Source organism: Myotis nattereri, assembly GCF_964212035.1.
Source record: "Myotis nattereri genome assembly, chromosome: 13".
Taxonomy (NCBI): Eukaryota; Metazoa; Chordata; class Mammalia; order Chiroptera; family Vespertilionidae; genus Myotis; species Myotis nattereri.
The window spans coordinates 7,722,081-7,794,169 of NC_138088.1; positions in this window are offsets into that span (position 1 = coordinate 7,722,081).

The window sequence follows — 72,089 nt, forward strand, 5'->3', positions numbered from 1 at the left end:
TTACCTCATAAGCAGGATTGTTACTTCATAGGCTAGAGTGTTACTTCATAGACAGGGTGGTTACATCCGAAACAGGATTGTGACGTCAAAGAGAGAATTGCTACTTCATACACTAGATTGTGACTTCATAGAAAGGATTGTTACATCTTAAAGAGGATTGTTGCTTCATAGACTGTATTATTACTTCATAGAGAGTGTTGTTACATAATAGACAGGATTGTTAACTCATCGAGAGTATTGTGACTTCATAGACTGTATTTTTACATCATAGACAGTGCTGTTACATCATAGACAGGGTTGTTAACTCATGGAGAGGATTGTTACTTCATAGACAGGGTTGTTATATCATAGACAGCATTGTTACTTCATAGACAGCATTGTTACTTCATAGAGATGGTTCTTACCTCTTAGACAGGATTGTGATGTCATCGAGAGTATTGTTACTTCATAGACAGGATTGTGACGTCATAGATACGATGGTTACATCATAGACTGGATTGATATTTCATAGACAGCATTGTTACTTCATAGACTGGATTGTGACTTCATAGAGAGCACTGTAACTTCATAGAGAGGGTTCTTACATCATAGACAGGATTGTGATGTCATCGAGAGTATTGTTACCTCATAGACTGGATTGTGCCTTCATAGAGATGATTGTTACGTCACAGACAGGATTCCTACTTCACAGAGAGGATTTTGACTGCATAGAGAGGATTTTTACTTCATAGACTGGATTGTGACTTCATAGACAGCATTGTGACTTCATAGACAGGATGGTTACATAATAAAAAGGATTGTTACTTCATAGGATGTATTGTTACTTCATAGAAAGTGTTGTTACATCATAGACAGGATTGTTAACTCACAGAGAGGATTGTTACTTCATAGACTGTATTTTTACATCATAGACTGGATTGTGACTTCATAGAGAGGATTGTTACTTCATAAACAGGATTGTTACTTCATAGACTGTATTGTTACTTCATAGACAGTGCTGTTACATCATAGACAGGGTTGTTAACTCATGGAGAGGATTGTTACTTCATAGACAGGGTTGTTACATCATAGACAGCATTGTTACTTCATAGACAGCATTGTTACTTCATAGAGATGGTTCTTACATCATAGACAGGATTGTGATGTCATCGAGAGTATTGTTACTTCATAGACTGGATTGTGACTTCATAGAGAGCACTGTTACTTCATAGAGAGGGTTCATACATCATAGACAGGATTGTGATGTCATCGAGAGTATTATTACCTCATAGACTGGATTGTGCCTTCATAGAGATGATACTTACGTCACAGACAGGATTGCTGCTTCACATAAAGGATTGTGACTTCATGGAGAGGACTGTTGCTTCATAGAATGGATTAAGACTTCATAGACAGCCTTGTTACTTCATTGAGAGGGTTCTTACATAATCGACAGGATTGTTATGTCAGCGAGAGTATTGTTACCTCATAGACTGGATTGTGCCTTCATAGAGATGATTGTTACGTCACAGACAGGATTCCTACTTCACAGACAGCATTTTGACTTCATAGAGAAGATTGTTACTTCATAGACTGGATTGTGACTTCATAGACAGCATTGTGACTTCATAGACAGGATTGTTACTTCATAAACAGGATTGTTACCTCATACACTGGATTGTGACTCATAGAAAGGATTGTTACTTCATAAACAGGATTGTTACTTCATAGACAGTATTTTTACTTCATAGACAGTGTTGTTACATCATAGACAGGATTGGTTACTCATGGAGAGGATTCTTAATTCATAGACTGCATTGTGACTTCATAGAAGGGATTGTTACCTCATAAGCAGGATTGTTACTTCATAGGCTAGAGTGTTACTTCATAGACAGGGTGGTTACATCCTAAACAGGGTTGTGACGTCAAAGAGAGAATTGCTACTTCATACACTGGATTGTGACTTCATAGAAAGGATTGTTACATCTTAAAGAGGATTGTTGCTTCATAGACTGTATTATTACTTCATAGAGAGTGTTGTTACATAATAGACAGGGTTGTTAACTCATCGAGAGTATTGTTACTTCATAGACTGTATTTTTACATCATAGACAGGATTTAGACTTCGTAGAGAGGATTGTTACTTCATAGACAGCATTGTGACTTCATAGACAGGATTGTTACTTCATAGGAAGGAGTGTTACTTCATAGACTGGATTGTTACTTCATAGACAGGGTTGTTACATCATAGACAGCATTGTTACTTCATAAACAGCATTGTTACTTCATAGAGAGGGATCTTACATCATAGACAGGATTGTGATGTCATCGAGAGTATTGTTACTTCGTAGACAGGATTGTGACGTCATAGATACGATGGTTACATCATAGACTGGATTGATATTTCATAGACAGCATTGTTACTTCATAGACTGGATTGTGACTTCATAGAAAGCACTGTAACTTCATAGAGAGGGTTCTTACATCATAGACAGGATTGTGATGTCATCGAGAGTATTGTTACCTCATAGACTGGATTGTGCCTTCATAGAGATGATTGTTACGTCACAGACAGGATTCCTACTTCACAGAGAGGATTTTGACTTCATAGAGAGGATTGTTACTTCATAGACTGGATTGCGACTTCATAGACAGCATTGTGACTTCATAGACAGGATTGTTACATAATCAACAGTATTGTTACTTCATAGGATGTATTGTTATTTCATTGACAGTGTTGTTACATCATAGACAGGATTGTTAACTCACAGAGAGGATTGTTACTTCATAGACTGTATTTTTACATCATAGACTGGATTGTGACTTCATAGAGAGGATTGTTACTTCATAAACAGGATTGTTACTTCATAGACTGTATTGTTACTTCATAGACAGTGCTGTTACATCATAGACAGGGTTGTTAACTCATGGAGAGGATTATTACTTCATAGACAGGGTTTTTACATCATAGACAGCATTGTTACTTCATAGACAGCATTGTTACTTCATAGAGATGGTTCTTACATCATAGACAGGATTGTGATGTCATCGAGAGTATTGTTACTTCATAGACAGGATTGTGACGTCATAGATACGATGGTTACATCATAGACTGTGTTGTGATTTCATAGACTGCATTGTTACTTCATAGACTGGATTGTGACTTCATAGAGAGCACTGTTACTTCATAGAGAGGGTTCATACATCATAGACAGGATTGTGATGTCATCGAGAGTATTATTACCTCATAGACTGGATTGTGCCTTCATAGAGATGATACTTACGTCACAGACATGATTGCTGCTTCACATAAAGGATTGTGACTTCATGGAGAGGACTGTTGCTTCATAGAATGGATTAAGACTTCATAGACATTCTTGTTACTTCATTGAGAGGGTTCTTACATAATCGACAGGATTGTTATGTCAGCGAGAGTATTGTCACCTCATAGACTGGATTGTGCCTTCATAGAGATGATTGTTACGTCACAGACAGGATTCCTACTTCACAGACAGCATTTTGACTTCATAGAGAAGATTGTTACTTCATAGACTGGATTGTGACTTCATAGACAGCACTGTGACTTCATAGACCGGATTGTTACTTCATAAACAGGATTGTTACCTCATACAGTGGATTGTGACTTCATAGAAAGGATTGTTACTTCATAAACAGGATTGTTACTTCATAGACAGTATTTTTACTTCATAGAGAGTGTTGTTACATCATAGACAGGATTGGTTACTCATGGAGAGGATTCTTAATTCATAGACTGCATTGTGACTTCATAGAAGGGATTGTTACCTCATAAGCAGGATTGTTACTTCATAGGCTAGAGTGTTACTTCATAGATAGGGTGGTTACATCCTAAACAGGATTGTGACGTCAAAGAGAGAATTGCTACTTCATACACTGGATTGTGACTTCATAGAAAGGATTGTTACATCTTAAAGAGGATTGTTGCTTCATAGACTGTATTATTACTTCATAGAGAGTGTTGTTACATAATAGACAGGGTTGTTAACTCATCAAGAGTATTGTTACTTCATAGACTGTATTTTTACATCATAGACAGGATTTAGACTTCATAGAGAGGATTGTTACTTCATAGACAGCATTGTGACTTCATAGACAGGATTGTTACTTCATAGGAAGGAGTGTTACTTCATAGACTGGATTGTTACTTCATAGACAGTATTTTTACTTCATAGAGAGGGTTGTTACATCATAGACAGCATTGTTACTTAATAAACAGCATTGGTACTTCATAGAGAGGGTTCTTACATCATAGACAGGATTCTGATGTCATCGAGAGTATTGTTACCTCATAGACTGGATTGTGCCTTCATAGAGAGGATTGTTGCGTCACAGACAGGATTCCTACTTAACAGACAGGATTTTGACTTCATAGAGAGGATACTTACTTCATAGACTGGATTGTGACTTCATAGACAGCATTGTGACTTCTTAGACAGAATTGTTACATAATAAACAGTATTGTTACTTCATTGAATGTATTGTTACTTCATAGACTGTGTTGTTACATCATAGACAGGGTTGTTAACTCATGGAGAGGATTGTTACTTCATAGACTGTATTTTTACATCATGTACAGGATTGTGACATCATAGAGAGGATTGTTACATCATAGACTGCATTGTGATTTCATTGACAGGATTGTTACTTCATAAGCAGGATTGTTACTTCATAGGCTAGAGTGTTACTTCATAGACAGGGTTGTTACATCATAAACAGGATTGTGACGTCAAAGAGATGATTGTTACTACATAGATTGGATTGTGACTTCATAGGCAGGATTGTTACATCATAAACAGGATTGTTGCTTGATAGAATGTATTTTTACTTCATAGACAGTGTTGTTACATCATAGACAGGGTTGTTAACTCATGGAGAGTATTGTTACTTCATAGACTATATTTTTACATCATGTACAGGATTGTGACATCATAGAGAGGATTGTTACTTCATAGACTTTATTGTGCTTTCATTGACAGGATTGTTACTTCATAAGCAGGATTGAGACTTCATAGGCTAGAGTGTTACTTCATAGATGGGGTTGTTACATCATAAACAGGATTGTGACGTCAAAGAGATTATTGTTACTACATAGACTGTATTGTGACCTCATAGACTGGATTGTTACTTCATAGACAGGGTTGTTACATCATAGACAGCATTGTTACTTCATAGACAGCATTGTTACTTCATAGAGATGGTTCTTACATCATAGACAGGATTGTGATGTCATCGAGAGTATTGTTACTTCATAGACCGGATTGTGACGTCATAGATACGATGGTTACATCATAGACTGGTTTGTGATTTCATAAACAAGCATTGTTACTTCATAGACTGGATTGTGACTTCATAGAGAGAACTGTTACTTCATAGAGAGGGTTCATACATCATAGACAGGATTGTGATGTCATCGAGAGTATTATTACCTCATAGACTGGATTGTGCCTTCATAGAGATGATTGTTACGTCACAGACAGGTTTCCTACTTCCCAGACAGGATTTTGACATCATAGAGAGGATTGTTACTTCAAAGACTGGATTGTGACTTCATAGACAGCATTGTGACTTCATAGACAGGATTGTTACATAATAAACAGTATTGTTCCTTCATAGGATGTATTGTTATTTCATAGACAGTGTTGTTACATCATAGACAGGATTGTTAACTCACAGAGAGGATTGTTACTTCATAGACTGTATTTTTACATCATAAACTGGATTGTGACTTCATAGAGAGGATTGTTACTTCATAAACAGAATTGTTACTTCATAGACAGTATTTTTACTTCATAGACAGTGTTGTTACATCATAGACAGGATTGGTTACTCATGGAGAGGATTCTTAATTCATAGACTGCATTGTGACTTCATAGAAGGGATTGTCACCTCATAAGCAGGATTGTTACTTCATAGGCTAGAGTGTTACTTCATAGACAGGGTGGTTACATCCTAAACAGGATTGTGACGTCAAAGAGAGAATTGCTACTTCATACACTGGATTGTGACCCATAGAAAGGATTGTTACATCTTAAAGAGGATTGTTGCTTCATAGACTGTATTATTACTTCATAGAGAGTGTTGTTACATAATAGACAGGGTTGTTAACTCATCGAGAGTATTGTTACTTCATAGACTGTATTTTTACATCATAGACAGGATTGTGACTTCATAGAGAGGATTGTTACTTCATAGACAGCATTGTGACTTCATAGACAGGATTGTTACTTCATAGGAAGGAGTGTTACTTCATAGACTGGATTGTTACTTCATAGACAGTATTTTTACTTCATAGACAGGGTTGTTACATCATAGACAGGATTGTTACTTCATAAACAGCATTGTTACTTCATAGAGAGGGTTCTTACATCATAGAGAGGATTCTGATGTCATCGAGAGTATTGTTACTTCGTAGACAGGATTGTGACGTCATAGATACGATGGTTACATCATAGACTGGATTGATATTTCATAGACAGCATTGATACTTCATAGACTGGATTGTGACTTCATAGAGAGCACTGTAACTTCATAGAGAGGGTTCTTACATCATAGACAGGATTGTGATGTCATCGAGAGTATTGTTACCTCATAGACTAGATTGTGCCTTCATAGAGATGATTGTTACGTCACAGACAGGATTCCTACTTCACAGAGAGGATTTTGACTTCATAGAGAGGATTGTTACTTCATAGACTGGATTGTGACTTCATAGACAGCATTGTGACTTCATAGACAGGATTGTTACATAATAAAAAGTATTGTTACTTCATAGGATGTATTGTTATTTCATAGACAGTGTTGTTACATCATAGACAGGATTGTTAACTCACAGAGAGGATTGTTACTTCATAGACTGTATTTTTACATCATAGACTGGATTGTGACTTCATAGAGAGGATTGTTACTTCATAAAAAGGATTGTTACTTCATAGACTGTATTGTTACTTCATAGACAGTGCTGTTACATCATAGACAGGGTTGTTAACTCATGGAGAGGATTGTTACTTCATAGACAGGGTTGTTACATCATAGACAGCATTGTTACTCCATAGACAGCATTGTTACTTCATAGAGATGGTTCTTACATCGTAGACAGGATTGTGATGTCATTGACAGTATTGTTACATCATAGACGGGATTGTGACGTCTTAGATACGATGGTTACATCATAGACTGGATTGTGAATTCATAGACAGCATTGTTTTTTCATAGACTCGATTGTGACTTAATAGACAGCATTGTTACTTCATAGAGATGGTTCTTACATAATAGATAGGATTGTAAAATCATCGAGGGTATTGTTACCTCACAGTCTGTTTTGTGCCTTCATAGAGACGATACTTACGTCACAGACAGGATTGCTGCTTCACATAAAGGATTGTGACTTCATGGAGAGGACTGTTGCTTCATAGAATGGATTAAGACTTCATAGACAGCCTTGTTACTTCATTGAGAGGGTTCTTACATAATCGACAGGATTGTTATGTCAGCGAGAGTATTGTTACCTCATAGACTGGATTGTGCCTTCATAGAGATGATTGTTACATCACAGACAGGATTCCAACTTCACAGACAGCATTGTGACTTCATAGACAGGATTGTTACTTCATAAACAGGATTGTTACCTCATACACTGGATTGTGACTTCATAGAAAGGATTGTTACTTCATAAACAGGATTGTTACTTCATAGACAGTATTTTTACTTCATAGACAGTGTTGTTACATCATAGACAGGATTGGTTACTCATGGAGAGGATTCTTAATTCATAGACTGCATTGTGACTTCATAGAAGGGATTGTTACCTCATAAGCAGGATTGTTACTTCATAGGCTAGAGTGTTACTTCATAGATAGGGTGGTTACATCCTAAACAGGATTGTGACGTCAAAGAGAGAATTGCTACTTCATACACTGGATTGTGACTTCATAGAAAGGATTGTTACATCTTAAAGAGGATTGTTGCTTCATAGACTGTATTATTACTTCATAGAGAGTGTTGTTACATAATAGACAGGGTTGTTAACTCATCAAGAGTATTGTTACTTCATAGACTGTATTTTTACATCATAAACAGGATTTAGACTTCATAGAGAGGATTGTTACTTCATAGACAGCATTGTGACTTCATAGACAGGATTGTTACTTCATAGGAAGGAGTGTTACTTCATAGACTGGATTGTTACTTCATAGACAGTATTTTTACTTCATAGAGAGGGTTGTTACATCATAGACAGCATTGTTACTTAATAAACAGCATTGGTACTTCATAGAGAGGGTTCTTACATCATAGACAGGATTCTGATGTCATCGAGAGTATTGTTACCTCATAGACTGGATTGTGCCTTCATAGAGAGGATTGTTGCGTCACAGACAGGATTCCTACTTAACAGACAGGATTTTGACTTCATAGAGAGGATACTTACTTCATAGACTGGATTGTGACTTCATAGACAGCATTGTGACTTCTTAGACAGAATTGTTACATAATAAACAGTATTGTTACTTCATAGAATGTATTGTTACTTCATAGACTGTGTTGTTACATCATAGACAGGGTTGTTAACTCATGGAGAGGATTGTTACTTCATAGACTGTATTTTTACATCATGTACAGGATTGTGACATCATAGAGAGGATTGTTACTTCATAGACTGCATTGTGATTTCATTGACAGGATTGTTACTTCAAAAGCAGGATTGTTACTTCATAGGCTAGAGTGTTACTTCATAGACAGGGTTGTTACATCATAAACAGGATTGTGACGTCAAAGAGATGATTGTTACTACATAGATTGGATTGTGACTTCATAGGCAGGATTGTTACATCATAAACAGGATTGTTGCTTGATAGAATGTATTTTTACTTCATAGACAGTGTTGTTACATCATAGACAGGGTTGTTAACTCATGGAGAGTATTGTTACTTCATAGACTATATTTTTACATCATGTACAGGATTGTGACATCATAGAGAGGATTGTTACTTCATAGACTTTATTGTGCTTTCATTGACAGGATTGTTACTTCATAAGCAGGATTGTGACTTCATAGGCTAGAGTGTTACTTCATAGATGGGGTTGTTACATCATAAACAGGATTGTGACTTCAAAGAGATTATTGTTACTACATAGACTGTATTGTGACTTCATAGACTGGATTGTTACTTCATAGACAGGGTTGTTACATCATAGACAGCATTGTTACTTCATAGACAGCATTGTTACTTCATAGAGATGGTTCTTACATCATAGACAGGATTGTGATGTCATCGAGAGTATTGTTACTTCATAGACCGGATTGTGATGTCATAGATACGATGGTTACATCATAGACTGGTTTGTGATTTCATAGACAAGCATTGTTACTTCATAGACTGGATTGTGACTTCATAGAGAGAACTGTTACTTCATAGAGAGGGTTCATACATCATAGACAGGATTGTGATGTCATCGAGAGTATTATTACCTCATAGACTGGATTGTGCCTTCATAGAGATGATTGTTACGTCACAGACAGGTTTCCTACTTCCCAGACAGGATTTTGACATCATAGAGAGGATTGTTACTTCAAAGACTGGATTGTGACTTCATAGACAGCATTGTGACTTCATAGACAGGATTGTTACATAATAAACAGTATTGTTCCTTCATAGGATGTATTGTTATTTCATAGACAGTGTTGTTACATCATAGACAGGATTGTAAACTCACAGAGAGGATTGTTACTTCATAGACTGTATTTTTACATCATAGACTGGATTGTGACTTCATAGAGAGGATTGTTACTTCATATACAGAATTGTTACTTCATAGACAGTATTTTTACTTCATAGACAGTGTTGTTACATCATAGACAGGATTGGTTACTCATGGAGAGGATTCTTAATTCATAGACTGCATTGTGACTTCATAGAAGGGATTGTCACCTCATAAGCAGGATTGTTACTTCATAGGCTAGACTGTTACTTCATAGACAGGGTGGTTACATCCTAAACAGGATTGTGACGTCAAAGAGAGAATTGCTACTTCATACACTGGATTGTGACCCATAGAAAGGATTGTTACATCTTAAAGAGGATTGTTGCTTCATAGACTGTATTATTACTTCATAGAGAGTGTTGTTACATAATAGACAGGGTTGTTAACTCATCGAGAGTATTGTTACTTCATAGACTGTATTTTTACATCATAGACAGGATTGTGACTTCATAGAGAGGATTGTTACTTCATAGACAGCATTGTGACTTCATAGACAGGATTGTTACTTCATAGGAAGGAGTGTTAGTTCATAGACTGGATTGTTACTTCAAAGACAGTATTTTTACTTCATAGACAGGGTTGTTACATCATAGACAGGATTGTTACTTCATAAACAGCATTGTTACTTCATAGAGAGGGTTCTTACATCATAGAGAGGATTCTGATGTCATCGAGAGTATTGTTACTTCGTAGACAGGATTGTGACGTCATAGATACGATGGTTACATCATAGACTGGATTGATATTTCATAGACAGCATTGATACTTCATAGACTGGATTGTGACTTCATAGAGAGCACTGTAACTTCATAGAGAGGGTTCTTACATCATAGACAGGATTGTGATGTCATCGAGAGTATTGTTACCTCATAGACTAGATTGTGCCTTCATAGAGATGATTGTTACGTCACAGACAGGATTCCTACTTCACAGAGAGGATTTTGACTTCATAGAGAGGATTGTTACTTCATAGACTGGATTGTGACTTCATAGACAGCATTGTGAGTTCATAGACAGGATTGTTACATAATAAACAGTATTGTTCCTTCATAGGATGTATTGTTATTTCATAGACAGTGTTGTTACATCATAGACAGGATTGTTAACTCACAGAGAGGATTGTTACTTCATAGACTGTATTTTTACATCATAGACTGGATTGTGACTTCATAGAGAGGATTGTTACTTCATAAACAGGATTGTTACTTCATAGACTGTATTGTTACTTCATAGACAGTGCTGTTACATCATAGACAGGGTTGTTAACTCATGGAGAGGATTGTTACTTCATAGACAGGGTTGTTACATCATAGACAGCATTGTTACTCCATAGACAGCATTGTTACTTCATAGAGATGGTTCTTACATCATAGACAGGATTGTGATGTCATTGACAGTATTGTTACATCATAGACGGGATTGTGACGTCATAGATACGATGGTTACATCATAGACTGGATTGTGAATTCATAGACAGCATTGTTATTTCATAGACTCGATTGTGACTTAATAGACAGCATTGTTACTTCATAGAGATGGTTCTTACATAATAGATAGGATTGTAAAATCATCGAGGGTATTGTTACCTCACAGTCTGTTTTGTGCCTTCATAGAGACGATACTTACGTCACAGACAAGATTGCTGCTTCACATAAAGTATTGTGACTTCATGGAGAGGACTGTTGCTTCATAGAATGGATTAAGACTTCATAGACAGCCTTGTTACTTCATTGAGAGGGTTCTTACATAATCGAGAGGATTGTTATGTCAGCGAGAGTATTGTTACCTCATAGACTGGATTGTGCCTTCATAGAGATGATTGTTACATCACAGACAGGATTCCAACTTCACAGACAGCATTTTGACTTCATAGAGAAGATTGTTACTTCATAGACTGGATTGTGACTTCATAGACAGCATTGTGACTTCATAGACAGGATTGTTACTTCATAAACAGGATTGTTACTTCATACACTGGATTGTGACTTCATAGAAAGGATTGTTACTTCATAAACAGGATTGTTACTTCATAGACAGTATTTTTACTTCATAGACAGTGTTGTTACATCATAGACAGGATTGGTTACTCATGTAGAGGATTCTTAATTCATAGACTGCATTGTGACTTCATAGAAGGGATTGTTACCTCATAAGCCGGATTGTTACTTCATAGGCTAGAGTGTTACTTCATAGACAGGGTGGTTACATCCTAAACAGGATTGTGACGTCAAAGAGAGAATTGCTACTTCATACAATGGATTGTGACTTCATAGACAGGATTGTTACATCTTAAAGAGGATTGTTGCTTCATAGACTGTTTTATTACTTCATAGAGAGTGTTGTTACATAATAGACAGGGTTGTTAACTCATCGAGAGTATTGTTACTTCATAGACTGTATTTTTACATCATAGACAGGATTTAGACTTCATAGAGAGGATTGTTACTTCATAGACAGCATTGTGACTTCATAGACAGGATTGTTACTTCATAGGAAGGAGTGTTACTTCATAGACTGGGTTGTTACTTCATAGACAGGGTTGTTACATCATAGACAGCATTGTTACTTCATAAACAGCATTGTTACTTCATAAAGAGGGTTCTTACATCATAGACAGGATTGTGATGTCATCGCGAGTATTGTTACTTCGTAGACAGGATTGTGACGTCATAGATACGATGGTTACATCATAGACTGGATTGATATTTCATAGACAGCATTGTTACTTCATAGACTGGATTGTGACTTCATAGAGAGCACTGTAACTTCATAGAGAGGGTTCTTACATCATAGACAGGATTGTGATGTCATCGAGAGTATTGTTACCTCATAGACTGGATTGTGCCTTCATAGAGATGATTGTTACGTCACAGACAGGATTCCTACTTCACAGAGAGGATTTTGACTTCATAGAGAGGATTGTTACTTCATAGACTGGATTGTGACTTCATAGACAGCATTGTGACTTCATAGACAGGATTGTTACATAATAAACAGTATTGTTACTTCATAGGATGTATTGTTATTTCATAGACAGTGTTGTTACATCATAGACAGGATTGTTAACTCACAGAGAGGATTGTTACTTCATAGACTGTATTTTTACATCATAGACTGGATTGTGACTTCATAGAGAGGATTGTTACTTCATAAACAGGATTGTTACTTCATAGACTGTATTGTTACTTCATAGACAGGGCTGTTACATCATAGACAGGGTTGTTAACTCATGGAGAGGATTGTTACTTCATAGACAGGGTTGTTACATCATAGACAGCATTGTTACATCATAGACAGCATTGTTACTTCATAGAGATGGTTCTTACATCATAGACAGGATTGGGATGTCATCGAGAGTATTGTTACTTCATAGACAGGATTGTGACGTCATAGGTACGATGGTTACATCATAGACTGTTTTGTGATTTCATAGACTGCATTGTTACTTCATAGACTGGATTGTGACTTCATAGAGAGCACTGTTACTTCATAGAGAGGGTTCATACATCATAGACAGGATTGTGATGTCATCGAGAGTATTATTACCTCATAGACTGGATTGTGCCTTCATAGAGATGATACTTACGTCACAGACAGGATTGCTGCTTCACATAAAGGATTGTGACTTCATGGAGAGGACTGTTGCTTCATAGAATGGATTAAGACTTCATAGACAGCCTTGTTACTTCATTGAGAGGGTTCTTACATAATCGACAGGATTGTTATGTCAGCGAGAGTATTGTTACCTCATAGACTGGATTGTGCCTTCATAGAGATGATTGTTACGTCACAGACAGGATTCCTACTTCACAGACAGCATTTTGACTTCATAGAGAAGATTGTTACTTCATAGACTGGATTGTGACTTCATAGACAGCATTGTGACTTCATAGACAGGATTGTTACTTCATAAACAGGATTGTTACTTCATACACTGGATTGTGACTTCATAGAAAGGATTGTTACTTCATAAACAGGATTGTGACTTCATAGACAGCCTTGTTACATCATAGAGAGGGTTCTTACATAATAGACAGGATTATGATGTCATCGAGAGTATTGTTACCTCATAGACTGGACTGTGCCTTCATAGAGAGGATTGTTGCATCACAAACAGGTTTCCTACTTCACAGACAGGATTTTGACTTCATAGAGAGGATTGTTACTTCATAGACTGGATTGTGACTTCATAGACAGCATTATGACATTATAGACAGAATTGTTACATAACAAATAGTATTGTTACTTCATAGAATGTATTGTTACTTCATAGACAGTGTTGTTACATCATAGACAGGATTGTTAACTCATAGAGAGGATTGTTACTTCATAGACTGTATTTTTACATCATAGACTGGATTGTGACTTCATAGGCAGGATTGTTACATCATAAACAGGATTGTTGCTTGATAGAATGTATTTTTACTTCATAGACAGTGTTGTTACATCATAGACAGGGTTGTTAACTCATGGAGAGTATTGTTACATCATAGACTATATTTTTACATCATGTACAGGATTGTGACATCATAGAGAGGATTGTTACTTCATAGACTGGATTGTGACTTCATAGACAGCATTGTGACTTCATAGACAGGATTGTTACATAATAAACAGTATTGTTACTTCATAGGATGTATTGTTATTTCATAGACAGTGTTGTTACATCATAGACAGGATTGTTAACTCACAGAGAGGATTGTTACTTCATAGACTGTATTTTTACATCATAGACTGGATTGTGACTTCATAGAGAGGATTGTTACTTCATAAACAGGATTGTTACTTCATAGACTGTATTGTTACTTCATAGACAGGGCTGTTACATCATAGACAGGGTTGTTAACTCATGGAGAGGATTGTTACTTCATAGACAGGGTTGTTACATCATAGACAGCATTGTTACATCATAGACAGCATTGTTACTTCATAGAGATGGTTCTTACATCATAGACAGGATTGGGATGTCATCGAGAGTATTGTTACTTCATAGACAGGATTGTGACGTCATAGGTACGATGGTTACATCATAGACTGTTTTGTGATTTCATAGACTGCATTGTTACTTCATAGACTGGATTGTGACTTCATAGAGAGCACTGTTACTTCATAGAGAGGGTTCATACATCATAGACAGGATTGTGATGTCATCGAGAGTATTATTACCTCATAGACTGGATTGTGCCTTCATAGAGATGATACTTACGTCACAGACAGGATTGCTGCTTCACATAAAGGATTGTGACTTCATGGAGAGGACTGTTGCTTCATAGAATGGATTAAGACTTCATAGACAGCCTTGTTACTTCATTGAGAGGGTTCTTACATAATCGACAGGATTGTTATGTCAGCGAGAGTATTGTTACCTCATAGACTGGATTGTGCCTTCATAGAGATGATTGTTACGTCACAGACAGGATTCCTACTTCACAGACAGCATTTTGACTTCATAGAGAAGATTGTTACTTCATAGACTGGATTGTGACTTCATAGACAGCATTGTGACTTCATAGACAGGATTGTTACTTCATAAACAGGATTGTTACTTCATACACTGGATTGTGACTTCATAGAAAGGATTGTTACTTCATAAACAGGATTGTGACTTCATAGACAGCCTTGTTACATCATAGAGAGGGTTCTTACATAATAGACAGGATTATGATGTCATCGAGAGTATTGTTACCTCATAGACTGGACTGTGCCTTCATAGAGAGGATTGTTGCATCACAGACAGGTTTCCTACTTCACAGACAGGATTTTGACTTCATAGAGAGGATTGTTACTTCATAGACTGGATTGTGACTTCATAGACAGCATTATGACATTATAGACAGAATTGTTACATAACAAATAGTATTGTTACTTCATAGAATGTATTGTTACTTCATAGACAGTGTTGTTACATCATAGACAGGATTGTTAACTCATAGAGAGGATTGTTACTTCATAGACTGTATTTTTACATCATAGACTGGATTGTGACTTCATAGGCAGGATTGTTACATCATAAACAGGATTGTTGCTTGATAGAATGTATTTTTACTTCATAGACAGTGTTGTTACATCATAGACAGGGTTGTTAACTCATGGAGAGTATTGTTCCTTCATAGACTATATTTTTACATCTTGTACAGGATTGTGACATCATAGAGAGGATTGTTACTTCATAGACTTTATTGTGCTTTCATTGACAGGATTGTTACTTCATAAGCAGGATTGTGACTTCATAGGCTAGAGTGTTACTTCATAGATGGGGTTGTTACATCATAAACAGGATTGTGACTTCAAAGAGATTATTGTTACTACATAGACTGTATTGTGACTTCATAGACTGGATTGTTACTTCATAGACAGGGTTGTTACATCATAGACAGCATTGTTACTTCATAGACAGCATTGTTACTTCATAGAGATGGTTCTTACATCATAGACAGGATTGTGATGTCATCGAGAGTATTGTTACTTCATAGACCGGATTGTGACGTCATAGATACGATGGTTACATCATAGACTGGTTTGTGATTTCATAGACAAGCATTGTTACTTCATAGACTGGATTGTGACTTCATAGAGAGAACTGTTACTTCATAGAGAGGGTTCATACATCATAGACAGGATTGTGATGTCATCGAGAGTATTATTACCTCATAGACTGGATTGTGCCTTCATAGAGATGATTGTTACGTCACAGACAGGTTTCCTACTTCCCAGACAGGATTTTGACATCATAGAGAGGATTGTTACTTCAAAGACTGGATTGTGACTTCATAGACAGCATTGTGACTTCATAGACAGGATTGTTACATAATAAACAGTATTGTTCCTTCATAGGATGTATTGTTATTTCATAGACAGTGTTGTTACATCATAGACAGGATTGTAAACTCACAGAGAGGATTGTTACTTCATAGACTGTATTTTTACATCATAGACTGGATTGTGACTTCATAGAGAGGATTGTTACTTCATATACAGAATTGTTACTTCATAGACAGTATTTTTACTTCATAGACAGTGTTGTTACATCATAGACAGGATTGGTTACTCATGGAGAGGATTCTTAATTCATAGACTGCATTGTGACTTCATAGAAGGGATTGTCACCTCATAAGCAGGATTGTTACTTCATAGGCTAGACTGTTACTTCATAGACAGGGTGGTTACATCCTAAACAGGATTGTGACGTCAAAGAGAGAATTGCTACTTCATACACTGGATTGTGACCCATAGAAAGGATTGTTACATCTTAAAGAGGATTGTTGCTTCATAGACTGTATTATTACTTCATAGAGAGTGTTGTTACATAATAGACAGGGTTGTTAACTCATCGAGAGTATTGTTACTTCATAGACTGTATTTTTACATCATAGACAGGATTGTGACTTCATAGAGAGGATTGTTACTTCATAGACAGCATTGTGACTTCATAGACAGGATTGTTACTTCATAGGAAGGAGTGTTACTTCATAGACTGGATTGTTACTTCATAGACAGTATTTTTACTTCATAGACAGGGTTGTTACATCATAGACAGGATTGTTACTTCATAAACAGCATTGTTACTTCATAGAGAGGGTTCTTACATCATAGAGAGGATTCTGATGTCATCGAGAGTATTGTTACTTCGTAGACAGGATTGTGACGTCATAGATACGATGGTTACATCATAGACTGGATTGATATTTCATAGACAGCATTGATACTTCATAGACTGGATTGTGACTTCATAGAGAGCACTGTAACTTCATAGAGAGGGTTCTTACATCATAGACAGGATTGTGATGTCATCGAGAGTATTGTTACCTCATAGACTAGATTGTGCCTTCATAGAGATGATTGTTACGTCACAGACAGGATTCCTACTTCACAGAGAGGATTTTGACTTCATAGAGAGGATTGTTACTTCATAGACTGGATTGTGACTTCATAGACAGCATTGTGAGTTCATAGACAGGATTGTTACATAATAAACAGTATTGTTCCTTCATAGGATGTATTGTTATTTCATAGACAGTGTTGTTACATCATAGACAGGATTGTTAACTCACAGAGAGGATTGTTACTTCATAGACTGTATTTTTACATCATAGACTGGATTGTGACTTCATAGAGAGGATTGTTACTTCATAAACAGGATTGTTACTTCATAGACTGTATTGTTACTTCATAGACAGTGCTGTTACATCATAGACAGGGTTGTTAACTCATGGAGAGGATTGTTACTTCATAGACAGGGTTGTTACATCATAGACAGCATTGTTACTCCATTGACAGCATTGTTACTTCATAGAGATGGTTCTTACATCATAGACAGGATTGTGATGTCATTGACAGTATTGTTACATCATAGACGGGATTGTGACGTCATAGATACGATGGTTACATCATAGACTGGATTGTGAATTCATAGACAGCATTGTTATTTCATAGACTCGATTGTGACTTAATAGACAGCATTGTTACTTCATAGAGATGGTTCTTACATAATAGATAGGATTGTAAAATCATCGAGGGTATTGTTACCTCACAGTCTGTTTTGTGCCTTCATAGAGACGATACTTACGTCACAGACAGGATTGCTGCTTCACATAAAGAATTGTGACTTCATGGAGAGGACTGTTGCTTCATAGAATGGATTAAGACTTCATAGACAGCCTTGTTACTTCATTGAGAGGGTTCTTACATAATCGAGAGGATTGTTATGTCAGCGAGAGTATTGTTACCTCATAGACTGGATTGTGCCTTCATAGAGATGATTGTTACATCACAGACAGGATTCCAACTTCACAGACAGCATTTTGACTTCATAGAGAAGATTGTTACTTCATAGACTGGATTGTGACTTCATAGACAGCATTGTGACTTCATAGACAGGATTGTTACTTCATAAACAGGATTGTTACTTCATACACTGGATTGTGACTTCATAGAAAGGATTGTTACTTCATAAACAGGATTGTTACTTCATAGACAGTATTTTTACTTCATAGACAGTGTTGTTACATCATAGACAGGATTGGTTACTCATGTAGAGGATTCTTAATTCATAGACTGCATTGTGACTTCATAGAAGGGATTGTTACCTCATAAGCAGGATTGTTACTTCATAGGCTAGAGTGTTACTTCATAGACAGGGTGGTTACATCCTAAACAGGATTGTGACGTCAAAGAGAGAATTGCTACTTCATACAATGGATTGTGACTTCATAGACAGGATTGTTACATCTTAAAGAGGATTGTTGCTTCATAGACTGTTTTATTACTTCATAGAGAGTGTTGTTACATAATAGACAGGGTTGTTAACTCATCGAGAGTATTGTTACTTCATAGACTGTATTTTTACATCATAGACAGGATTTAGACTTCATAGAGAGGATTGTTACTTCATAGACAGCATTGTGACTTCATAGACAGGATTGTTACTTCATAGGAAGGAGTGTTACTTCATAGACTGGGTTGTTACTTCATAGACAGGGTTGTTACATCATAGACAGCATTGTTACTTCATAAACAGCATTGTTACTTCATAAAGAGGGTTCTTACATCATAGACAGGATTGTGATGTCATCGCGAGTATTGTTACTTCGTAGACAGGATTGTGACGTCATAGATACGATGGTTACATCATAGACTGGATTGATATTTCATAGACAGCATTGTTACTTCATAGACTGGATTGTGACTTCATAGAGAGCACTGTAACTTCATAGAGAGGGTTCTTACATCATAGACAGGATTGTGATGTCATCGAGAGTATTGTTACCTCATAGACTGGATTGTGCCTTCATAGAGATGATTGTTACGTCACAGACAGGATTCCTACTTCACAGAGAGGATTTTGACTTCATAGAGAGGATTGTGACTTCATAGACAGCATTGTGACTTCATAGACAGGATTGTTACATAATAAACAGTATTGTTACTTCATAGGATGTATTGTTATTTCATAGACAGTGTTGTTACATCATAGACAGGATTGTTAACTCACAGAGAGGATTGTTACTTCATAGACTGTATTTTTACATCATAGACTGGATTGTGACTTCATAGAGAGGATTGTTACTTCATAAACAGGATTGTTACTTCATAGACTGTATTGTTACTTCATAGACAGGGCTGTTACATCATAGACAGGGTTGTTAACTCATGGAGAGGATTGTTACTTCATAGACAGGGTTGTTACATCATAGACAGCATTGTTACATCATAGACAGCATTGTTACTTCATAGAGATGGTTCTTACATCATAGACAGGATTGGGATGTCATCGAGAGTATTGTTACTTCATAGACAGGATTGTGACGTCATAGGTACGATGGTTACATCATAGACTGTTTTGTGATTTCATAGACTGCATTGTTACTTCATAGACTGGATTGTGACTTCATAGAGAGCACTGTTACTTCATAGAGAGGGTTCATACATCATAGACAGGATTGTGATGTCATCGAGAGTATTATTACCTCATAGACTGGATTGTGCCTTCATAGAGATGATACTTACGTCACAGACAGGATTGCTGCTTCACATAAAGGATTGTGACTTCATGGAGAGGACTGTTGCTTCATAGAATGGATTAAGACTTCATAGACAGCCTTGTTACTTCATTGAGAGGGTTCTTACATAATCGACAGGATTGTTATGTCAGCGAGAGTATTGTTACCTCATAGACTGGATTGTGCCTTCATAGAGATGATTGTTACGTCACAGACAGGATTCCTACTTCACAGACAGCATTTTGACTTCATAGAGAAGATTGTTACTTCATAGACTGGATTGTGACTTCATAGACAGCATTGTGACTTCATAGACAGGATTGTTACTTCATAAACAGGATTGTTACTTCATACACTGGATTGTGACTTCATAGAAAGGATTGTTACTTCATAAACAGGATTGTGACTTCATAGACAGCCTTGTTACATCATAGAGAGGGTTCTTACATAATAGACAGGATTATGATGTCATCGAGAGTATTGTTACCTCATAGACTGGACTGTGCCTTCATAGAGAGGATTGTTGCATCACAGACAGGTTTCCTACTTCACAGACAGGATTTTGACTTCATAGAGAGGATTGTTACTTCATAGACTGGATTGTGACTTCATAGACAGCATTATGACATTATAGACAGAATTGTTACATAACAAATAGTATTGTTACTTCATAGAATGTATTGTTACTTCATAGACAGTGTTGTTACATCATAGACAGGATTGTTAACTCATAGAGAGGATTGTTACTTCATAGACTGTATTTTTACATCATAGACTGGATTGTGACTTCATAGACTGGATTGTTACCTCAGAAACAGGATTGTTACATCATAGACTGGATTGCGACATCATAAACAGGATTGTTACTTCATTAACAGGATTGTTACTTCATAGACAGTATTTATACTTCATAAACAGTGCTGTTACATCATAGACAGGGTTGTTAACTGATGTAGAGGATTGTTACTTCATAGACAGTGTTGTTACATCATAGACAGCATTGTTACTTCATAGACAGCATTGTTACTTCATAGAGATGGTTCTTACATCATAGACAGGATTGTGATGTCATCGAGAGTATTGTTACTTCATAGACAGGATTGTGACATCATAGATACGATGGTTACATCATAGACTGGGTTGTGATTTCATAGACAGCATTGTTACTTCATAGACTGGATTGTGCCTTCATAGAGATGATTGTTACGTCACAGACAGGTTTCCTACTTCCCAGACAGGATTTTGACATCATAGAGAGGATTGTTACTTCAAAGACTGGATTGTGACTTCAGAGACAGCATTGTGACTTCATAGACAGGATTGTTACATAATAAAAAGGATTGTTACTTCATAGGATGTATAGTTACTTCATAGAAAGTGTTGTTACATCATAGACAGGATTGTTAACTCACAGAGAGGATTGTTACTTCATAGACTGTATTTTGACATCATAGACTGGATTGTGACTTCATAGACAGCATTGTGACTTCATAGACAGGATTGTTACATAATAAACAGTATTGTTACATCATAGAATGTATTGTTACTTAATAGACAGTGTTGTTACTTCATAGACAGGATTGTTAACTCATGGAGAGGATTGTTACTTCATAGACTGTATTTTTACATCATAGACAGGATTGTGACTTCATAGAGAGGATTGTTACTTCATAGACTGCATTGTGACTTCATAGACAGTATTGTTACTTCATACGTAGGAGTGTTACTTCATAGACTGGATTGTTACATCATAGACTGGATTGTTACTTCATAGACAGGGTTGTTACATCATAGACAGCATTGTTTCTTCATAGACAGCATTGTTACTTCATAGAGAGGGTTCTTACATCATAGACAGGATTGTGATGTCATTGACAGTATTGTTACATCATAGACAGGATTGTGACGTCATAGATACTATGGTTACATCATAGACTGGATTGTGAATTCATAGACAGCATTGTTTTTTCATAGACTGGATTGTGACTTAATAGACAGCATTGTAACTTCATAGAGATGGTTCTTACATAATAGATAGGATTGTGAAATCATCGAGGGTATTGTTACCTCACAGTCTGTTTTGTGCCTTCATAGAGATGATAGTTACGTCACAGACAGGATTCCTGCTTCACATACAGGAATGTGACTTCATGGAGAGGACTGTTGCTTCATAGAATGGATTAAGACTTCATAGACAGCCTTGTTACTTCATTGAGAGGGTTCTTACATAATCGACAGGATTGTTATGTCAGCGATAGTATTGTTACCTCATAGCCTGGATTGTGCCTTCATAGAGATGATTGTTACGTCACAGACAGGATTCCTACTTCACAGACAGAATTTTGACTTCATAGAGAAGATTGTTACTTCATAGACTGGATTGTGACTTCATAGACAGCATTGTAACTTCATAGACAGGATTGTTACTTCATAAACAGGACTGTTACTTCATACACTGGATTGTGACTTCATAGAAAGGATTGTTACTTCATAAACAGGATTGTTACTTCATAGACAGTATTTTTACTTCATAGACAGTGTTGTTACATCATAGACAGTATTGGTTACTCATGGAGAGGATTCTTAATTCATAGACTGCATTGTGACTTCATAGAAGGGATTGTTACCTCATAAGCAGGATTGTTACTTCATAGGCTAGAGTGTTACTTCATAGACAGGGTGGTTACATCCTAAACAGGATTGTGACGTCAAAGAGAGAATTGCTACTTCATACACTGGATTGTGACTTCATAGAAAGGATTGTTACATCTTAAAGAGGATTGTAGCTTCATAGACTGTATTATTACTTCATAGACAGTGCTGTTACATCATAGACAGGGTTGTTAACTCATGGAGAGGATTGTTACTTCTTAGACAGGGTTGTTACATCATAAACAGAATTGTTACATCATAGACAGCATTGTTACTTCATAGAGATGGTTCTTACATCATAGACAGGATTGTGATGTCATCGAGAGTATTGTTACTTCATAGACAGGATTGTGACATCATAGATACGATGGTTACATCATAGACTGGGTTGTGATTTCATAGACTGCATTGTTACTTCATAGACTGGATTGTGACTTGATAGACAGCACTATTACTTCATAGAGAGGGTTCATACATCTAGACAAGATTGTGATGTCATCGAGAGTATTATTACCTCATAGACTGGATTGAGCCTTCATAGAGATGATTGTTACGTCACAGACAGGTTCCCTACTTCCCAGACAGGATTTTGACATCATAGAGAGGATTGTTACTTCAAAGACTGGATTGTGACTTCATAGACAGCATTGTGACTTCATAGACAGGATTGTTACATAATAAAAAGTATTGTTACTTCATAGGATGTATAGTTACCTCATAGAGAGTGTTGTTACATCATAGACAGGATTGTGATGTCATTGACAGTATTGTTACATCATAGACAGGATTGTGACGTCATAGATACGATGGTTACATCATAGACTGGATTGTGAATTCATAGACAGCATTGTTATTTCATAGACTGGATTGTGACTTAATAGACAGCATTGTTACTTCATAGAGATGGTTCTTACATAATAGATAGGATTGTGAAATCATCGAGGGTATTGTTACCTCACAGTCTGTTTTGTGCCTTCATAGAGACGATACTTACGTCACAGACAGGATTGCTGCTTCACATAAAGGATTGTGACTTCATGGAGAGGACTGTTGCTTCATAGAATGGATTAAGACTTCATAGACAGCCTTGTTACTTCATTGAGAGGGTTCTTACATAATCGACAGGATTGTTATGTCAGCGAGAGTATTGTTACCTCATAGACTGGATTGTGCCTTCATAGAGATGATTGTTACGTCACAGACAGGATTCCTACTTCACAGACAGCATTTTGACTTCATAGAGAAGATTGTTACTTCATAGACTGGATTGTGACTTCATAGACAGCATTGTGACTTCATAGAAAGGATTGTTACTTCATAAACAGGATTGTTACTTCATACACTGGATTGTGACTTCATAGAAAGGATTGTTACTTCATAAACAGGATTGTGACTTCATAGACAGCCTTGTTACATCATAGAGAGGGTTCTTACATAATAGACAGGATTATGATGTCATCGAGAGTATTGTTACCTCATAGACTGGACTGTGCCTTCATAGAGAGGATTGTTGCATCACAGACAGGTTTCCTACTTCACAGACAGGATTTTGACTTCATAGAGAGGATTGTTACTTCATAGACTGGATTGTGACTTCATAGACAGCATTGTGACATTATAGACAGAATTGTTACATAACAAATAGTATTGTTACTTCATAGAATGTATTGTTACTTCATAGACAGTGTTGTTACATCATAGACAGAATTATTAACTCATAGAGAGGATTGTTACTTCATAGACTGTATTATTACATCATAGACTCGATTGTGACTTCATAGACTGGATTGTTACCTCAGAAACAGGATTGTTACATCATAGACTGGATTGCGACTTCATAATCAGGATTGTTACTTCATTAACAGGATTGTTACTTCATAGACAGTATTTATACTTCATAGACAGTGCTGTTACATCATAGACAGGGTTGTTAACTCATGTAGAGGATTGTTACTTCATAGACAGGGTTGTTACATCATAGGCAGCATTGTTACTTCACAGACAGCATTGTTACTTCATAGAGATGGTTCTTACATCATAGACAGGATGGTGATGTCATCGAGAGTATTGTTACTTCATAGAAAGGATTGTGACATCATAGATACGATGGTTACATCATAGACTGGGTTGTGATTTCATAGACAGCATTGTTACCTCATAGACTGGATTATGCCTTCATAGAGATGATTGTTACGTCACAGACAGGTTTCCTACTTCCCAGACAGGATTTTGATATCATAGAGAGGATTGTTACTTCAAAGACTGGATTGTGACTTCACAGACAGCATTGTGACTTCATAGACAGGATTGTTACATAATAAAAAGTATTGTTACTTCATAGGATGTATAGTTACTTCATAGAAAGTGTTGTTACATCATAGACAGGATTGTTAACTCACAGAGAGGATTGTTACTTCATAGAGTGTATTTTGACATCATAGACTGGATTGTGACTTCATAGACAGCATTGTGACTTCATAGACAGGATTGTTACATAATAAACAGTATTGTTACTTCATAGAATGTATTGTTACTTCATAGACAGTGTTGTTACTTCATAGACAGGATTGTTAACTCATGGAGAGGATTGTTACTTCATAGACTGAATTTTTACATCATAGACAGGATTGTGACTTCATAGAGAGTATTGTTACTTCATAGACTGCATTGTGACTTCATAGACAGTATTGCTACTTCATACGTAGGAGTGTTACTTCATAGACTGGATTGTTACATCATAGACTGGATTGTTACTTCATAGACAGGTTTGTTACATCATAGACAGCATTGTTACTTCATAGACAGCATTGTTACTTCATAGAGAGGGTTCTTACATCATAGACAGGATTGTGATGTCATTGACAGTATTGTTACATCATAGACAGGATTGTGACATCATAGATACGATGGTTACATCATAGACTGGATTGTGAATTCATAGACAGCATTGTTATTTCATAGACTGGATTCTGACTTAATAGACAGCATTGTTACTTCATAGAGATGGTTCTTACATAATAGATAGGATTGTGAAATCATCGAGGGTATTGTTACCTCACAGTCTGTTTTGTGCCTTCATAGAGATGATAGTTACGTCACAGACAGGATTCCTGCTTCACATACAGGAATGTGACTTCATGGAGAGGACTGTTGCTTCATAGAATGGATTAAGACTTCATAGACAGCCTTGTTACTTCATTGAGAGGGTTCTTACATAATCGACAGGATTGTTATGTCAGCGAGAGTATTGTTACCTCATAGCCTGGATTGTGCCTTCATAGAGATGATTGTTACGTCACAGACAGGATTCCTACTTCACAGACAGAATTTTGACTTCATAGAGAAGATTGTTACTTCATAGACTGGATTGTGACTTCATAGACAGCATTGTAACTTCATAGACAGGATTGTTACTTCATAAACAGGACTGTTACTTCATACACTGGATTGTGACTTCATAGAAAGGATTGTTACTTCATAAACAGGATTGTTACTTCATAGACAGTATTTTTACTTCATAGACAGTGTTGTTACATCATAGACAGTATTGGTTACTCATGGAGAGGATTCTTAATTCATAGACTGCATTGTGACTTCATAGAAGGGATTGTTACCTCATAAGCAGGATTGTTACTTCATAGGCTAGAGTGTTACTTCATAGACAGGGTGGTTACATCCTAAACAGGATTGTGACGTCAAAGAGAGAATTGCTACTTCATACACTGGATTGTGACTTCATAGAAAGGATTGTTACATCTTAAAGAGGATTGTAGCTTCATAGACTGTATTATTACTTCATAGACAGTGCTGTTACATCATAGACAGGGTTGTTAACTCATGGAGAGGATTGTTACTTCTTAGACAGGGTTGTTACATCATAAACAGAATTGTTACATCATAGACAGCATTGTTACTTCATAGAGATGGTTCTTACATCATAGACAGGATTGTGATGTCATCGAGAGTATTGTTACTTCATAGACAGGATTGTGACATCATAGATACGATGGTTACATCATAGACTGGGTTGTGATTTCATAGACTGCATTGTTACTTCATAGACTGGATTGTGACTTGATAGACAGCACTATTACTTCATAGAGAGGGTTCATACATCTAGACAAGATTGTGATGTCATCGAGAGTATTATTACCTCATAGACTGGATTGAGCCTTCATAGAGATGATTGTTACGTCACAGACAGGTTCCCTACTTCCCAGACAGGATTTTGACATCATAGAGAGGATTGTTACTTCAAAGACTGGATTGTGACTTCATAGACAGCATTGTGACTTCATAGACAGGATTGTTACATAATAAAAAGTATTGTTACTTCATAGGATGTATAGTTACCTCATAGAGAGTGTTGTTACATCATAGACAGGATTGTGATGTCATTGACAGTATTGTTACATCATAGACAGGATTGTGACGTCATAGATACGATGGTTACATCATAGACTGGATTGTGAATTCATAGACAGCATTGTTATTTCATAGACTGGATTGTGACTTAATAGACAGCATTGTTACTTCATAGAGATGGTTCTTACATAATAGATAGGATTGTGAAATCATCGAGGGTATTGTTACCTCACAGTCTGTTTTGTGCCTTCATAGAGACGATACTTACGTCACAGACAGGATTGCTGCTTCACATAAAGGATTGTGACTTCATGGAGAGGACTGTTGCTTCATAGAATGGATTAAGACTTCATAGACAGCCTTGTTACTTCATTGAGAGGGTTCTTACATAATCGACAGGATTGTTATGTCAGCGAGAGTATTGTTACCTCATAGACTGGATTGTGCCTTCATAGAGATGATTGTTACGTCACAGACAGGATTCCTACTTCACAGACAGCATTTTGACTTCATAGAGAAGATTGTTACTTCATAGACTGGATTGTGACTTCATAGACAGCATTGTGACTTCATAGAAAGGATTGTTACTTCATAAACAGGATTGTTACTTCATACACTGGATTGTGACTTCATAGAAAGGATTGTTACTTCATAAACAGGATTGTGACTTCATAGACAGCCTTGTTACATCATAGAGAGGGTTCTTACATAATAGACAGGATTATGATGTCATCGAGAGTATTGTTACCTCATAGACTGGACTGTGCCTTCATAGAGAGGATTGTTGCATCACAGACAGGTTTCCTACTTCACAGACAGGATTTTGACTTCATAGAGAGGATTGTTACTTCATAGACTGGATTGTGACTTCATAGACAGCATTGTGACATTATAGACAGAATTGTTACATAACAAATAGTATTGTTACTTCATAGAATGTATTGTTACTTCATAGACAGTGTTGTTACATCATAGACAGAATTATTAACTCATAGAGAGGATTGTTACTTCATAGACTGTATTATTACATCATAGACTCGATTGTGACTTCATAGACTGGATTGTTACCTCAGAAACAGGATTGTTACATCATAGACTGGATTGCGACTTCATAATCAGGATTGTTACTTCATTAACAGGATTGTTACTTCATAGACAGTATTTATACTTCATAGACAGTGCTGTTACATCATAGACAGGGTTGTTAACTCATGTAGAGGATTGTTACTTCATAGACAGGGTTGTTACATCATAGGCAGCATTGTTACTTCACAGACAGCATTGTTACTTCATAGAGATGGTTCTTACATCATAGACAGGATGGTGATGTCATCGAGAGTATTGTTACTTCATAGAAAGGATTGTGACATCATAGATACGATGGTTACATCATAGACTGGGTTGTGATTTCATAGACAGCATTGTTACCTCATAGACTGGATTATGCCTTCATAGAGATGATTGTTACGTCACAGACAGGTTTCCTACTTCCCAGACAGGATTTTGATATCATAGAGAGGATTGTTACTTCAAAGACTGGATTGTGACTTCACAGACAGCATTGTGACTTCATAGACAGGATTGTTACATAATAAAAAGTATTGTTACTTCATAGGATGTATAGTTACTTCATAGAAAGTGTTGTTACATCATAGACAGGATTGTTAACTCACAGAGAGGATTGTTACTTCATAGAGTGTATTTTGACATCATAGACTGGATTGTGACTTCATAGACACCATTGTGACTTCATAGACAGGATTGTTACATAATAAACAGTATTGTTACTTCATAGAATGTATTGTTACTTCATAGACAGTGTTGTTACTTCATAGACAGGATTGTTAACTCATGGAGAGGATTGTTACTTCATAGACTGAATTTTTACATCATAGACAGGATTGTGACTTCATAGAGAGTATTGTTACTTCATAGACTGCATTGTGACTTCATAGACAGTATTGCTACTTCATACGTAGGAGTGTTACTTCATAGACTGGATTGTTACATCATAGACTGGATTGTTACTTCATAGACAGGTTTGTTACATCATAGACAGCATTGTTACTTCATAGACAGCATTGTTACTTCATAGAGAGGGTTCTTACATCATAGACAGGATTGTGATGTCATTGACAGTATTGTTACATCATAGACAGGATTGTGACATCATAGATACGATGGTTACATCATAGACTGGATTGTGAATTCATAGACAGCATTGTTATTTCATAGACTGGATTCTGACTTAATAGACAGCATTGTTACTTCATAGAGATGGTTCTTACATAATAGATAGGATTGTGAAATCATCGAGGGTATTGTTACCTCACAGTCTGTTTTGTGCCTTCATAGAGACGATACTTACGTCACAGACAGGATTGCTGCTTCACATAAAGGATTGTGACTTCATGGAGAGGACTGTTGCTTCATAGAATGGATTAAGACTTCATAGACAGCATTGTTACTTCATTGAGAGGGTTCTTACATAATCGACAGGATTGTTATGTCAGCGAGAGTATTGTTACCTCATAGACTGGATTGTGCCTTCATAGAGATGATTGTTACATCTCAGACAGGATTCCTACTTCACAGACAGAATTTTGACTTCATAGAGAAGATTGTTACTTCATAGACTGGATTGTGACTTCATAGACAGCATTGGGACTTCATAGACAGCATTGTTACTTCATAAACAGGACTGTTACTTCATACACTGGATTGTGACTTCATAGAAAGGATTGTTACTTCATAAACAGGACTGTTACTTCATAGACAGTATTTTTACTTCATAGACAGTGTTGTTACATCATAGACAGGATTGGTTATTCATGGAGAGGATTCTTAATTCATAGACTGCATTGTGACTTCATAGAAGGGATTGTTACCTCATAAGCAGGATTGTTACTTCATAGGCTAGAGTGTTACTTCATAGACAGGGTGGTTACATCCTAAACAGGATTGTGACGTCAAAGAGAGAATTTCTACTTCATACACTGGATTGTGAGTTCATAGAAAGGATTGTTACATCTTAAAGAGGATTGTAGCTTCATAGACTGTATTATTACTTCATAGACAGTGCTGTTACATCATAGACAGGGTTGTTAACTCATGGAGAGGATTGTTACTTCATAGACAGGGTTGTTACATCATAGACAGCATTGTTACATCATAGACAGCATTGTTACTTCATAGAGATGGTTCTTACATCATAGACAGGATTGTGATGTCATCGAGAGTATTGTTACTTCATAGACAGGATTGTGACGTCAAAGACACGATGGTTACATCATAGACTGGGTTGTGATTTCATAGACTGCATTGTTACTTCATAGACTGGATTGTGACTTCATAGAGAGCACTGTTACTTCATAGAGAGGGTTCATACATCATAGACAGGATTGTGATGTCATCGAGAGTATTATTACCTCATAGACTGGATTGTGCCTTCATAGAGATGATTGTTACGTCACAGACAGGTTTCCTACTTCCCAGACAGGATTTTGACATCATAGAGAGGATTGTTACTTCAAAGACTGGATTGTGACTTCATAGACAGCATTGTGACTTCATAGAAAGGATTGTTACTTCATAAACAGGATTGTGACTTCATAGACAGCCTTGTTACATCATAGAGAGGGTTCTTACATAATAGACAGGATTATGATGTCATCGAGAGTATTGTTACCTCATAGACTGGACTGTGCCTTCATAGAGAGGATTGTTGCATCACAGACAGGTTTCCTACTTCACAGACAGGATTTTGACTTCATAGAGAGGATCGTTACTTCATAGACTGGATTGTGACTTCATAGACAGCATTGTGACATTATAGACAGAATTGTTACATAACAAATAGTATTGTTACTTCATAGAATGTATTGTTACTTCATAGACAGTGTTGTTACATCATAGACAGGATTGTTAACTCATAGAGAGGATTGTTACTTCATAGACTGTATTTTTACATCATAGCCTCGTTTGTAACTTCATAGACTGGATTGTTACCTCAGAAACAGGATTGTTACATCATAGACTGGATTGCGACTTCATAATCAGGATTGTTACTTCATTAACAGGATTGTTACTTCATAGACAGTATTTATACTTCATAGACAGTGCTGTTACATCATAGACAGGGTTGTTAACTCATGTAGAGGATTGTTACTTCATAGACAGGGATGTTACATCATAGACAGCATTGTTACTTCACAGACAGCATTGTTACTTCATAGAGATGGTTCTTACATCATAGACAGGATGGTGATGTCATCGAGAGTATTGTTACTTCATAGAAAGGATTGTGACATCATAGATACGATTGTTACATCATAGACTGGGTTGTGATTTCATAGACAGCATTGTTACCTCATAGACTGGATTATGCCTTCATAGAGATGATTGTTACGTCACAGACAGGTTTCCTACTTCCCAGACAGGATTTTGACATCATAGAGAGGATTGTTACTTCAAAGACTGGATTGTGACTTCACAGACAGCATTGTGACTTCATAGACAGGATTGTTACATAATAAAAAGTATTGTTACTTCATAGGATGTATAGTTACTTCATAGAAAGTGTTGTTACATCATAGACAGGATTGTTAACTCACAGAGAGGATTGTTACTTCATAGAGTGTATTTTGACATCATAGACTGGATTGTGACATCATAGACAGCATTGTGACTTCATAGACAGGATTGTTACATAATAAACAGTATTGTTACTTCATAGAATGTATTGTTACTTCATAGACAGTGTTGTTACTTCATAGACAGGATTGTTAACTCATGGAGAGGATTGTTACTTCATAGACTGTATTTTTACATCATAGACAGGATTGTGACTTCATAGAGAATATTGTTACTTCATAGACTGCATTGTGACTTCATAGACAGTATTGCTACTTCATACGTAGGAGTGTTACTTCATAGACTGGATTGTTACATCATAGACTGGATTGTTACTTCATAGACAGGGTTGTTACATCATAGACAGCATTGTTACTTCATAGACAGCATTGATACTTCATAGAGAGGGTTCTTACATCATAGACAGGATTGTGATGTCATTGACAGTATTGTTACATCATAGACAGTATTGTGACGTCATAGATACGATGGTTACATCATAGACTGGATTGTGAATTCATAGACAGCATTGTTATTTCATAGACTGGATTGTGACTTAATAGACAGCATTGTTACTTCATAGAGATGGTTCTTACATAATAGATAGGATTGTGAAATCATCGAGGGTATTGTTACCTCACAGTCTGTTTTGTGCCTTCATAGAGACGATACTTACGTCACAGACAGGATTGCTGCTTCACATAAAGGATTGTGACTTCATGGAGAGGACTGTTGCTTCATAGAATGGATTAAGACTTCATAGACAGCCTTGTTACTTCATTGAGAGGGTTCTTACATAATCGACAGGATTGTTATGTCAGCAAGAGTATTGTTACCTCATAGACTGGATTGTGCCTTCATAGAGATGATTGTTACATCACAGACAGGATTCCAACTTCACAGACAGAATTTTGACTTCATAGAGAAGATTGTTACTTCATAGACTGGATTGTGACTTCATAGACAGCATTGGGACTTCATAGACAGGATTGTTACTTCATAAACAGGACTGTTACTTCATACACTGGATTGTGACTTCATAGAAAGGATTGTTACTTCATAAACAAGACTGTTACTTCATAGACAGTATTTTTACTTCATAGACAGTGTTGTTACATCATAGACAGGATTGGTTATTCATGGAGAGGATTCTTAATTCATAGACTGCATTGTGACTTCATAGAAGGGATTGTTACCTCATAAGCAGGATTGTTACTTCATAGGCTAGAGTGTTACTTCATAGACAGGGTGGTTACATCCTAAACAGGATTGTGACGTCAAAGAGAGAATTTCTACTTCATACACTGGATTGTGAGTTCATAGAAAGGATTGTTACATCTTAAAGAGGATTGTAGCTTCATAGACTGTATTATTACTTCATAGACAGTGCTGTTACATCATAGACAGGGTTGTTAACTCATGGAGAGGATTGTTACTTCATAGACAGGGTTGTTACATCATAGACAGCATTGTTACATCATAGACAGCATTGTTACTTCATAGAGATGGTTCTTACATCATAGACAGGATTGTGATGTCATCGAGAGTATTGTTACTTCATAGACAGGATTGTGACGTCAAAGACACGATGGTTACATCATAGACTGGGTTGTGATTTCATAGACTGCATTGTTACTTCATAGACTGGATTGTGACTTCATAGAGAGCACTGTTACTTCATAGAGAGGGTTCATACATCATAGACAGGATTGTGATGTCATCGAGAGTATTATTACCTCATAGACTGGATTGTGCCTTCATAGAGATGATTGTTACGTCACAGACAGGTTTCCTACTTCCCAGACAGGATTTTGACATCATAGAGAGGATTGTTACTTCAAAGACTGGATTGTGACTTCATAGACAGCATTGTGACTTCATAGAAAGGATTGTTACTTCATAAACAGGATTGTGACTTCATAGACAGCCTTGTTACATCATAGAGAGGGTTCTTACATAATAGACAGGATTATGATGTCATCGAGAGTATTGTTACCTCATAGACTGGACTGTGCCTTCATAGAGAGGATTGTTGCATCACAGACAGGTTTCCTACTTCACAGACAGGATTTTGACTTCATAGAGAGGATTGTTACTTCATAGACTGGATTGTGACTTCATAGACAGCATTGTGACATTATAGACAGAATTGTTACATAACAAATAGTATTGTTACTTCATAGAATGTATTGTTACTTCATAGACAGTGTTGTTACATCATAGACAGGATTGTTAACTCATAGAGAGGATTGTTACTTCATAGACTGTATTTTTACATCATAGCCTCGTTTGTGACTTCATAGACTGGATTGTTACCTCAGAAACAGGATTGTTACATCATAGACTGGATTGCGACTTCATAATCAGGATTGTTACTTCATTAACAGGATTGTTACTTCATAGACAGTATTTATACTTCATAGACAGTGCTGTTACATCATAGACAGGGTTGTTAACTCATGTAGAGGATTGTTACTTCATAGACAGGGATGTTACATCATAGACAGCATTGTTACTTCACAGACAGCATTGTTACTTCATAGAGATGGTTCTTACATCATAGACAGGATGGTGATGTCATCGAGAGTATTGTTACTTCATAGAAAGGATTGTGACATCATAGATACGATGGTTACATCATAGACTGGGTTGTGATTTCATAGACAGCATTGTTACCTCATAGACTGGATTATGCCTTCATAGAGATGATTGTTACGTCACAGACAGGTTTCCTACTTCCCAGACAGGATTTTGACATCATAGAGAGGATTGTTACTTCAAAGACTGGATTGTGACTTCACAGACAGCATTGTGACTTCATAGACAGGATTGTTACATAATAAAAAGTATTGTTACTTCATAGGATGTATAGTTACTTCATAGAAAGTGTTGTTACATCATAGACAGGATTGTTAACTCACAGAGAGGATTGTTACTTCATAGAGTGTATTTTGACATCATAGACTGGATTGTGACTTCATAGACAGCATTGTGACTTCATAGACAGGATTGTTACATAATAAACAGTATTGTTACTTCATAGAATGTATTGTTACTTCATAGACAGTGTTGTTACTTCATAGACAGGATTGTTAACTCATGGAGAGGATTGTTACTTCATAGACTGTATTTTTACATCATAGACAGGATTGTGACTTCATAGAGAGGATTGTTACTTCATAGACTGCATTGTGACTTCATAGACAGTATTGCTACTTCATACGTAGGAGTGTTACTTCATAGACTGGATTGTTACATCATAGACTGGATTGTTACTTCATAGACAGGGTTGTTACATCATAGACAGCATTGTTACTTCATAGACAGCATTGTTACTTCATAGAGAGGGTTCTTACATCATAGACAGGATTGTGATGTCATTGACAGTATTGTTACATCATAGACAGTATTGTGACGTCATAGATACGATGGTTACATCATAGACTGGATTGTGAATTCATAGACAGCATTGTTATTTCATAGACTGGATTGTGACTTAATAGACAGCATTGTTACTTCATAGAGATGGTTCTTACATAATAGATAGGATTGTGAAATCATCGTGGGTATTGTTACCTCACAGTCTGTTTTGTGCCTTCATAGAGACGATACTTACGTCACAGACAGGATTGCTGCTTCACATAAAGGATTGTGACTTCATGGAGAGGACTGTTGCTTCATAGAATGGATTAAGACTTCATAGACAGCCTTGTTACTTCATTGAGAGGGTTCTTACATAATCGACAGGATTGTTATGTCAGCAAGAGTATTGTTACCTCATAGACTGGATTGTGCCTTCATAGAGATGATTGTTACATCACAGACAGGATTCCAACTTCACAGACAGAATTTTGACTTCATAGAGAAGATTGTTACTTCATAGACTGGATTGTGACTTCATAGACAGCATTGGGACTTCATAGACAGGATTGTTACTTCATAAACAGGACTGTTACTTCATACACTGGATTGTGACTTCATAGAAAGGATTGTTACTTCATAAACAAGACTGTTACTTCATAGACAGTATTTTTACTTCATAGACAGTGTTGTTACATCATAGACAGGATTGGTTATTCATGGAGAGGATTCTTAATTCATAGACTGCATTGTGACTTCATAGAAGGGATTGTTACCTCATAAGCAGGATTGTTACTTCATAGGCTAGAGTGTTACTTCATAGACAGGGTGGTTACATCCTAAACAGGATTGTGACGTCAAAGAGAGAATTGCTACTTCATACACTGGATTGTGACTTCATAGAAAGGATTGTTACATCTTAAAGAGGATTGTAGCTTCATAGACTGTATTATTACTTCATAGACAGTGCTGTTACATCATAGACAGGGTTGTTAACTCATGGAGAGGATTGTTACTTCATAGACAGGGTTGTTACATCATAGACAGCATTGTTACATCATAGACAGCATTGTTACTTCATAGAGATGGTTCTTACATCATAGACAGGATTGTGATGTCATCGAGTATTGTTACTTCATAGACAGGATTGTGACGTCATAGATACGATGGTTACATCATAGACTGGGTTGTGATTTCATAGACTGCATTGTTACTTCATAGACTGGATTGTGACTTCATAGAGAGCACTGTTACTACATAGAGAGGGTTCATACATCATAGACAGGATTGTGATGTCATCGAGAGTATTATTACCTCATAGACTGGATTGTGCCTTCATAGAGATGATTGTTACGTCACAGTCAGGTTTCCTACTTCCCAGACAGGATTTTGACATCATAGAGAGGATTGTTACTTCAAAGACTGGATTGTGACTTCATAGACAGCATTGTGACTTCATAGACAGGATTGTTACATAATAAAAAGTATTGTTACTTCATAGGATGTATAGTTACCTCATAGAGAGTGTTGTTACATCATAGACAGGATTGTGATGTCATTGACAGTATTGTTACATCATAGACAGGATTGTGACGTCATAGATACGATGGTTACATCATAGACTGGATTGTGAATTCATAGACAGCATTGTTATTTCATAGACTGGATTGTGACTTAATAGACAGCATTGTTACTTCATAGAGATGGTTCTTACATAATAGATAGGATTGTGAAATCATCGAGGGTATTGTTACCTCACAGTCTGTTTTGTGCCTTCATAGAGACGATACTTACGTCACAGACAGGATTGCTGCTTCACATAAAGAATTGTGACTTCATGGAGAGGACTGTTGCTTCATAGAATGGATTAAGATTTCATAGACAGCCTTGTTACTTCATTGAGAGGGTTCTTACATAATCGACAGGATTGTTATGTCAGCGAGAGTATTGTTACCTCATAGACTGGATTGTGCCTTCATAGAGATGATTGTTACGTCACAGACAGGATTCCTACTTCACAGACAGCATTTTGACTTCATAGAGAGGATTGTTACTTCATAGACAGGATTGTTACTTCATAAACAGGATTGTTACTTCATACACTGGATTGTGACTTCATAGAAAGGATTGTTACTTCAAAAAACAGGATTGTGACTTCATAGACAGCCTTGTTACATCACAGAGAGGGTTCTTACATAATAGACAGGATTATGATGTCATCGAGAGTATTGTTACCTCACAGACTGGACTGTGCCTTCATAGAGAGGATTGTTGCATCACAGACAGGTTTCCTACTTCACAGACATGATTTTGACTTCATAGAGAGGATTGTTACTTCATAGACTGGATTGTGACTTCATAGACAGCATTGTGACATTATAGACAGAATTGTTACATAACAAATAGTATTGTTACTTCATAGAATGTATTGTTACTTCATAGACAGTGTTGTTACATCATAGACAGGATTGTTAACTCATAGAGAGGATTGTTACTTCATAGACTGTATTTTTACATCATAGACTCGATTGTGACTTCATAGACTGGATTGATACCTCAGAAACAGGATTGTTACATCATAGACTGGATTGCGACTTCATAATCAGGATTGTTACTTCATTAACAGGATTGTTACTTCATAGACAGTATTTATACTTCATAGACAGTGCTGTTACATCATAGACAGGGTTGTTAACTCATGTAGAGGATTGTTACTTCATAGACAGGGTTGTTACATCATAGACAGCATTGTTACTTCATAGACAGCATTGTTACTTCATAGAGATGGTTCTTACATCATAGACAGGATTGTGATGTCATCGAGAGAATTGTTACTTCATAGAAAAGATTGTGACATCATAGATACGATGGTTACATCATAGACTGGGTTGTGATTTCATAGACAGCATTGTTACCTCATAGACTGGATTATGCCTTCATAGAGATGATTGTTACGTCACAGACAGGTTTCCTACTTCCCAGACAGGATTTTGACATCATAGAGAGGATTGTTACTTCAAAGACTGGATTGTGACTTCACAGACAGCATTGTGACTTCATAGACAGGATTGTTGCATAATAAAAAGTATTGTTACTTCATAGGATGTATAGTTACTTCATAGAAAGTGTTGTTACATCATAGACAGGATTGTTAACTCACAGAGAGGATTGTTACTTCATAGACTGTATTTTGACATCATAGACTGGATTGTGACTTCATAGACAGCATTGTGACTTCATAGACAGGATTGTTACATAATAAACAGTATTGTTACTTCATAGAATGTATTGTTACTTCATAGACAGTGTTGTTACTTCATAGACAGGATTGTTAACTCATGGAGAGGATTGTTACTTCGTAGACTGTACTTTTACATCATAGACAGGATTGTGACTTCAAAGAGAGGATTGTTACTTCATAGATTGCATTGTGACTTCATAGACAGTATTGTTACTTCATACGTAGGAGTGTTACATCATAGACTGGATTGTTACTTCATAGACAGGGTTGTTACATCATAGACAGAATTGTTACTTCATAGACAGCATTGTTACTTCATAGAGAGGGTTCTTACATCATAGACAGGATTGTGATGTCATTGACAGTATTGTTACATCATAGACAGGATTGTGACGTCATAGATACGATGGTTACATCATAGACTGGATTGTGAATTCATAGACAGCATTGTTATTTCATAGACTGGATTGTGACTTAATAGACAGCATTGTTACTTCATAGAGATGGTTCTTACATAATAGATAGGATTGTGAAATCATCGAGGGTATTGTTACTTCACAGTCTGTTTTGTGCCTTCATAGAGACGATCCTTACGTCACAGACAGGATTGCTGCTTCCCATAAAGGATTGTGACTTCATGGAGAGGACTGTTGCTTCATAGAATGGATTAAGACTTCATAGACAGCCTTGTTACTTCATTGAGAGGGTTCTTACATAATCGACAGGATTGTTATGTCAGCGAGAGTATTGTTACCTCATAGACTGGATTGTGCCTTCATAGAGATGATTGTTACGTCACAGACAGGATTCCTACTTCACAGACAGCATTTTGACTTCATAGAGAAGATTGTTACTTCATAGACTGGATTGTGACTTCATAGACAGCATTGTGACTTCATAGACAGGATTGTTACTTCATAAACAGGATTGTTACTTCATACACTGGATTGTGACTTCATAGAAAGTATTGTTACTTCATAAACAGGATTGTGACTTCATAGACAGTATTTTTACTTCATAGACAGTGTTGTTACATCAACGACAGGATTGGTTACTCATGGAGAGGATTCTTAATTCATAGACTGCATTGTGACTTCATAGAAGGGATTGTTACCTCATAAGCAGGATTGTTACTTCATAGGCTAGAGTGTTACTTCATAGACAGGGTGGTTACATCCTAAACAGGATTGTGACGTCAAAGAGAGAATTGCTACTTCAAACACTGGATTGTGACTTCATAGAAAGGATTGTTACATCTTAAAAAGGATTGTTGCTTCATAGACTGTATTATTACTTCATAGAGAGTGTTGTTACATAATAGACAGGGTTGTTAACTCATCGAGAGTATTGTTACTTCATAGACTGTATTTTTACATCATAGACAGGATTTAGACTTCATAGAGAGGATTGTTATTCATAGACAGCATTGTGACTTCATAGACAGGATTGTTACTTCATAGGAAGGAGTGTTACTTCATAGACTGGATTGTTACTTCATAGACAGGGTTGTTACATCATAGACAGCATTGTTACTTCATAGAGAGGGTTCTTACATCATAGACAGGATTGTGATGTCATCGAGAGTATTGTTACTTCGTAGACAGGATTGTGACGTCATAGATACGATGGTTACATCATAGACTGGATTGATATTTCATAGACAGCATTGTTACTTCATAGAATGGATTGTGACTTCATAGAGAGCACTGTAACTTCATAGAGAGTATTCTTACATCATAGACAGGATTGTGATGTCATCGAGAGCATTGTTACCTCATAGACTGGATTGTGCCTTCATAGAGATGATTGTTACGTCACAGACAGGATTCCTACTTCACAGATAGGATTTTGACTTCATAGAGATTATTCTTACTTCATAGACTGGATTGTGCCTTCATAGAGATGATACTTACGTCACAGACAGGATTGCTGCTTCACATAAAGGATTGTGACTTCATGGAGAGGACTGTTGCTTCATAGAATGGATTAAGACTTCATAGACAGCCTTGTTACTTCATTGAGAGGGTTCTTACATAATCGACAGGATTGTTATGTCAGCGAGAGTATTGTTACCTCATAGACTGGACTGTGCCTTCATAGAGAGGATTGTTGCATCACAGACAGGTTTCCTACTTCACAGACAGGATTTTGACTTCATAGAGAGGATTGTTACTTCATAGACTGGATTGTGACTTCATAGACAGCATTGTGACATTATAGACAGAATTGTTACATAACAAATAGTATTGTTACTTCATAGAATGTATTGTTACTTCATAGACAGTGTTGTTACATCATAGACAGGATTGTTAACTCATGGAGAGGATTGATACTTCATAGACTGTATTTTTACATCATAGACTGGATTGTGACTTCATAGACTGGATTGTTACCTCAGAAACAGGATTGTTACATCATAGACTGGATTGCGACTTCATAAACAGGATTGTTACTTCATTAACAGGATTGTTACTTCATAGACAGTATTTATACTTCATAGACAGTGTTGTTACATCATAGACTGGGTTGTTAACTCATGTAGAGGATTGTTACTTCATAGACAGGGTTGTTACATCATAGAGAGCATTGTTACTTCATAGACAGCATTGTTACTTCATAGAGATGGTTCTTACATCATAGACAGGATTGTGATGTCATCGAGAGTACTGTTACTTCATAGACAGGATTGTGACGTCATAGATACGATGGTTACATCATAGACTGGGTTGTGATTTCATAGACAGCATTGTTACTTCATAGACTGGATTGTGCCTTCATAGAGATGATTGTTACGTCACAGACAGGTTTCCTACTTCCTAGACAGGATTTTGACATCATAGAGAGGATTGTTACTTCAAAGACTGGATTGTGACTTCATAGACAGCATTGTGACTTCATAGACAGGATTGTTACATAATAAAAAGGATTGTTACTTCATAGGATGTATAGTTACTTCATAGAAAGTGTTGTTACATCATAGACAGGATTGTTAACTCACAGAGAGGATTGTTACTTCATAGACTGTATTTTGACATCATAGACTGGATTGTGACTTCATAGACAGCATTGTGACTTCATAGACAGGATTGTTACATAATAAACAGTATTGTTACTTCATAGAATGTATTGTTACTTCATAGACAGTGTTGTTACTTCATAGACAGGATTGTTAACTCATGGAGAGGATTGTTACTTCATAGACTGTATTTTTACATCATAGACAGGATTGTGACTTCATAGAGAGGATTGTTACTTCATAGATTGCATTGTGACTTCATAGACAGTATTGTTACTTCATACGTAGGAGTGTTACTTCATAGACTGGATTGTTACATCATAGACTGGATTGTTACTTCATAGACAGGGTTGTTACATCATAGACAGCATTGTTACTTCATAGACAGCATTGTTACTTCATAGAGAGGGTTCTTACATCATAGACAGGATTGTGATGTCATTGACAGTATTGTTACATCATAGACAGGATTGTGACGTCATAGATACGATGGTTACATCATAGACTGGATTGTGAATTCATAGACAGCATTGTTATTTCATAGACTGGATTGTGACTTAATAGACAGCATTGTTACTTCATAGAGACGGTTCTTACATAATAGAGAGGATTGTGAAATCATCGAGGGTATTGTTACCTCACAGTCTCTTTTGTGCCTTCATAGAGACGATCCTTACGTCACAGACAGGATTGCTGCTTCACATAAAGGATTGTGACTTCATGGAGAGGACTGTTGCTTCATAGAATGGATTAAGACTTTATAGACAGCCTTGTTACTTCATTGAGAGGGTTCTTACATAATCGACAGGATTGTTATGTCAGCGAGAGTATTGTTACCTCATAGACTGGATTGTGCCTTCATAGAGATGATTGTTACGTCACAGACAGGATTCCTACTTCACAGAGAGCATTTTGACTTCATAGAGAAGATTGTTACTTCATAGACTGGATTGTGACTTCATAGACAGCATTGATACTTCATAGACAGGATTGTTACTTCATAAACAGGATTGTTACTTCATACACTGGATTGTGACTTCATAGAAAGGATTGTTACTTCATAAACAGGATTGTTACTTCATAGACAGTATTTTTACTTCATAGACAGTGTTGTTACATCAACGACAGGATTGGTTACTCATAGAGAGGATTCTTAATTCATAGACTGCATTGTGACTTCATAGAAGGGATTGTTACCTCATAAGCAGGATTGTTACTTCATAGGCTAGAGTGTTACTTCATAGACAGGGTGGTTACATCCTAAACAGGATTGTGACGTCAAAGAGAGAATTGCTACTTCATACACTGGATTGTGACTTCATAGAAAGGATTGTTACATCTTAAAGAGGATTGTTGCTTCATAGACTGTATTATTACTTCATAGAGAGTGTTGTTACATAATAGACAGGGTTGTTAACTCATCGAGAGTATTGTTACTTCATAGAATGTATTTTTACATCATAGACAGGATTTAGACTTCATAGAGAGGATTGTTACTCATAGACAGCATTGTGATTTCATAGACAGGATTGTTACTTCATAGGAAGGAGTGTTACTTCATAGACTGGATTGTTACTTCATAGACAGGGTTGTTACATCATAGACAGCATTGTTACTTCATAAACAGCATTGTTACTTCATAGAGAGCGTTCTTACATCATAGACAGGATTGTGATGTCATCGAGAGTATTGTTACTTCGTAGACAGGATTGTGACGTCATAGATACGATGGTTACATCATAGACTGGATTGATATTTCATAGACAGCATTGTTACTTCATAGACTGGATTGTGACTTCATAGAGAGCACTGTAACTTCATAGAGAGTATTCTTACATCATAGACAGGATTGTGATGTCATCGAGAGTATTGTTACCTCATAGACTGGATTGTGCCTTCATAGAGATGATTGTTACGTCACAGACAGGATTCCTACTTCACAGAGAGGATTTTGACTTCATAGAGATTATTCTTACTTCATAGACTGGATTGTGACTTCATAGACAGCATTGTGACTTCATAGACAGGATTGTTACATAATAAACAGTATTGTTACTTCATAGGATGTATTGTTATTTCATAGACAGTGTTGTTACATCATACACAGGATTGTTAACTCACAGAGAGGATTGATACTTCATAGACTGTATTTATACATCATAGACTGGATTGTGACTTCATAGAGAGGATTGTTACCTCATAAACAGGATTGTTACTTCATAGACTGTATTGTTACTTCATAGACAGTGCTGTTACATCATAGACAGGGTTGTTAACTCATGGAGAGGATTGTTACTTCATAGACAGGGTTGTTACATCATAGACAGCATTGTTACTTCATAGACAGCATTGTTACTTCATAGAGATGGTTCTTACATCATAGACAGGATTGTGATGTCATCGAGAGTATTGTTACTTCATAGACAGGATTGTGACATCATAGATACGATGGTTACATCATAGACTGGGTTGTGATTTCATAGACTGCATTGTTACTTCATAGACTGGATTGTGACTTCATAGAGAGCACTGTTACTTCATAGAGAGGGTTCATACATCATAGACAGGATTGTGATGTCATCGAGAGTATTGTTATTTCATAGACAGGATTGTGACGTCATAGATACGATGGTTACATCATAGACTGGGTTGTGATTTCATAGACTGCATTGTTACTTCATAGACTGGATTGTGACTTCATAGAGAGCACTGTTACATCATAGAGAGGGTTCATACATCATAGACAGGATTGTGATGTCATCGAGAGTATTATTACCTCATAGACTGGATTGTGCCTTCATAGAGATGATTGTTACGTCACAGACAGGTTTTCTACTTCCCAGACAGGATTTTGACATTATAGAGAGGATTGTTACTTCAAAGATTGGATTGTGACTTCATAGACAGCATTGTGACTTCATAGACAGGATTGTTACATAATAAAAAGTATTGTTACTTCATAGGATGTATAGTTACATCATAGAAAGTGTTGTTACATCATAGACAGGATTGTTAACTCACTGTGAGGATTGTTACTTCATAGACTGTATTTTGACATCATAGTCTGGATTGTGACTTCATAGACAGCATTGTGACTTCATAGACAGGATTGTTACATAATAAACAGTATTGTTACTTCATAGAATGTATTGTTACTTCATAGACCGTGTTGTTACTTCGCAGACAGGATTGTTAACTCATGGAGAGGATTGTTACTTCATAGACTGTGTTTTTACATCATAGACAGGATTGTGACTTCATAGACAGGATTGTTAACTCATGGAGAGGATTGTTACTTCATAGACTGTATTTTTACATCATAGACAGGATTGTGACTTCATAGAGAGGATTGTTACTTCATAGATTGCATTGTGACTTCATAGACAGTATTGTTACTTCATACGTAGGAGTGTTACTTCATAGACTGGATTGTTACATCATAGACTGGATTGTTACTTCATAGACAGGGTTGTTACATCATAGACAGCATTGTTACTTCATAGACAGCATTGTTACTTCATAGAGAGGGTTCTTACATCATAGACAGGATTGTGATGTCATTGACAGTATTGTTACATCATAGACAGGATTGTGACGTCATAGATACGATGGTTACATCATAGACTGGATTGTGAATTCATAGACAGCATTGTTATTTCATAGACTGGATTGTGACTTAATAGACAGCATTGTTACTTCATAGAGACGGTTCTTACATAATAGAGAGGATTGTGAAATCATCGAGGGTATTGTTACCTCACAGTCTCTTTTGTGCCTTCATAGAGACGATCCTTACGTCACAGACAGGATTGCTGCTTCACATAAAGGATTGTGACTTCATGGAGAGGACTGTTGCTTCATAGAATGGATTAAGACTTTATAGACAGCCTTGTTACTTCATTGAGAGGGTTCTTACATAATCGACAGGATTGTTATGTCAGCGAGAGTATTGTTACCTCATAGACTGGATTGTGCCTTCATAGAGATGATTGTTACGTCACAGACAGGATTCCTACTTCACAGAGAGCATTTTGACTTCATAGAGAAGATTGTTACTTCATAGACTGGATTGTGACTTCATAGACAGCATTGATACTTCATAGACAGGATTGTTACTTCATAAACAGGATTGTTACTTCATACACTGGATTGTGACTTCATAGAAAGGATTGTTACTTCATAAACAGGATTGTTACTTCATAGACAGTATTTTTACTTCATAGACAGTGTTGTTACATCAACGACAGGATTGGTTACTCATAGAGAGGATTCTTAATTCATAGACTGCATTGTGACTTCATAGAAGGGATTGTTACCTCATAAGCAGGATTGTTACTTCATAGGCTAGAGTGTTACTTCATAGACAGGGTGGTTACATCCTAAACAGGATTGTGACGTCAAAGAGAGAATTGCTACTTCATACACTGGATTGTGACTTCATAGAAAGGATTGTTACATCTTAAAGAGGATTGTTGCTTCATAGACTGTATTATTACTTCATAGAGAGTGTTGTTACATAATAGACAGGGTTGTTAACTCATCGAGAGTATTGTTACTTCATAGAATGTATTTTTACATCATAGACAGGATTTAGACTTCATAGAGAGGATTGTTACTCATAGACAGCATTGTGATTTCATAGACAGGATTGTTACTTCATAGGAAGGAGTGTTACTTCATAGACTGGATTGTTACTTCATAGACAGGGTTGTTACATCATAGACAGCATTGTTACTTCATAAACAGCATTGTTACTTCATAGAGAGCGTTCTTACATCATAGACAGGATTGTGATGTCATCGAGAGTATTGTTACTTCGTAGACAGGATTGTGACGTCATAGATACGATGGTTACATCATAGACTGGATTGATATTTCATAGACAGCATTGTTACTTCATAGACTGGATTGTGACTTCATAGAGAGCACTGTAACTTCATAGAGAGTATTCTTACATCATAGACAGGATTGTGATGTCATCGAGAGTATTGTTACCTCATAGACTGGATTGTGCCTTCATAGAGATGATTGTTACGTCACAGACAGGATTCCTACTTCACAGAGAGGATTTTGACTTCATAGAGATTATTCTTACTTCATAGACTGGATTGTGACTTCATAGACAGCATTGTGACTTCATAGACAGGATTGTTACATAATAAACAGTATTGTTACTTCATAGGATGTATTGTTATTTCATAGACAGTGTTGTTACATCATACACAGGATTGTTAACTCACAGAGAGGATTGATACTTCATAGACTGTATTTATACATCATAGACTGGATTGTGATTTCATAGAGAGGATTGTTACCTCATAAACAGGATTGTTACTTCATAGACTGTATTGTTACTTCATAGACAGTGCTGTTACATCATAGACAGGGTTGTTAACTCATGGAGAGGATTGTTACTTCATAGACAGGGTTGTTACATCATAGACAGCATTGTTACTTCATAGACAGCATTGTTACTTCATAGAGATGGTTCTTACATCATAGACAGGATTGTGATGTCATCGAGAGTATTGTTACTTCATAGACAGGATTGTGACATCATAGATACGATGGTTACATCATAGACTGGGTTGTGATTTCATAGACTGCATTGTTACTTCATAGACTGGATTGTGACTTCATAGAGAGCACTGTTACTTCATAGAGAGGGTTCATACATCATAGACAGGATTGTGATGTCATCGAGAGTATTGTTATTTCATAGACAGGATTGTGACGTCATAGATACGATGGTTACATCATAGACTGGGTTGTGATTTCATAGACTGCATTGTTACTTCATAGACTGGATTGTGACTTCATAGAGAGCACTGTTACATCATAGAGAGGGTTCATACATCATAGACAGGATTGTGATGTCATCGAGAGTATTATTACCTCATAGACTGGATTGTGCCTTCATAGAGATGATTGTTACGTCACAGACAGGTTTTCTACTTCCCAGACAGGATTTTGACATTATAGAGAGGATTGTTACTTCAAAGATTGGATTGTGACTTCATAGACAGCATTGTGACTTCATAGACAGGATTGTTACATAATAAAAAGTATTGTTACTTCATAGGATGTATAGTTACATCATAGAAAGTGTTGTTACATCATAGACAGGATTGTTAACTCACTGTGAGGATTGTTACTTCATAGACTGTATTTTGACATCATAGACTGGATTGTGACTTCATAGACAGCATTGTGACTTCATAGACAGGATTGTTACATAATAAACAGTATTGTTACTTCATAGAATGTATTGTTACTTCATAGACCGTGTTGTTACTTCGCAGACAGGATTGTTAACTCATGGAGAGGATTGTTACTTCATAGACTGTGTTTTTACATCATAGACAGGATTGTGACTTCATAGAGAGGATTGTTACTTCATAGATTGCATTATGACTTCATAGACAGTATTGTTACTTCATACGTAGGAGTGTTACTTCATAGACTGGATTGTTACATCATAGACTGGATTGTTACTTCATAGACAGGGTTGTTACATCATAGACAGCATTGTTACTTCATAGACAGCATTGTTACTTCATAGAGAGGGTTCTTACATCATAGATAGGATTGTGATGTCATTGACAGTATTGTTACATCATAAACAGGATTGTGACGTCATAGATACGATGGTTACATCATAGACTGGATTGTGAATTCATAGACAGCATTGTTATTTCATAGACTGGATTGTGAGTTAATAGACAGCATTGTAACTTCATAGAGATGGTTCTTACATAATAGATAGGATTGTGAAATCGTCGAGGGTATTGTTACCTCACAGTCTGTTTTGTGCCTTCATAGAGACGATACTTACGTCACAGACAGGATTGCTGCTTCACATAAAGGATTGTGACTTCATGGAGAGGACTGTAGCTTCATAGAATGGATTAAGACTTCATAGACAGCCGTGTTACTTCATTGAGAGGGTTCTTACATAATCGACAGGATTGTTATGTCAGCGAGAGTATTGTTACCTCATAGACTGGATTGTGACTTCATAGAGATGATTGTTACGTCACAGACAGGATTCCTACTTCACAGACAGCATTTTGACTTCATAGAGAAGATTGTTACTTCATAGACTGGATTGTGACTTCATAGACAGCATTGTGACTTCATAGACAGGATTGTTACTTCATAAACAGGATTGTTACTTCATACACTGTATTGTGACTTCATAGAAAGGATTGTTACTTCATAAACAGGATTGTGACTTCATAGACAGCCTTGTTACATCATAGAGAGGGTTCTTACATAATAGACAGGATTATGATGTCATCGAGAGTATTGTTACCTCATAGACTGCACTGTGCCTTCATAGAGAGGATTGTTGCATCACAGACAGGTTTCCTACTTCACAGACAGAATTTTGACTTCATAGAGAGCATTGTTACTTCATAGACTGGATTGTGACTTCATAGACAGCATTGTGACATTATAGACAGAATTGTTACATAACAAATAGTATTGTTACTTCATAGAATGTATTGTTACTTCATAGACAGTGTTGTTACATCATAGACAGGATTGTTAACTCATAGAGAGGATTGTTACTTCATAGATTGTATTTTTACATCATAGACTGGATTGTGACTTCATAGACTGGATTGTTACCTCAGAAACAGGATTGTTACATCATAGACTGGATTGCGACTTCATAAACAGGATTGTTACTTCATTAACAGGATTGTTACTTCATAGACAGTATTTATACTTCATAGACAGTGTTGTTACATCATAGACAGGGTTGTTAACTCATGTAGAGGATTGTTACTTCATAGACAGTGTTGTTACATCATAGACAGGATTTAGACTTCATAGAGAGGATTGTTACTCATAGACAGCATTGTGACTTCATAGACAGGATTGTTACTTCATAGGAAGGAGTGTTACTTCTTAGACTGGATTGTTACTTCATAGACAGGGTTGCTACATCATAGACAGCATTGTTACTTCATAAACAGCATTTTTACTACATAGAGAGGGTTCTTACATCATAGACAGGATTGTGATGTCATCGAGAGTATTGTTACTTCGTAGACAGGATTGTGATGTCATAGATACGATGGTTACATCATAGACTGGATTGATATTTCATAGACAGCATTGTTACTTCATAGACTGGATTGTGACTTCATAGAGAGCACTGTAACTTCATAGAGAGGGTTCTTACATCATAGACAGGATTGTGATGTCATCGAGAGTATTGTTACTTCATAGACAGGATTGTGACATCATAGATATGATGGTTACATCATAGACTGGGTTGTGATTTCATAGACAGCATTGTTACTTCATAGACTGGATTGTGACTTCATAGAGAGCACTGTTACTTCATAGAGAGGGTTCATACATCATAGACAGGATTGTGATGTCATCGAGAGTATTGTTACTTCATAGACAGGATTGTGACGTCATAGATACGATGGTTACATCATAGATTGGGTTGTGATTTCATAGACTGCATTGTTACTTCATAGACTGGATTGTGACTTCATAGAGACCACTGTTACTTCATAGAGAGGGTTCATACATCATAGACAAAATTGTGATGTCATCGAGAGTATTATTACCTCATAGACTGGATTGTGCCTTCATAGAGATGATTGTTACGTCACAGACAGGATTCCTACTTCACAGACAGCATTTTGACTTCATAGAGAAGATTGTTACTTCATAGACTGGATTGTGACTTCATATACAGCATTGTGACTTCATAGACAGGATTGTTACTTCATAAACAGGATTGTTACTTCATACACTGGATTGTGACTTCATAGAAAGGATTGTTACTTCATAAACAGGATTTTTACTTCATAGACAGTATTTTTACTTCATAGAGAGTGTTGTTACATCATAGACAGGATTGTTACTTCATAAACAGCATTGTTACTTCATAGAGAGGGTTCTTACTTCATAGACAGGATTGTGATGTCATCGAGAGTATTGTTACTTCGTAGACAGGATTGTGACGTCATAGATACGATGGTTACATCATAGATTGGATTGATATTTCATAGACAGCATTGTTACTTCATAGACTGTATTGTGACTTCATAGAGAGCACTGTAACTTCATAGAGAGGTTTCTTACATCATAGACAGGATTGTGATGTCATCGAGAGTATTGTTACCTCATCGACTGGATTGTGCCTTCATAGAGATGATTGTTACGTCACAGACAGGATTCCCACTTCACAGAGAGGATTTTGAATTCATAGACATCATTGTGACTTCATAGACTGGATTGTGACTTCATAGACATCATTGTGACTTCATAGACAGGATTGTTACATAATAAAAAGTATTGTTACTTCATAGGATGTATAGTTACTTCATAGAAAGTGTTGTTACATCATAGACAGGATTGTTAACTCACAGAGAGGATTGTTACTTCATAGACTGTATTTTGACATCATAGACTGGATTGTGACTTCATAGACAGCATTGTGACTACATAGACAGGATTGTTAACTCATGGAGAGGATTGTTACTTCATAGACTGTATTTTTACATCATAGACAGGATTGTGACTTCATAGAGAGGATTGTTACTTCATAGACTGCATTGTGACTTCATAGAGAGTATTGTTACTTCATACGTAGGAGTTTTACTTCATAGACTGGATTGTTACATCATAGACGGGATTGTTACTTCATAGACCGGGTTGTTACATCATAGACAGCATTGTTACTTCATAGACAGCATTGTTACTTCATAGAGAGGGTTCTTACATCATAGACAGGATTGTGATGTCATTGACAGTATTCTTACATCATAGACAGGATTGTGACGTCATAGATACGATGGTTACATCATAGACTGGATTGTGAATTCATAGACAGCATTGTTATTTCATAGACTGGATTGTGACTTAATAGACAGCATTGTTACTTCATAGAGATGGTTCTTACATAATAGATAGGATTGTGAAATCATCGAGGGTATTGTTACCTCACAGTCTGTTTTGTGCCTTCATAGAGACGATACTTACGTCACAGACAGGATTGCTGCTTCACATAAAGGATTGTGACTTCATGGAGAGGACTGTTGCTTCATAGAATGGATTAAGACTTCATAGACAACCTTGTTACTTCATTGAGAGGGTTCTTACATAATCGACAGGATTGTTATGTCAGCGAGAGTATTGTTACCTCATAGACTGGATTGTGCATTCATAGAGATGATTGTTACGTCACAGACAGGATTCCTACTTCACAGACAGCATTTTGACTTCATAGAGAAGAATGGTAATTCATAGACTGGATTGTGACTTCATAGACAGCATTGTGACTTCATAGACAGGATTGTTACTTCATAGACTGTATTTTTACATCATAGACTGGATTGTGACTTCATAGAAAGGATTGTTACTTCATAAACAGGATTGTTACTTCATAGACAGTATTTTTACTTCATAGACAGTGTTGTTACATCATAGACAGGATTGGTTACTCATGGAGAGGATTCTTAATTCATAGACTGCATTGTGACTTCATAGAAGGGATTGTTACCTCATAAGCAGGATTGTTACTTCATAGGATAGAGTGTTACTTCATAGACAGGGTGGTTACATCCTATACAGGATTGTGACGTCAAAGAGAGAATTGCTACTTCATACACTGGATTGTGACTTCATAGAAAGGATTGTTACATCTTAAAGAGGATTGTTGCTTCATAGATTGTATTATTACTTCATAGAGAGTGTTGTTACATAATAGACAGGGTTGTTAACTCATCGAGAGTATTGTTACTTCATAGACTGTATTTTTACATTATAGACAGGATTTAGACTTCATAGAGAGGATTGTTACTTCATAGACAGCATTGTGACTTCATAGACAGGATTGTTACTTCATAGGAAGGACTGTTACTTCATAGACTGGATTGTTACTTCATAGACAGTGTTGTTACATCATAGACAGCATTGTTACTTCATAATCAGCATTGTTACTTCATAGAGAGGGTTCTTACATCATAGACAGGATTGTGATGTCATCGAGTGTATTGTTACTTCGTAGACAGGATTGTGACGTCATAGATACGATGGTTACATCATAGACTGGATTGATATTTCATAGACAGCATTGTTACTTCATAGACTGGATTGTGACTTCATAGAGAGCACTGTAACTTCATAGAGAGGGTTCTTACATCATAGACAGGATTGTGATGTCATCGAGAGTATTGTTACCTCATAGACTGGATTGTGCCTTCATAGAGATGATTGTTACGTCACAGACAGGATTCCTACTTCACAGAGAGGATTTTGACTTCATAGAGAGGATTCTTACTTCATAGACTGGATTGTGACTTCATAGACAGCATTGTGACTTCATAGACAGGATTGTTACATAATAAACAGTATTGTTACTTCATAGGATGTATTGTTATTTCATACACAGTGTTGTTACATCATAGACAGGATTGTTAATTCACAGAGAGGATTGTTACTTCATAGACTGTATTTTTACATCATAGACTGGATTGTGACTTCAGTGAGAGGATTGTTACTTCATAAACAGGATTGTTACTTCATAGACTGTATTGTTACTTCATAGACAGTGCTGTTACATCATAGACAGGGTTGTTAACTCATGGAGAGGATTGTTACTTCATAGACAGTGTTGTTACATCATAGACTGCATTGTTACTTCATAGACAGCATTGTTACTTCATAGAGATGGTTCTTACTTCATAGACAGGATTGTGATGTCATCGAGAGTATTGTTACTTCATAGACAGGATTGTGACGTCATAGATACGATGGTTACATCATAGACTGGGTTGTGATTTCATAGACAGCATTGTTACTTCATAGACTGGATTGTGACTTCATAGAGAGCACTGTTACTTCATAGAGAGGGTTCATACATCATAGACAGGATTGTGATGTCATCGAGAGTATTATTACATCATAGACTGGATTGTGCCTTCATAGAGATGATTGTTACGTCACAGACAGGTTTCCTACTTCCCAAACAGGATTTTGACATCATAGAGAGGATTGTTACTTCAAAGACTGTATTTTTACATCGTAGACAGGATTGTGACTTCATAAAGAGGATTGTTACTTCATAAACTGCATTGTGACTTCATAGACAGCATTGTTACTTCATAGAGATGGTTCTTACATCATAGACAGGATTGTGATGTCATCGAGAGTATTGTTACTTCATAGACAGGATTGTGACATCATAGATACGATGGTTACATCATAGACTGGGTTGTGATTTCATAGACTGCATTGTTACTTCATAGACTGGATTGTGACTTCATAGAGAGCACTGTTACTTCATAGAGAGGGTTCATACATCATAGACAGGATTGTGATGTCATCGAGAGTATTGTTATTTCATAGACAGGATTGTGACGTCATAGATACGATGGTTACATCATAGACTGGGTTGTGATTTCATAGACTGCATTGTTACTTCATAGACTGGATTGTGACTTCATAGAGAGCACTGTTACATCATAGAGAGGGTTCATACATCATAGACAGGATTGTGATGTCATCGAGAGTATTATTACCTCATAGACTGGATTGTGCCTTCATAGAGATGATTGTTACGTCACAGACAGGTTTTCTACTTCCCAGACAGGATTTTGACATTATAGAGAGGATTGTTACTTCAAAGATTGGATTGTGACTTCATAGACAGCATTGTGACTTCATAGACAGGATTGTTACATAATAAAAAGTATTGTTACTTCATAGGATGTATAGTTACATCATAGAAAGTGTTGTTACATCATAGACAGGATTGTTAACTCACTGTGAGGATTGTTATTTCATAGACTGTATTTTGACATCATAGACTGGATTGTGACTTCATAGACAGCATTGTGACTTCATAGACAGGATTGTTACATAATAAACAGTATTGTTACTTCATAGAATGTATTGTTACTTCATAGACCGTGTTGTTACTTCGCAGACAGGATTGTTAACTCATGGAGAGGATTGTTACTTCATAGACTGTGTTTTTACATCATAGACAGGATTGTGACTTCATAGACAGGATTGTTAACTCATGGAGAGGATTGTTACTTCATAGACTGTATTTTTACATCATAGACAGGATTGTGACTTCATAGAGAGGATTGTTACTTCATAGATTGCATTGTGACTTCATAGACAGTATTGTTACTTCATACGTAGGAGTGTTACTTCATAGACTGGATTGTTACATCATAGACTGGATTGTTACTTCATAGACAGGGTTGTTACATCATAGACAGCATTGTTACTTCATAGACAGCATTGTTACTTCATAGAGAGGGTTCTTACATCATAGACAGGATTGTGATGTCATTGACAGTATTGTTACATCATAGACAGGATTGTGACGTCATAGATACGATGGTTACATCATAGACTGGATTGTGAATTCATAGACAGCATTGTTATTTCATAGACTGGATTGTGACTTAATAGACAGCATTGTTACTTCATAGAGACGGTTCTTACATAATAGAGAGGATTGTGAAATCATCGAGGGTATTGTTACCTCACAGTCTCTTTTGTGCCTTCATAGAGACGATCCTTACGTCACAGACAGGATTGCTGCTTCACATAAAGGATTGTGACTTCATGGAGAGGACTGTTGCTTCATAGAATGGATTAAGACTTTATAGACAGCCTTGTTACTTCATTGAGAGGGTTCTTACATAATCGACAGGATTGTTATGTCAGCGAGAGTATTGTTACCTCATAGACTGGATTGTGCCTTCATAGAGATGATTGTTACGTCACAGACAGGATTCCTACTTCACAGAGAGCATTTTGACTTCATAGAGAAGATTGTTACTTCATAGACTGGATTGTGACTTCATAGACAGCATTGATACTTCATAGACAGGATTGTTACTTCATAAACAGGATTGTTACTTCATACACTGGATTGTGACTTCATAGAAAGGATTGTTACTTCATAAACAGGATTGTTACTTCATAGACAGTATTTTTACTTCATAGACAGTGTTGTTACATCAACGACAGGATTGGTTACTCATAGAGAGGATTCTTAATTCATAGACTGCATTGTGACTTCATAGAAGGGATTGTTACCTCATAAGCAGGATTGTTACTTCATAGGCTAGAGTGTTACTTCATAGACAGGGTGGTTACATCCTAAACAGGATTGTGACGTCAAAGAGAGAATTGCTACTTCATACACTGGATTGTGACTTCATAGAAAGGATTGTTACATCTTAAAGAGGATTGTTGCTTCATAGACTGTATTATTACTTCATAGAGAGTGTTGTTACATAATAGACAGGGTTGTTAACTCATCGAGAGTATTGTTACTTCATAGAATGTATTTTTACATCATAGACAGGATTTAGACTTCATAGAGAGGATTGTTACTCATAGACAGCATTGTGATTTCATAGACAGGATTGTTACTTCATAGGAAGGAGTGTTACTTCATAGACTGGATTGTTACTTCATAGACAGGGTTGTTACATCATAGACAGCATTGTTACTTCATAAACAGCATTGTTACTTCATAGAGAGCGTTCTTACATCATAGACAGGATTGTGATGTCATCGAGAGTATTGTTACTTCGTAGACAGGATTGTGACGTCATAGATACGATGGTTACATCATAGACTGGATTGATATTTCATAGACAGCATTGTTACTTCATAGACTGGATTGTGACTTCATAGAGAGCACTGTAACTTCATAGAGAGTATTCTTACATCATAGACAGGATTGTGATGTCATCGAGAGTATTGTTACCTCATAGACTGGATTGTGCCTTCATAGAGATGATTGTTACGTCACAGACAGGATTCCTACTTCACAGAGAGGATTTTGACTTCATAGAGATTATTCTTACTTCATAGACTGGATTGTGACTTCATAGACAGCATTGTGACTTCATAGACAGGATTGTTACATAATAAACAGTATTGTTACTTCATAGGATGTATTGTTATTTCATAGACAGTGTTGTTACATCATACACAGGATTGTTAACTCACAGAGAGGATTGATACTTCATAGACTGTATTTATACATCATAGACTGGATTGTGACTTCATAGAGAGGATTGTTACCTCATAAACAGGATTGTTACTTCATAGACTGTATTGTTACTTCATAGACAGTGCTGTTACATCATAGACAGGGTTGTTAACTCATGGAGAGGATTGTTACTTCATAGACAGGGTTGTTACATCATAGACAGCATTGTTACTTCATAGACAGCATTGTTACTTCATAGAGATGGTTCTTACATCATAGACAGGATTGTGATGTCATCGAGAGTATTGTTACTTCATAGACAGGATTGTGACATCATAGATACGATGGTTACATCATAGACTGGGTTGTGATTTCATAGACTGCATTGTTACTTCATAGACTGGATTGTGACTTCATAGAGAGCACTGTTACTTCATAGAGAGGGTTCATACATCATAGACAGGATTGTGATGTCATCGAGAGTATTGTTATTTCATAGACAGGATTGTGACGTCATAGATACGATGGTTACATCATAGACTGGGTTGTGATTTCATAGACTGCATTGTTACTTCATAGACTGGATTGTGACTTCATAGAGAGCACTGTTACATCATAGAGAGGGTTCATACATCATAGACAGGATTGTGATGTCATCGAGAGTATTATTACCTCATAGACTGGATTGTGCCTTCATAGAGATGATTGTTACGTCACAGACAGGTTTTCTACTTCCCAGACAGGATTTTGACATTATAGAGAGGATTGTTACTTCAAAGATTGGATTGTGACTTCATAGACAGCATTGTGACTTCATAGACAGGATTGTTACATAATAAAAAGTATTGTTACTTCATAGGATGTATAGTTACATCATAGAAAGTGTTGTTACATCATAGACAGGATTGTTAACTCACTGTGAGGATTGTTACTTCATAGACTGTATTTTGACATCATAGACTGGATTGTGACTTCATAGACAGCATTGTGACTTCATAGACAGGATTGTTACATAATAAACAGTATTGTTACTTCATAGAATGTATTGTTACTTCATAGACCGTGTTGTTACTTCGCAGACAGGATTGTTAACTCATGGAGAGGATTGTTACTTCATAGACTGTGTTTTTACATCATAGACAGGATTGTGACTTCATAGAGAGGATTGTTACTTCATAGATTGCATTATGACTTCATAGACAGTATTGTTACTTCATACGTAGGAGTGTTACTTCATAGACTGGATTGTTACATCATAGACTGGATTGTTACTTCATAGACAGGGTTGTTACATCATAGACAGCATTGTTACTTCATAGACAGCATTGTTACTTCATAGAGAGGGTTCTTACATCATAGATAGGATTGTGATGTCATTGACAGTATTGTTACATCATAGACAGGATTGTGACGTCATAGATACGATGGTTACATCATAGACTGGATTGTGAATTCATAGACAGCATTGTTATTTCATAGACTGGATTGTGAGTTAATAGACAGCATTGTAACTTCATAGAGATGGTTCTTACATAATAGATAGGATTGTGAAATCGTCGAGGGTATTGTTACCTCACAGTCTGTTTTGTGCCTTCATAGAGACGATACTTACGTCACAGACAGGATTGCTGCTTCACATAAAGGATTGTGACTTCATGGAGAGGACTGTAGCTTCATAGAATGGATTAAGACTTCATAGACAGCCGTGTTACTTCATTGAGAGGGTTCTTACATAATCGACAGGATTGTTATGTCAGCGAGAGTATTGTTACCTCATAGACTGGATTGTGACTTCATAGAGATGATTGTTACGTCACAGACAGGATTCCTACTTCACAGACAGCATTTTGACTTCATAGAGAAGATTGTTACTTCATAGACTGGATTGTGACTTCATAGACAGCATTGTGACTTCATAGACAGGATTGTTACTTCATAAACAGGATTGTTACTTCATACACTGGATTGTGACTTCATAGAAAGGATTGTTACTTCATAAACAGGATTGTGACTTCATAGACAGCCTTGTTACATCATAGAGAGGGTTCTTACATAATAGACAGGATTATGATGTCATCGAGAGTATTGTTACCTCATAGACTGGACTGTGCCTTCATTGAGAGGATTGTTGCATCACAGACAGGTTTCCTACTTCACAGACAGGATTTTGACTTCATAGAGAGCATTGTTACTTCATAGACTGGATTGTGACTTCATAGACAGCATTGTGACATTATAGACAGAATTGTTACATAACAAATAGTATTGTTACTTCATAGAATGTATTGTTACTTCATAGACAGTGTTGTTACATCATAGACAGGATTGTTAACTCATAGAGAGGATTGTTACTTCATAGATTGTATTTTTACATCATAGACTGGATTGTGACTTCATAGACTGGATTGTTACCTCAGAAACAGGATTGTTACATCATAGACTGGATTGCGACTTCATAAACAGGATTGTTACTTCATTAACAGGATTGTTACTTCATAGACAGTATTTATACTTCATAGACAGTGTTGTTACATCATAGACAGGGTTGTTAACTCATGTAGAGGATTGTTACTTCATAGACAGTGTTGTTACATCATAGACAGGATTTAGACTTCATAGAGAGGATTGTTACTCATAGACAGCATTGTGACTTCATAGACAGGATTGTTACTTCATAGGAAGGAGTGTTACTTCTTAGACTGGATTGTTACTTCATAGACAGGGTTGCTACATCATAGACAGCATTGTTACTTCATAAACAGCATTTTTACTACATAGAGAGGGTTCTTACATCATAGACAGGATTGTGATGTCATCGAGAGTATTGTTACTTCGTAGACAGGATTGTGATGTCATAGATACGATGGTTACATCATAGACTGGATTGATATTTCATAGACAGCATTGTTACTTCATAGACTGGATTGTGACTTCATAGAGAGCACTGTAACTTCATAGAGAGGGTTCTTACATCATAGACAGGATTGTGATGTCATCGAGAGTATTGTTACTTCATAGACAGGATTGTGACATCATAGATATGATGGTTACATCATAGACTGGGTTGTGATTTCATAGACAGCATTGTTACTTCATAGACTGGATTGTGACTTCATAGAGAGCACTGTTACTTCATAGAGAGGGTTCATACATCATAGACAGGATTGTGATGTCATCGAGAGTATTGTTACTTCATAGACAGGATTGTGACGTCATAGATACGATGGTTACATCATAGATTGGGTTGTGATTTCATAGACTGCATTGTTACTTCATAGACTGGATTGTGACTTCATAGAGACCACTGTTACTTCATAGAGAGGGTTCATACATCATAGACAAAATTGTGATGTCATCGAGAGTATTATTACCTCATAGACTGGATTGTGCCATCATAGAGATGATTGTTACGTCACAGACAGGATTCCTACTTCACAGACAGCATTTTGACTTCATAGAGAAGATTGTTACTTCATAGACTGGATTGTGACTTCATATACAGCATTGTGACTTCATAGACAGGATTGTTACTTCATAAACAGGATTGTTACTTCATACACTGGATTGTGACTTCATAGAGAGTGTTGTTACATCATAGACAGGATTGTTACTTCATAAACAGCATTGTTACTTCATAGAGAGGGTTCTTACTTCATAGACAGGATTGTGATGTCATCGAGAGTATTGTTACTTCGTAGACAGGATTGTGACGTCATAGATACGATGGTTACATCATAGATTGGATTGATATTTCATAGACAGCATTGTTACTTCATAGACTGGATTGTGACTTCATAGAGAGCACTGTAACTTCATAGAGAGGTTTCTTACATCATAGACAGGATTGTGATGTCATCGAGAGTATTGTTACCTCATCGACTGGATTGTGCCTTCATAGAGATGATTGTTACGTCACAGACAGGATTCCCACTTCACAGAGAGGATTTTGAATTCATAGACATCATTGTGACTTCATAGACTGGATTGTGACTTCATAGACATCATTGTGACTTCATAGACAGGATTGTTACATAATAAAAAGTATTGTTACTTCATAGGATGTATAGTTACTTCATAGAAAGTGTTGTTACATCATAGACAGGATTGTTAACTCACAGAGAGGATTGTTACTTCATAGACTGTATTTTGACATCATAGACTGGATTGTGACTTCATAGACAGCATTGTGACTTCATAGACAGGATTGTTAACTCATGGAGAGGATTGTTACTTCATAGACTGTATTTTTACATCATAGACAGGATTGTGACTTCATAGAGAGGATTGTTACTTCATAGACTGCATTGTGACTTCATAGAGAGTATTGTTACTTCATACGTAGGAGTTTTACTTCATAGACTGGATTGTTACATCATAGACGGGATTGTTACTTCATAGACCGGGTTGTTACATCATAGACAGCATTGTTACTTCATAGACAGCATTGTTACTTCATAGAGAGGGTTCTTACATCATAGACAGGATTGTGATGTCATTGACAGTATTCTTACATCATAGACAGGATTGTGACGTCATAGATACGATGGTTACATCATAGACTGGATTGTGAATTCATAGACAGCATTGTTATTTCATAGACTGGATTGTGACTTAATAGACAGCATTGTTACTTCATAGAGATGGTTCTTACATAATAGATAGGATTGTGAAATCATCGAGGGTATTGTTACCTCACAGTCTGTTTTGTGCCTTCATAGAGACGATCCTTACGTCACAGACAGGATTGCTGCTTCACATAAAGGATTGTGACTTCATGGAGAGGACTGTTGCTTCATAGAATGGATTAAGACTTCATAGACAACCTTGTTACTTCATTGAGAGGGTTCTTACATAATCGACAGGATTGTTATGTCAGCGAGAGTATTGTTACCTCATAGACTGGATTGTGCATTCATAGAGATGATTGTTACGTCACAGACAGGATTCCTACTTCACAGACAGCATTTTGACTTCATAGAGAAGAATGGTAATTCATAGACTGGATTGTGACTTCATAGACAGCATTGTGACTTCATAGACAGGATTGTTACTTCATAGACTGTATTTTTACATCATAGACTGGATTGTGACTTCATAGAAAGGATTGTTACTTCATAAACAGGATTGTTACTTCATAGACAGTATTTTTACTTCATAGACAGTGTTGTTACATCATAGACAGGATTGGTTACTCATGGAGAGGATTCTTAATTCATAGACTGCATTGTGACTTCATAGAAGGGATTGTTACCTCATAAGCAGGATTGTTACTTCATAGGATAGAGTGTTACTTCATAGACAGGGTGGTTACATCCTATACAGGATTGTGACGTCAAAGAGAGAATTGCTACTTCATACACTGGATTGTGACTTCATAGAAAGGATTGTTACATCTTAAAGAGGATTGTTGCTTCATAGATTGTATTATTACTTCATAGAGAGTGTTGTTACATAATAGACAGGGTTGTTAACTCATCGAGAGTATTGTTACTTCATAGACTGTATTTTTACATTATAGACAGGATTTAGACTTCATAGAGAGGATTGTTACTTCATAGACAGCATTGTGACTTCATAGACAGGATTGTTACTTCATAGGAAGGACTGTTACTTCATAGACTGGATTCTTACTTCATAGACAGTGTTGTTACATCATAGACAGCATTGTTACTTCATAATCAGCATTGTTACTTCATAGAGAGGGTTCTTACATCATAGACAGGATTGTGATGTCATCGAGTGTATTGTTACTTCGTAGACAGGATTGTGACGTCATAGATACGATGGTTACATCATAGACTGGATTGATATTTCATAGACAGCATTGTTACTTCATAGACTGGATTGTGACTTCATAGAGAGCACTGTAACTTCATAGAGAGGGTTCTTACATCATAGACAGGATTGTGATGTCATCGAGAGTATTGTTACCTCATAGACTGGATTGTGCCTTCATAGAGATGATTGTTACGTCACAGACAGGATTCCTACTTCACAGAGAGGATTTTGACTTCATAGAGAGGATTCTTACTTCATAGACTGGATTGTGACTTCATAGACAGCATTGTGACTTCATAGACAGGATTGTTACATAATAAACAGTATTGTTACTTCATAGGATGTATTGTTATTTCATACACAGTGTTGTTACATCATAGACAGGATTGTTAATTCACAGAGAGGATTGTTACTTCATAGACTGTATTTTTACATCATAGACTGGATTGTGACTTCAGTGAGAGGATTGTTACTTCATAAACAGGATTGTAACTTCATAGACTGTATTGTTACTTCATAGACAGTGCTGTTACATCATAGACAGGGTTGTTAACTCATGGAGAGGATTGTTACTTCATAGACAGTGTTGTTACATCATAGACTGCATTGTTACTTCATAGACAGCATTGTTACTTCATAGAGATGGTTCTTACTTCATAGACAGGATTGTGATGTCATCGAGAGTATTGTTACTTCATAGACAGGATTGTGACGTCATAGATACGATGGTTACATCATAGACTGGGTTGTGATTTCATAGACAGCATTGTTACTTCATAGACTGGATTGTGACTTCATAGAGAGCACTGTTACTTCATAGAGAGGGTTCATACATCATAGACAGGATTGTGATGTCATCGAGAGTATTATTACATCATAGACTGGATTGTGCCTTCATAGAGATGATTGTTACGTCACAGACAGGTTTCCTACTTCCCAAACAGGATTTTGACATCATAGAGAGGATTGTTACTTCAAAGACTGGATTGTGACTTCATAGACAGCATTGTGACTTCATAGACAGGATTGTTACATAATAAACAGTATTGTTACTTCATAGAATGTATTGTGACTTCATAGACAGTGTTGCTACATCATGCACTGTATTGTTAACTGATAGAGAGGATTGTTACATCATAGACTGTATTTTTACATCATAGACTGTATTGTGACTTCATAGACAGGATTGTTACTTCATAAACAGTATTGTTACTTCATACACTGGATTGTGATTTCATAGAAACGATTGTTACTTCATAAATAGGATTGTTACTTCATAGGCAGTATTTTTACTTCATATACAGTGTTGTTACATCATAGACAGGGTTGTTAACTCATGGAGAGGATTGTTACTTCATAGACTGTATTTTTACATCATAGACAGGATTGTGAATTCATAGAGAGGATTGTTACTTCATAGATTGCATTGTAACTTCACAGAGGGATTGTTACTTCATAAGCAGGATTGTTACTTCATAGGCTAGAGTGTTACTTCACAGACAGGGTTGTTATATCATAAACAGGATTGTGACGTCAAAGAGAGAATTGTTACTTCAAACACTGTATTGTGACTTCATAGAAAGGATTGTTACATCATAAACAGGATTATTGCTTCATAGACTGTATTTTTACTTCATAGACAGTGTTGTTACATCATAGGCAGGGTTGTTAACTCATGGAGAGGATTGTTACTTCATAGACTGTATTTTTACATCATAAACAGGATTGTGACTTCATAGAGAGGATTGTTACTTCATAGACTGCATTGTGACTTCATAGACAGGATTGTTACTTCATAGGCAGGAGTGTTACTTCATAGACTGGATTGTTACTTCATAGACAGGGTTGTTACATCATAGACAGCAATGTTACATCATAGACAGCATTGTTACTTCATAGAGAGTGTTCTTACATCATAGACAGGATTGTGATGTCATGTAGAGTATTGTTACTTCATAGACAGGATTGTGACATCATAGATACGATGGTTACATGATAGACTGGATTGTGACTTTATAGACAGCATTGTTACTTCATAGACTGGATTGTGACTTCATAGACAGCACTGTTACTTCATAGAGAGGGTTCTTACATCGTAGACAGGATTGTGATGTCATCGAGAGTATTGTTACATCATACACTGGATTGTGACTTCATAGACATGATTGTTACGTCACAGACAGTATTCCTACTTCACAGACAGGATTTTGACGTCATAGAGAGGATAGTTACTTCTAGACTGCATTGTGACTTCATAGACAGCATTGTGACTTCATAGACAGAGTTGTTACATAATAAACACTATTGTTACTTCATAGAATGTATTGTGACTTCATAGACAGTGTTGCTACATCATGGACTGGATTGTTAACTCATAGTGAGGATTGTTACTTCATAGGCTGTATTTTTACATCATAGACTGGATTGTGACTTCATAGACAGGATTGTTACTTCATAAACAGGATTGTTACTTCATAGGCAGTATTTTTACATCATATACAGTGTTGTTACATCATAGACAGGGTTGTTAACTCATGGAGAGGATTGTTCCTTCATAGACTGTATTTTTACATCATAGACAGGATTGTGACTTCATAGAGAGGATTGTTACTTCATAGATTGCATTGTAACTTCACAGATGGGCTGGTTACCTCATAAGCAGGATTGCTACTTCATAGGCTAGAGTGTTACTTCATAGACAGGGTGTTACATCATAAACAGCATTGTGACGTCAAAGAGAGAATTGTTACTTCATACACTGGATTGTGACTTCATAGAAAGGATTGTTACATCATAAACAGGATTGTTGCATCATAGACTGTATTTTTACTTCATGGACAGTGTTGGTACATCATAGTCAAGGTTGTTAACTCATGGAGAGGATTGTTACTTCATAGACTGTATTTTTACATCATAGACAGGATTGTGACTTCATAGACAGGATTGTTACTTCATAGGCAGGTGTGTTACTTCATAGACTGGATTGTTACTTCATAGACAGGGTTGTTACATCATAGACAGCATTGTTACTTCATAGAGAGGGTTCGTACATCATAGACAGGATGGTGATGTCAAGTAGAGTATTGTTACTTCATAGACAGGATTGTGACATCATAGATACGATGGTTACATGATAGACTGGATTTTGACTTCATAGACAGCATTGTTACTTCATAGACTGGATTGTGACTTCATAGACAGCACTGTTACTTCATAGAGAGGATTCTTACATCATAGACAGGATTGTGATGTCATCTAGACTATTGTTACCTCATAGACTGGATTGTGCCTTCATAGAGACGATTGTTACGTCACAGGCAGGATTGCTGCTTCACAGACAGGATCTTGACTTAATAGAGAGGATAGTTACTTCATAGACTGGATTGTGACTTCATAGACAGCATTGTGACATCATAGACAGGATTGTTACATAATAAACAGTATTGTTACTTCATAGAATTGTGAGACCCCCAAAGAGGGACCCTCACTCTGTCCCATAGATTGACGGCGACCCCAATCATCCGCAGGAGACGTCACTTGATGCAAACCGCAAGAGGCTTTATTCCAGCGCGCTGGGGCTCAACTCGTCCTCATGCAGGAGCAGAGGAGTTGGGCCCCCAGCAAGGGGTCTTTCAGCTATTTATATGCAAAAATCACACATCAGGGAGGGGTTGCATGCAGGAGAGGAGAACAAAGAAATTCCAAAGGGTCTGGTTTGTGTCTTGATAGGGATAGAGCATTCCTGCCTGGTGTTTTTACAACCTGTTTATCTCAAGGTTGATTGAAGCCTGGTTTACTCAGCCCGCCCTTTGTTGGGGCTGTCTCCTGGAGGAGCAGCCTTGGGGAGGGCGTCATTCTCTCTGTTCCTATCTCTAGTGGGGGAAGCCTAGGGAGTTGAGATAAAACAGGCAGCTAGGCCTGGCAGCTGGGCATGTGCAGTTTGTAACATTCTTTCAGAATGTATTGTTACTTCCTAGACAGTGTTGTTACATCATAGACAGGACTGTTAACTCATAGAGAGGATTGTTACTTCTTAGACTGTATTTTTACATCATAGACTGGATTGTGACTTCATAGACAGGATTGTTACTTCACAAACAGGATTGGTACTTCATAAACTGGATAGTGACTTCATAGAAAGGATTGTTACTTCATAAACAGGATTTTTACTTCATAGACAGTGTTTTTATTTCATAGACAGTGTTGTTACATCATAGACAGGGTTGTTAACTCATGGAGAGGATTGTTACTTCATAGACTGTATTTTTACATCGTAGACAGGATTGTGACTTCATAAAGAGGATTGTTACTTCATAAACTGCATTGTGACTTCATAGACAGGATTGTTACTTCATAGGCAAGATTGTTACTTCATAGACTGGATTGTGACTTCATAGACAGTGTTGTTACTTCATAGACGGCATTGTTACTTCATAGACAGCATTGTTACTTCATAGAGAGGGTTCTTACATCATAGACAGGATTGTGATGTCATGTAGAGTATTGTTACATCATAGACTGAATTGTGACTTCATAGACAGCATTGTTACTTCATAGATTGGATTGTAACTTCATAGACAGCACTGTTACTTCATAGACTGGATTGTGACTTCATAGACAGCACTGTTACTTCATAGAGAGGGTTCTTACATCATAGACAGGATTGTGATGTCATAGAGAGTATTGTTACCTCATAGACTAGATTGTGCCTTCATAGAGACGATTGTTACGTCACAGACAAGATTGCTGCTTCCAAGAGAGGCTTGTGACTTCATAGAGAGGACTGTAGCTTCATGGAATGGACTGTGACTTCATAGACAGCATTGTGACTTCATAGACAGGATTGTTACATAATAAACAGTATTGTTACTTCATAGAATGTATTGTGACTTCATAGACAGTGTTGCTACATCATGGACTGTATTGTTAAATGATAGAGAGGATTGTTACATCATAGACTGTATTTTTACAACATAGACTGTATTGTGACTTCATAGACAGGATTGTTACTTCATAAACAGTATTGTTACTTCATACACTGGATTGTGATTTCATAGAAAGGATTGTTACTTCATAAATAGGATTGTTACTTCATAGGAAGTATTTTTACTTCATATACAGTGTTGTTACATCATAGACAGGGTTGTTAACTCATGGAGAGGATTGTTGCTTCATAGACTGTATTTTTACATCATAGACAGGATTGTGACTTCATGGAGAGGATTGTTACCTCATAGATTGCATTGTAACTTCACAGAAGGGATTGTTACTTCATAAGCAGGATTGTTACTTCATAGGCTAGAGTGTTACTTCACAGACAGGGTTGTTATATCATAAACAGGATTGTGACGACAAAGAGAGAATTGTTACTTCATACACTGGATTGTGACTTCATAGAAAGGATTGTTACATCATAAACAGGATTATTGCTTCATAGACTGTATTTTTACTTCATAGACAGTGTTGTTACATCATAGGCAGGGTTGTTAACTCATGGAGAGGATTGTTACTTCATAGACTGTATTTTTACATCATAAACAGGATTGTGACTTCATAGAGAGGATTGTTACTTCATAGACTGCATTGTGACTTCATAGACAGGATTGTTACTTCATAGGCAGGAGTGTTACTTCATAGACTGGATTGTTACTTCATAGACAGGGTTGTTACATCATAGACAGCATTGTTACTTCATAGACAGCATTGTTACTTCATAGAGAGGGTTCTTACATCATAGACAGGATTGTGATGTCATGTAGAGTATTGTTACTTCATAGACAGGATTGTAACATTATAGACACGATGGTTACATGATAGACTGGATTGTGACTTTATAGACAGCATTGTTACTTCATAGGCTGGATTGTGACTTCATAGACAGCACTGTTACTTCATAGAGAGGGTTCTTACATCATAGACAGGATTGTGATATGATCGAGAGTATTGTTACCTCATACACTGGATTGTGCCTTCATAGAGATGATTGTTACGTCACAGACAGTATTCCTACTTCACAGACAGGATTTTGACGTCATAGAGAGGATAGTTACTTCTAGACTGCATTGTGACTTCATAGACAGCATTGTGACTTCATAGACAGGGTTGTTACATAATAAACACTATTGTTACTTCATAGAATGTATTGTGACTTCATAGACAGTGTTGCTACATCATGGACTGGATTGTTAACTCATAGTGAGGATTGTTACTTCATAGGCTGTATTTTTACATCATAGACTGGATTGTGACTTCATAAGGAGGATTGTTACTTCATAAAATGCATTGTGACTTCATAGGCAGTATTTTTACTTCATATACAGTGTTGTTACATCATAGACAGGGTTGTTAACTCATGGAGAGGATTGTTCCTTCATAGACTGTATTTTTACATCATAGACAGGATTGTGACTTCATAGAGAGGATTGTTACTTCATAGATTGCATTGTAACTTCACAGAAGGGCTGGTTACCTCATAAGCAGGATTGCTACTTCAGAGGCTAGAGTGTTACTTCATAGACAGGGTTGTTACATCATAAACAGGATTGTGACGTCAAAGAGAGAATTGTTACTTCATACACTGGATTGTGACTTCATAGAAAGGATTGTTACATCATAAACAGGATTGTTGCTTCATAGACTGTATTTTTACTTCATGGACAGTGTTGTTACATCATAGTCAAGGTTGTTAACTCATGGAGAGGATTGTTACTTCATAGACTGTATTTTTACATCATAGACAGGATTGTGACTTCATAGACAGGATTGTTACTTCATAGGCAGGTGTGTTACTTCATAGACTGGATTGTTACTTCATAGACAGGGTTGTTACATCATAGACAGCATTGTTACTTCATAGAGAGGGTTCGTACATCATAGACAGGATTGTGATGTCAAGTAGAGTATTGTTACTTCATAGACAGGATTGTGACATCATAGATACGATGGTTACATGATAGACCGGATTTTGACTTCATAGACAGCATTGTTACTTCATAGAATGGATTTTGACTTCATAGACAGCACTGTTACTTCATAGAGAGGGTTCTTACATCATAGACAGGATTGTGATGTCATCGAGAGTATTGTTACCTCATACACTGGATTGTGCCTTCATAGAGATGATTGTTACGTCACAGACAGTATTCCTACTTCACAGACAGGATTTTGACGTCATAGAGAGGATAGTTACTTCTAGACTGCATTGTGACTTCATAGACAGCATTGTGACTTCATAGACAGGGTTGTTACATAATAAACACTATTGTTACTTCATAGAATGTATTGTGACTTCATAGACAGTGTTGCTACATCATGGACTGGATTGTTAACTCATAGTGAGGATTGTTACTTCATAGGCTGTATTTTTACATCATAGACTGGATTGTGACTTCATAAGGAGGATTGTTACTTCATAAAATGCATTGTGACTTCATAGGCAGTATTTTTACTTCATATACAGTGTTGTTACATCATAGACAGGGTTGTTAACTCATGGAGAGGATTGTTCCTTCATAGACTGTATTTTTACATCATAGACAGGATTGTGACTTCATAGAGAGAATTGTTACTTCATAGATTGCATTGTAACTTCACAGAAGGGCTGGTTACCTCATAAGCAGGATTGCTACTTCAGAGGCTAGAGTGTTACTTCATAGACAGGGTTGTTACATCATAAACAGGATTGTGACGTCAAAGAGAGAATTGTTACTTCATACACTGGATTGTGACTTCATAGAAAGGATTGTTACATCATAAACAGGATTGTTGCTTCATAGACTGTATTTTTACTTCATGGACAGTGTTGTTACATCATAGTCAAGGTTGTTAACTCATGGAGAGGATTGTTAATTCATAGACTGTATTTTTACATCATAGACAGGATTGTGACTTCATAGACAGGATTGTTACTTCATAAGCAGGTGTGTTACTTCATAGACTGGATTGTTACTTCATAGACAGTTTTGTTACATCATAGACAGCATTGTTACTTCATAGAGAGGGTTCGTACATCATAGACAGGATTGTGATGTCAAGTAGAGTATTGTTACTTCATAGACAGGATTGTGACATCATAGATACGATGGTTACATGATAGACTGGATTTTGACTTCATAGACAGCATTGTTACTTCATAGACTGGATTGTGACTTCATAGACAGCACTGTTACTTCATAGAGAGGATTCTTACATCATAGACAGGATTGTGATGTCATCTAGACTATTGTTACCTCATAGACTGGATTGTGCCTTCATAGAGACGATTGTTACGTCACAGGCAGGATTGCTGCTTCACAGACAGGATCTTGACTTAATAGAGAGGATAGTTACTTCATAGACTGGATTGTGACTTCATAGACAGCATTGTGACATCATAGACAGGATTGTTACATAATAAACAGTATTGTTACTTCATAGAATTGTGAGACCCCCCAAGAGGGACCCTCGCTCTGTCCCATAGATTGACGGCGACCCCAATCATCCGCAGGAGACGTCACTTGATGCAAACCGCAAGAGGCTTTATTCCAGCGCGCTGGGGCTCAACTCGTCCTCATGCAGGAGCAGAGGAGTTGGGCCCCCAGCAAGGGGTCTTTCAGCTATTTATATGCAAAAATCACACACCAGGGAGGGGTTGCATGCAGGAGAGGAGAACAAAGAAATTCCAAAGGGTCTGGTTTGTGTCTTGATAGGGATAGAGCATTCCTGCCTGGTGTTTTTACAACCTGTTTATCTCAAGGTTGATTGAAGCCTGGTTTACTCAACCCGCCCTTTGTTGGGGCTGTCTCCTGGAGGAGCAGCCTTGGGGAGGGCGTCATTCTCTCTGTTCCTATCTCTAGTGGGGGAAGCCTAGGGAGTTGAGATAAAACAGGCAGCTAGGCCTGGCAGCTGGGCATGTGCAGTTTATAACATTCTTTCAGAATGTATTGTTACTTCCTAGACAGTGTTGTTACATCATAGACAGGATTGTTAACTCATAGAGAGGATTGTTACTTCTTAGACTGTATTTTTACATCATAGAATGGATTGTGACTTCATAGACAGGATTGTTACTTCACAAACAGGATTGGTACTTCATAAACTGGATAGTGACTTCATAGAAAAGATTGTTACTTCATAAACAGGATTTTTACTTCATAGACAGTGTTTTTATTTCATAGACAGTGTTGTTACATCAGAGACAGGGTTGTTAACTCATGGAGAGGATTGTTACTTCATAGACTGTATTTTTACATCATAGACAGGATTGTGACTTCATAAAGAGGATTGTTACTTCATAAACTGCATTGTGACTTCATAGACAGGATTGTTACTTCATAGGCAAGATTGTTACTTCATAGACTGGATTGTTACTTAAAAGACAGGGTTGTTACTTCATAGACAGCATTGTTACTTCATAGACAGCATTGTTACTTCATAGAGAGGGTTCTTACATCATAGACAGGATTGTGATGTCATGTAGAGTATTGTTACATCATAGACAGGATTGTGACATCATAGATACGATGGTTACATCATAGACTGAATCGTGACTTCATAGACAGCATTGTTACTTCATAGACTGGATTGTGACTTCATAGACAGCACTGTTACTTCATACACTGGATTGTGACTTCATAGACAGCACTGTTACTTCATAGAGAGGGTTCTTACATCATAGACAGGATTGTGATGTCATAGAGAGTATTGTTACCTCATAGACCAAATTGTGCCTTCATAGAGATGATTGTTACGTCACAGGCAAGATTGCTTCTTCACAGAGAGGCTTGTGAC